Genomic DNA, 72089 nt, shown 5'->3' on the forward strand with positions numbered 1-72089 from the left:
GGGTGGGATCATGGGGGGGAAACCTCCTTTTGTTTGGGGAGTTGCCCGTAATCCAGATTTGTGTTTATGGTTTTCTTGAGAAGGCGTTTAAATTATTCTCCCATTCTGATAGGTCTGCACTAACCAATCAAACCCAGGTTAAGAGAAAACAGATTTTCTCTCCTTGTTTCATTAGGTGCAATCACAATTTTGCTTTTTAACTTTCCTTCGTCACATCCTTTCTTTCTTTTTTTCTTTCTTTCTTCCTTCCTTTCCTTCCTTCCTTCCCTTTCTTTCTCTTTTTCTTTCTTTTTCTTTCTTTTCTTTCTTTCTTTGTTCCTTCCATCCTTCCTTCCCTTTCTTTCTTCTTTTTCTTTGTTTGTTCCTTCCTTCTTTCTTTGTTTGTTCCTTCCTTCCCTTTCTTTCTTTCTTTGTTCCTTCCTTCCTTCCTCGCTCCCTCCCTTCCTTTTTTTCTTTCTTTCTTTTTCTTTCTCTTTCTTTCTTTGTTTCTTTCTTCTTTCCCTTTCTTTCCTCTTTTTTCTTTCTTTGTTCCTTCCTTCCTTCCTTCTTTCTTTGTTCCTTCCTTCTTTCCTTCCCTTTCTTTTTCTTTCCTTGTTCCTTCCTCCCTTCCTCCCTTCTTTTTCTTTCTTTTTCTTTCTTTCTTCCTTTCTTTCTTTTCTTTCTTTGTTCCTTCCGTCCTTCCTTCCCTTTCTTCTTTCTTTCTTTCTTTATTCCTTCCTTCTTTCTTTTTGTTCCTTCCTTCCTTCCCTTTTTCTTTCTTTGTTCCTTCCTTCCTTCCTCCCTCCCTCCCTTCCTTTTTTCTTTTTCTTTCTCTCTTTCTTTTCTTTCTTCCTTCCCTTTTTCTTTTTTCTTTCTTTGTTCCTTCCTTCTTTCTTTCTTCCTTTCCTTCCCTTTCTTTCTTTCTTTGTTCCTTCCTCCCTTTTTTCTTTGTTTCTCTCTCTCTCTCTCTCTCTCTTTCTCTCTCTCTCTCTCTCTCTTTCTTCTTTCCTTTCCACAATCACCCCCGGTTTTGATTCTGAGTTTCTTAAATCTGTGGCATTGCAGTCATGCGTGCTAAATATGGGTGAATAAGATGAAGTTTAAACTACGAGTGGTGCAGTAGTCTAGAGATTGGAGCTCTCAACTCACAATCAGGAGGCTGTGAGTTTGATTCCAGGTAGAGGCAGGTATTTTCTCTCTCTGGGCATGATTAAATTTATCTGCTGAACAAAACTCTGCACTGGCGACAGGAAAGGCATCTGGCCATTAAAACACCCTGCTAGCTCCATTGAGTTGCCCAGACTCCACTCCACAAGGGATTATGGAGGGATTAACTGATGATGATGATTTAAAGACCATCTTTATGAATTAAACCTAAAAAGGCAGTCAAAATAGCCACAAGGAAGACCATTCTGAATACATTAGAAACATTAAACTGGGAGTACCAAAGGTGCTTTTTTCCCTTTTCAAAAGGCAATTGGACTTCTTTGAAGATATATCTATCTTTTTAAAATATAAATTATGTTTCTTTTAAGGGAGGTGTTTTGGGTTCTGTATTTTTTTTAAAAGAAATTGAAAGAGGAAAATTGGAAGCCTGATTGATTGCAAGGCCATGCTCAACTCATTTTCATTTCAATTCCATTGGAATGGAAAGGAGCTTAATCATTATTATTTTTTAAAGCCCTCGGCTCCTTCAAACTTTTATTTGGAAGAAATGTCAATTTTTGCCATCTTACTCTAATTTGGAGATTTCACCCCCACATCTCTTCCTCCATCGAATCTGCTAATCTAATCGGTAGAATTTCGAAGCCACCGGAAAACCCGTGTATATTTAAATAATAATAATTAATAATAATAATAATAATAATAATAATAATAATAATAATAATAATAATAATAATGATGATGATGATGATGATGATGATGATGTCTATTCTTCCCAAACTGTAGCAAGTCTTCTTCTAGCTGTTTCGTGTTGTGTATGTGACAAAATTACCTCACAATGCCACATTTCCTCTTACGGTGTGGCCTTTTTAGTGGTGTGTGCACTTCCCTGTGACGAGACTTGTCCATCTCTTTGGTGAAACGTGTCCGATAGGACGCACGCGTGTCCCGCGTCGCTCCACTGTATTATGTCATGTATGAACCATTTTTATGTAAACCTGCGTGCAATCCCGTGTTGGTGTGTTAGTGTGAAGGTACCTGCCGTTTGAATTCCGCGCATCGAAGCTGCGTAAGAAAAAGACCTCACTTATGCAATACCAAACGAGATTTGCTACCGCAGTGCTCAAACCCGACTCTTTTCTTCAGATTCCTCTTTTCGGTTTCCCACGATGTGTTCTAAAGTCCAACGGGAATAGAACATCTGAGAATCCGGAAGCGACGCGGTGGGACTGGCTGGGAAAATGCTGGGCTCCGACAAGCTCGGCAAAATCCAGCCAGACGAACCGGGAATAGAACATCTATCTACAGCCAGATGTTCAACCTTGGCCACTTTATGAGCTGTGGACTTCAACTCCCAGAATTCCCCAGCCAGAAATACTGGCTGGGGAAGGGGAGGAATGGAAGGATTGATACTCCTTGAAGACAGCTGGTCATTTGCATCCTTTTAGAGTCGTTGAGGCCACTTGGAGGTTTGTCTGTGTCCTCAGGGTCACCCGAGTGGTGCAGATGGGCACGGAGCCTTCTTACAGTCCCCTCAGCAGTTCCCAGAAGGCTCCACACCCTTTTGTACTCTTCAGGTGACCCCGAGGACACAAACCTCCAAATGGCCTCAACGACTCTCTAAAAGGATGCAAATGACCAGCTGTCTGCAAGGAATATCAATCCTTCCATTCCTCACCATCGGGTGGGCTTCAGATCCTTTAGCAACGGGTTCGCTGCCCCATTCCTGGGTGGGCGTGGCCATGGTGGGCATGGCCTAGTCAACCGCCTGCACCCTGGGCTCCGGAGGCCAGAAACAGGCCCGTTTCCGGACTTCCGGAACCTCCGGTAGGCCCGTTTTTTTCCCTCCCAGACCCTCCGGCTACTGACTCACACTTATGACGGTTGCAGGGTCCTTGCGACCTTCTGACGAGCAAAGTCAATTGTGGTTTTAAGTCAAGGACTGCCTGTATAAACCCCAAAGGGGATTTAAATCCCAGAGAGAAACCTGGTTAGTTTTAACTGCAGGATCGAAATGCATCTGTGACCAACTTGCAATGGAATCCAGTCTACGATTTCAGTGCCCTTTTCGGAAGGAATCCGCTGCCTTACTCACTCTTGATTGCAAAATCTTCCTCGCGTTACTTGTAGCTGGGTTTTTTTTTTTCTCTCTTATGTATTGTTGCGATGCACCCATCAGTGCCAACGTGACTTCCTTCCATTTTCTAGGGGGGGTAATATATTTGTGGATTGCCGTGGCCTAGAATTCATCCCTTCCGATATATTTTATTGTTAACAAAAGTTGTAAGTTGATTATATGAAGAATTTGTCTGGTGTAATAATAAGGTACCGGTATATCACAACTTAGGGATAGACAAAAATAAATAAATAAAAAATAAAAAATCCTGATGCTGTACAAAGTGAACAATGTAATATAGCCTAGTTGTGTTTTGGTGAAAAATTTTCTATAGCATATGTGAATTTTTTTTTTAAAATGACACCAAGCGACATTTCTTTCTGGTAAGTAAAAACAGGAAGCATAAAGCAATTAAAAAAAAAACAACAGTGCTATTTTTTAATTATAAGGAAATTTTTTGTTACTAGGATTTTTACTACTTTGGGTGGTGTTAATAGTGGGTTTTGGTTAGTTATATATGCTTTCGATCCATTTGTTCTGTTGCATAACAATGCACAATAAAATAAATAAAAATCTCTTAACACTGCCTGTCTGGTATGTTTGCTTACGAATTATGTGTCGTTGAGTCCTTGTACGGTGTGAAATTGAACTTTGATTGAGCAAGGAGTAGCAAGAGACCTGTGCTTTGAAAATAACACAACTGGTTGTGAGTGAGTGGGCTGGGAGACGATGCTACACCACGGCATGCCCAAAAAGATCAGTGGAACAACTTGCCTCCAGAAGTTGTAAAAAGCTCCAACACTGGAAGTTTTTAAGAAGAGATTGGATAACCTTTTGTCTGAAATTATATACGGTTTCTTGTCTAAGCAGGGGGTTGGACTAGAAGACCTCCAAGGTCCCTTCCAGCTCTGTTATTCTATTCTATTCTATTCTATTCTATTCTATTCTATTCTATTCTATTCTATTCTATTCTATTCTATTCCATATTTTCTATTCTATTCCATTCCATTCCGTATTTTCTATTCCATTCCATTCCGTATTTTCTATTCTATTCCATTCCTTTTTTCTATTCTATTCCGTATTTTCTATTCCACTCCATTCCGTATTTTCTATTCTATTCTATTCCGTATTTTCTATTCTATTCCATTCCGTATTTTCTATTCTATTCCATTCCATTCTATTCAATTCCATTCCATATTTTCTATTCCATTCCATTCCGTATTTTCTATTCTATTCCATTCCATTCTCTCTATTCAATTTCGTTCCATATTTTCTATTCTATTCCATTCCGTATTTTCTATTCTATTCCACTCCATATTTTCTATTCAATTCCGTATTTTCTATTCTATTCCATTCCATATTTTCTATTCAATTCCGTATTTTCTATTCTATTCTATTCTATTCTATTCTATTCTATTCTATTCTATTCTATTCTATTCCATTCCATTCCATTCCATTCCATTCCACTCCACTCCACTCCACTCCACTCTACTGGAGTAGAGATCTGGTCTTGCACTTGCTTGTACTTATAAGTTTTTGGATCCCTTGGTAAGTACATAGATCAGGGATTCCACACACACACACACACACACCCTGGATATAATTCCTAATATTCTCTCAAAATCAGCTTCGTGTTCTGCAGATAAATCCATGGAAGATCAAAGTGCAAGGCAGAGATGACTGAGATAACAGACTAATAAGAGTTGGAAGGGACCTTGGAAGTCTTCTAGTCCAACCCCCTGCTCAGGCAGGAAAGCCTACACCACTTCAGACAAATGGTTGTCCAATCTCTTCTTAAAAACTTCCAGTGTTGGCGCATTCACAACTTCTGGAGGCAAGTAGTTCCACCGATTAATTGCTCTGACTGTCGGGAAATTTCTCCTTAGTTCTAGGTTGCTTCTGTCCTTGATTAGTTTCCTGAACATCTCCCTAAGCCGTCCACAGATGAGAACGTCTAGATTTTTCTGTGGCATCAATCAAAGTCAAGAGAATGACGTTTAGGGGTCTGTGGGAACCCGGCTTCAGTTTGAAATTTCCCCCACGAAGACCGAAAACAAGGAGACACGCCTTCCGTTCTAAATGTACAGAACAAGGTTTATCGGTAGACGCTAATTACATTATGTACAGCCGTTTTTCCTGAAACTTAAAAAAATAAAATAAAATAAAATAGCATCATTACACATTCAAATCATGCATAGAAAGGTCAAAATGCTATGAACGCAGGAAGTAAGTGATTGTTTTTCTTTTTCCATACTAAAAGCAACCTGGCACATTTTGGTCGCCACACATAATTTGTGCCACGGGTTTTTTTTTTTGTTTTTAAACAGGGTTGAAAATTTATGTCTGCGTACCCAAACGTACTTGACGCCAAACTCCCAAATATATATATTTGTTTTCTGAGGTTTTCGCGGGTGTTTGTATGTAGGTCTTTGGTTATTCGGGTTTTCTCCCGCGTAAAATTGGAGGTTTCTTGGCAACGTTTCGACGAAGTCTCATTCGTCATCTTCAGGCTGGTGTCTTCATTGCTCCTAGAAGCACGAAGCCGAAGACACCAGCCTGAAGATGACGAATGAGACTTCGTCGAAACGTTGCCAAGAAACCTCCAATTTTACACGGGATAAAACCCGAATAACCAAAGACATATATATATATATATATATATAGGTCTTTCCCTCGGGCCAAAAATTTCTCAGAAAGGAATTCTCAATAGGTTGATAAAGTCCGTGCAAGATTTGAAGCTTCTTTTGCAAACTTGCTATTGGTGCTTTGATGACACCGAGATGCGACAGAAGTTGTGCATTTCTCACACGGCCACGGCCCCCCTGATTGCGTTTTTTCTTCTGTGAGTTAAGCATTGTGGCTCCAAGGTTGCAGACGGATGCCACCTCGCCATGATAAGGTGGCCGGGTCATATATCATGTCTTCCACAAGTCATGTGAATGCATGTGTCAACCGCCATCTTTATGCGTGGTTTAGCTTCAGAGCACACGTGCCAAAGGTGTGTTTTCTTGTTTTTTTTTCAAGAGGCAACTGGTTTTTCTTTTGAAGATGTTTCGCTTCTCATTCCAAGAAGCTTCTTCGGCTCTGACTGGATGGTGGGGAAGGGAAGGATTGATACTCCTTGCAGACAGCTGGTCATTTGCATCCTTTTTAGAGAGTCGTTGAAGCCACTTGGAGGTTTCTCTGTGTCCTCGGGGTCACCTGAGTGGTGTGGAGAACCTTCTTGGAACTGCTGAAAGGACTGCGTTGTGGACTCCCCACCCATTTGACCCCGAGGACACAGATAAACCTCCAAGTGCTTCAATGACTCTCTAAAAAGGATGCAAATGACCAGCTCTCTGCAAGGAGTATCAATCCTTCCCTTCCCCACCATCCAGTCGGAGCCGAAGAAGCTTCTTGGAATGAGAAGCGAAACGTCTTCAAAAGAAAAACCAGGAAGTCCAGTTGCTTCTTGGAAAAAAAAAACAAAAAACGCACCTTTGGGACAACCATGTCTTGGAGGACTGAGAATCTCTGTAAACTTCACAGCACACTTTTCCTGACTTTCTATTTATAGAGGGGGAAAAAGGCCCTTCAAAGCCAATTAGCTCATGATCTGCCCAGTTTAAGCATTGGCAGTTTGGATCTCAACCCACCACAGGTAATGCCCAGGCATCCCTTCTCTTCTTTTTCTTCTTCTTCCTCCGAGTAACCCAGAGAGCTGCTACATTTAGTAGCAGCGTCCCGATATTCCCCAGGAAGAAGTATTTTATACCTTCACTCTCCAATCTGCCCACTCCTCAAACTCAACCAATTCTAAATACATTCAACATTCAAACAGTTCCTTAAGATGCTGTTTGGGGCCATCTTAGTACGATTTTAATTGTTTTTTTTTTTTTAAAAAAAAATCAAATGTATTTTAAGTTATCAGGCATTACTTTCAAGACGCTACTCGAAAACAAATTCAGTGTTTTGAGACGAGCATTACCCGACGGTGAGAAATTAGGATTTATGACATATTTTCCAACCCTCCCTCGATCTAGAGCACTTTCCAGATGTGCTCCCTTACAATTCCCCCACTTGTCTGGGCGGCCCTTGAAGTCCGCCATGCTTGGAGGGCGCCAAGGTTTGGAGAAGGACAAGTTTGAACATCTGGAAAGTTCCTCTTGATATTCCTCTTGGTGTCTCCCACACACACAAAAAAAATAATAATAATATCCATCGTCACACAAAAGGAAAACACAACGGAGATTAAGAACAAGCCAAATGATAAGAAGTGATTTTCGGGTTTGAGCTTTTGATATCGCAAGGTCAACAGCTGGAAGATGAGCACGCAGATTTAAATACCTTCCAAATTTTCCAAAGCCCACCTGTTAAATGATCTCAAGTACCGCTCCAGCACCACAATTCCAAAATCTGCAACTTTTATGTACATGGTTTATAGGGGGGAAATCTCCAAAAAATCTCTCCAGATCATGTGGTTTAAAGCTACAGACTTTGCCAACATCCTAACACTGAGCCAGAGGTTGGAAGTGATCATCTCAAACCATCTGAGGAGAACAAGAGTGGGCAACGCTGCAGACACCAAATTCAGACAAGGGGACAAAAAGAAAAGAAATAGCAGATAAAAGACTACAAAACTAGAATTCCTCAAATTGACTCTTAGCAGAAACGCAGTCTTCCAATGGGGATGGTTCTGCAAACCACATTAAAAATATCTGAAATAGGGCAATAAAATATATAGGGTACATTTTCCTCCCGCCCGCCAAACGGACATGTAAATAACTTATTTAAAGTGTCTAGTTGCAAATGTTCTACAGATCCACGTTAAGAGGCAGTAAAAGCAGCTCTAAGTAGCCGGTTCAAAAGAAAGCCATCGCCCATCTGGATGCAAACCGATCGGCGTGAAAAATCAGGGAACTTAAAAAGGTAATGACGTTTGGAGATCTCCGAAGTTTCCGCGGGGGCCTGTCCTCCCAAGAAGCTGATCCCCCCCAAAAAAAGAGAGAGATCTGAAGAAGTTGATTCCGTGAAGGCTACAGTATTTCCAGATCTACATGCCGTACTTCAGGATTCAGTTTCTGAAATGGAATGAATTACGTTTACTTGGCTTAAAAAAGAAGATGGCACGTTATCAGTACTGAAGTTTTCAACACACAAACACAGACACACAGGTGTATATACAGGTAGTCCTCGACTTACAGCAGAGTTCACTTACTGTTCAAAGTTACAACGGCACTGAAAAAAAGTGACTTATGACCGCTTGGCAACTGGTTTTTGCAGTGTCCCAGGGGTCACGTTTTGCGACCTTCCAACAAGGAAAAGTCAACGGGGAAGCCAGATTCACTTAATAACCGGGTTACTAACTTAACAACTGCAGTGATTCACTTAGCAACCGAGAGAGAGAATGTGTGTGTGTGTGCATTATTTTTTATTATTCATCCCTTCATCTTCCTCCAAGGATTCATGCCCAATTGACGCTATACAAGTAGTCCTCAACATACGACCACAACCATTGCTAAGCGAGACAAGTGATAAGTGAGTTTTGTCGCATTTTACGTCCTTTCTTGCCACAGCTGCTAAGTGAATCACTGCAGCTGTTAAAAAGTTAATAACCCGGTTGTTAAGCGAATCTGGCTTCCCCATGGACGGGTGTCAGCAACCTGTGGCTCTGAAGCCACATGCGGCTCTTTTGGCCCTCTGCTATGGCTCCCTGTCGGGTGATCCCACCACTGGCTGGCTCCGCCCCCCCCCTCCGCTCCCAGTCACTCCTCGCCTGGCCTGAGAAGGTAAGGGGGATGGTGGGGGATGGAGAAGCAGCCGGGACAGAGACAGAGAGATACAGAGAGAGGGAGAGAGAGAGAGGGAGGGAGAGAGAGAGAGAGATACAGAGAGAGGGGAAGAGAGAGAGGGGGGGGTGAGAGAGAGATACAGAGAGAGAGAGACAGAGAGAGGGGAAGAGAGAGAGAGACAGATACAGAGAGGGGGGGAGAGAGAGAGAGAGATACAGAGAGGGGGGAGAGAGGGAGAGAGAGAGATACAGAGAGAGGGGGAGAGAGGGAGAGATACAGAGAGAGGGGGAGAGAGGGAGAGATACAGAGAGAGGGGGAGAGAGGGAGAGATACAGAGAGGCGGAGCCTGGGCTATCTGTCTGGAGGTGGCTGATGAGGAAGAGGAGGAACAGCTGGGTCCAGTGCCCGATATGCGGATGCACAGAGAGGAGAGGAGAGGAGAGTAGTGGAAATCTATGGGCCGGTCCTGCTGCTAGCGAAGCCCCACCCTAGCTCTGGGGATCAAAGGCAGGGGGCGGAGATGAATAGATGTGGCAGACAACTATTCATCTCCCTGCTGGACAGACTTGTTAGCCTGCGGTGAAAGAGAAACTTTTTGCTGGGGCTGCTGGCACTCCGAATAAAGGAATCATTGCTTCAACTACAGAGGGTTTGAGGTGTTTGGGGAGCTGGGTCAGAACAGCCATATCGTTTGCGCTGCGTCGCGGGAACTGCGCAAGACAATTTCCCAATACCTTCTGCCCCAAAACACGTGTCGTCTGGAGTCAAAGTAAAAGCAAACTAGTTCAAAAGCTGAACGCCAATTAAAGCAAACGGAACGCCAATGTTTGCCTTCTTTCTTCTCCCGAAATACGCTTGCTGTCTTCTCAGAGCCAACAGGGATTTTTCCCAGTCCAATGTGACTGTCAAACTTAACATTTTATTCACTTGTACGATTGTTTGTTGGGCCGGCCGGCCGCTAACTCCTTACCTTGAGGTCTTTTTCCAGTCGGTCCACTTCGGCTCCCAATGTGTCAATGATGTTTTCCCCGTGTTTAAGCATAAATGCCTCTAAATCTTCTAGAGTTTTCACCTGCTGGATCTCCTGCCGTCAAATTAAAGGCATAAAAGGTTAGGGAAGGAAGGAAGGAAGGAAGGAAGGAAGGAAGGAAGGAAGGAAGGAAGGAAGGAAAAAAGAAAGAAAGAAAGAAAGAAGAAGAAAGAAAGAAAGAAAGAAAGAAAGAAAGAAAGAAAGAAAGAAAGAAAGAAAGAAAGAAAGAAAGAAAGAAAGAAAGAAAGAAAGAAAGAAAGAAAGAAAGAAGGGAAGAAGAAAGAAAGAAAGAAAGAAAGAAAGAAGGGAAGGGAGAGGGGAAGGGGAAGGGAAGGAAGGGAAGGGAAGGGAAGGGAAGGGAGGGAGGGAGGGAGGAGGAAGGGAAGGGAGGAGGAGGAGGGAGGGAGGGAGGGAGGGAGGGAGGAGGAGGAAGAAGGAAGAAAGAAAGAAAGAAAGAAAGAAAAAGAAAGAAAGAAAGAAAGAAAGAAAGAAAGAAAGAGGAGGGGAGGGGAGGGGAAGGGAAGGAGGGAGGAAGGAAGGAAAGAAATAGAGATGGGAGGGCGAAGGGAAGGGAAAGGGAAGGGAGGAAGGAAGGAAGGAAAGAAATAGAGAGGGAAAGAGAAAGGGAAAGGGAAGGGAAGGGAAGGAAATAGAGATAGGAGGGTTAATGGAAGGGAAGGGAAAGGGAAGGGAGGGAGGGAGGGAGGGAAGGAAGGAAGGAAGGAAGGAAGGAAGGAAGGAAGGAAGGAAGGAAGGAAGGAAGGAAGGAAGGAAGGAAGGAAGGATGGATAAATTATCGTCTGGCAAAGATTTTCATTTCTTCACTCTTAAGTTTCTTCCCAGGCTTTCTCCCACCGGAGTTTACCGAAGTGACATTAAAAAAAAAAATTGATATGATAGTAGACTGGTGTTGATACGTGTAAATCTAGGGGGCTGAATGCCATCGAGAGACTCAATCTGCAAAATTAATCTCTAGAACACCAGATATTTCCCACCCACCCCCCATTTTGAGTAAAGTGCAAAGATCACTGCACCTGAATGAGGCAAGATTTTGTCCAAAGCTATGCGTTAGTTTAACGTACTTGTAGGAGTTGCTCAATGTCTTGTTTTTCCAGGTAGTACCGAGTGACCACGCGCCCATCGAAGTCCACTTCTGCTTTGAATCTCACTTTGTTCATTCCCATATCTGTAGCTTTGACATCATGGATCGCTCTGAGATAAATAGGAGGGTGGTGAGAGGAAGCAAAAGAGCGTGCCTTGTGAAGGGAATCGGGGGCCCTTTCCTCCCTCGTAAGCCACGCAACCCACGTTGCTCTCTTCTCCGTTCTTCCCTGCACACGCTAGGATGAGGAGGGGGTGGGCCCTCATCTGAACTCCCTCTCCCTTGTTCTACCTCTCCCATGCTCTGCCCAGCCTGGCTTTGCCTTTCCACAGTTTCCTCCACAGCCACTCTCCCACTCTCTCTCAGCTGTTCGTCTTCCCCCTCGGATTCAGAAAACAACCCAGCTCAGAGAGCATCAAGGACCCCACAGTTCAATTTAATCTGTTTTAATTTATTTTAGATTTTGTATTTCCTGTGTTTTATCTTCTGGCTGTTCACCGCCCTGAGTCCTTCGGGAGAAGGGCGGTATAGAAATTTAATAAAATAAATAAAAATAAAAATAAATAATCCTGATCGATGAAAGATTCTCTTGGTAATTTCCCTTCCACATTTTCAACGTTCTGCTCCAATTTTTATTCTGGTCTATTATAGCCAATCCATCGTTCTCCATGGGTTCTCCGATGGAGTCCTCTTACCGCACGGCAGGATCACATTCCAGTAACTCAGTCAACTTCTGAAGCCGGTCGGGCTGGATGGATCTGCCCAGCAGAGCTTCTGTGTTAGTGTAGATGAGGAATGCCGACACAACTCCCAACAAAGTTCCCACGCCCAGAGAGCCCAAACTGTCATAGTAGGGGTTACCTAACAGGGGGAAAAAAAACCCACAACCCAGTCACCCAATGAATATCACAAGTGGAAATTCTTCGGTATCTCTTGGTGGCGCAGCGGACTAAAGTGCTGTTAAGTAACACTACCTGCCTGCAATTACTGCGAGGTCAAATCTCACCAGGCTCAAGGTTGACTCAGCCTTCCATCCTTCCGAGGTAGATAAAATGAGGACCCGGATTGTGGGGGCAATAAACTGACTTTGTATAAAAAAAGAACACCGCATAGGGGGGGCCAAAAGCCCTATTAAGCAGGTATTTTGTATGCTGTGTTTTTACTTTGGCTGTCCACCGCCCTGAGTCCTGCTGGAGAAGGGCGGTATAAAAATCAAATCAAATCAAATCAAATCAAATCAAATCAAATCAAATCAAATCAAATCAAATCAAATCAAAAAATAAATAAATAAATAAATAAATAAATAAATAAATAAATAAATAAATAAATATACAAAAGTATGAAGACTATTGCTTAACGCATTGTAAGCCGCCCTGAGTCTCTGGAGAAGGACGGCATATATAAATCCAACCAACCAACCAACCAACCAACCAACCAACCAACCAACCAACCAACCAATAAATAAATAAATAAATAAATAAATAAATAAATAAATAAATAAATAAATATTCAGCTATCGGGAGATACAAGCTAAGGCATCTCAAGTTCTTCCTAAACTACCCCACAAGCATATCCAGGGGAGGAAAAATGACACCAGCTTAAAGCATGTGCCATTTTAAAGATGAATGCATTTATTTATTATTTATTAGACCCTTCACATCCTGGACATAAACTGTTTCAATTTCTCCCCTCAAGACGATGCTGTAGGGCGCTGTATGCCGTAACCACCAGACACAAAGTTTCCCCCGCCACATAAAATCACTGTTAAACAACTAATTCCCACAACACTGTCTTATGCCCCGAGATGTCAAACCACCTTATAACTATTTGTCTGAAATGGTATAGGGGCTGGGGTGGTGAACCTATGGCACGCAGAGCCATTTTTCCCAGCACGCGAGCCGTCACCAAACTCACCTGAAGCTACGCATGCGCGCGCCCCCCAGCTGGTGTTCGGGCTTCTGGTGCGCGTGCGTGCAATTCAGGGGACCCAGCTGGTCTTTGGAGCTCTCCTGCGCCTGCGCAGCGTTTGTGCGTGTGCATTGTGTGCGCGAAAACCACATGCATGCACAGATAGTGAGGTTGCGCGCACAGCACATGGGGAGGAGCCGCGTGTTAGCGCAGATAGCATGCCAGCGTGCTCAGCGCGCGAAGCATGTTCCTGTTTGGCACTCGGTAAGTAAAAGGTTCGCCACCACTGGTATAGGGTTTCCTGCCTAAGCAGAGGGTTGGACTAGAAGACCTCCAAGGTCCCTTCCAACTCTGTTTTCCTTTCCTTTCCTTCCCCTTCCTTTCCTATCCTATCCTATCTTCCCTATCCTATCCTATCCTCCTAGTAGGGCTGTATTACTTATTATCCTTCTCATCTCTCCTATAACTTATTTCCTTCGATTCTCATGACTATAACTTCTTGTTGTATCTCACGATTTATGTTGATTGCTTATTTAGTATCCTACAACGATCAATGACTTATAATTTATGACGATTGCATTTTATGATTACGATCATGATTTTTTTTCACTTTGTTGCTTGTATGTACGCTGAGAGCTTCTGCACCGGAGACAAATTCCTTGTGTGTGTCCAATCACACTTGGCCAATAAAGAATTTTATATTCTATTTACTCAGCTGTCTGACTAGACTGGATTAAGCAGGGCGGGGGGGGGGGGAATCGCATCTCACTTCACTTCACTTCACTTCACTTCACTTCACTTCACTTCATTTCACTTCTCTCCATTGCATTGCATTGCATTGAACTTCATTTCATTTCATTCCATTCTTTTAATTCCCACAAAAAGGCCCCAACCATTTGCCACCAAAACAACAAATCCAAAAATTTTCTCTTCCTGGACACAGTTCTGACCAACCATCCTGAAATCCCAACCATTTCCTCCTTACTGTTCAAGGCTCCGTGCTGCCTTAAACAAGCCATGAGGAAAGCTCACCAAAGGCTTACAATCAAACTGAAAATTTCTATACTTTACCGAACTCCTTATCCATCTCAGAAATCCTATCAGCCAAATTGCTGCGATTAATTTTAAAGAGAACCCCAGAGTACGTCCTAATGAGCTCAGGACTGAGTTGAAACTGGAAGTGGCATCAAGAGGGGACGTCTCTACAATTTGAAACCAGTCCATAGAGCCAGAAGACAGAATGATACCCATGCCTGGAGTCTCGAGTTCCTAGCTGGAAAACCATGATAATTATTTGGGGGACAATAATAATCACATTTGTAACTGCTCCAAATAATAATAACTTTATTGTCATTGTACGTGTATACAGAGTATACCCATACAACGAAATTCACTTAACACCCAAAGACCAGGTCCAACACACGTAACAATCCCCAAACACTCACCCACCCACCACAATTCCCCACCCCTAAACCACCCAAACGAAGATCAGAAGTAAGTTCTTCTAGTCATTTTTCTTTCTCCTCTTGTCTTTTTCTTTCTCCTCTTTTCTTTTCTTTCTTGGATTTCCAATGTTTCTCATTCCCCCCCTTCCTTTTAATACTTTTTACTTTCTTTTAATCTTTTGTTTCAGTAGCTTTTAATCCTGTATAAACTCTTTCTCACTTTCTCACTAAAAAAAAATTATATATAAAAAAACCCAGAAAGTATAATTCATTCAGCTAATTATAGACAAATGATTCCAGCTTTGTTACCATATAAGAACATCCACTCTAGCTTTCACCTACTGCTCTTCACATAACCCAAGGACTCACCTGTTAGAGAAGTCAACCCCATACAGGTAGCAGCTAACGTCACGCCAAGAACTGCTGCCGTGTCTTCTAACAACACAACATTTGTGCTGGGATCGCAAGCCTGAATAACTGAACATTAAAAAGAAATTAGTACACCGATACAATTCCAGAGCGGCACATACAAATAGGTTTTAACTGTCATAATAATCATTTCCTTCTTTGCAATACAGCCAGTCCTCGATTTATGACCGCAATCAAGCCCAACATTTTTGTCGCTAAAGTGAAACATTTGTGAAGTGAGTTTTGCCCCATGTTACGACCTTTCTTGCCACCGTTGTTAAGTGAATCCCCACAGCTGAGAAGTTAGCAACGCTGTTGTTCAGTGAATCGGGCTTCTCTGGTCGGAAGGTCGCAAAAAAGGATGATGTGAGCAACGGTTGTAAGTAAGAACCGGTTGCCCAAGCATCTGGATTTTGATCCCACGTGAATGGGGACGCTACAAAGGTTGTCACTGCGGAAAATGGTCGTTAGTTGCTTTTTTCAGTGCCGTTGAAACTTTGGACGGTCACTAAATAAACCATTGTAACCCGAGGACTACCTGTACGTACCGTATTTTTCAAAGTATAAGACGCTCCGGACTATAAGACGCACCTACCTTGTTTGGTGAGGAAAACAAGAAAAAGAAATCTGCCTCTGCCTCCCAGCAATTTTGCTTCATTGCAGCAAACAACAAACAGCCTGCTTTACTTTCATTTTCGTTTTCAGCACAGCTTGATTAGCACAAGAAAAAAAAAATCTGCTCCCAGCAATTTACCTCCTTGCAGCAAACAGCAGAACCCTGTGCAAAACAGCTGAGAGCAAAACAGCTGAGAGCTGGGAGGCCGATCCAATCAACTTGTGCTAATTAGGCTGTGCTGAAGCTGAAATGGGCTGTTTCTTCTTGCTGCTTGCTGCAAGGAGGTAAACTGCTGGGAGGCAGAGCCCAAAAAGTGGGTGCCAGTGGGTGGGTGGGGCTACATTCGGTGTATAAGACGCATCTAAATTTTCACCCCCTTTTAGGGGGGAAAAAGGTAAGTCTTATACTCTGAAAAATACAGTAAATTATTAAAAGAGTTATTAAAGTGCATTAAAAAAAAGAACGTGGTTGAGCCAATTCCTGCCTTATTAAAATCTACATACCATACTGGTAGAACGTGAGTCCTTTGCTTCGGGCGCTCCTTCGGATTTCGTTGATGGCTACCAGAAGAGTAGCTGCAACAGCACCAACACAATTATTTCATTAAAGGAGATGACAGGAAAAAAGTCTCACATTCCCACCCGCGCAGATTTTTTAAAAAAAAATTTTGGTAAAAGAATCTACAAAAATTATCACTTAAAAATGAGACGGCAACCCTGAAACAATTCAATATTGCGCTTCTATTATAAGCCGCCAGCCCAGAGTTGCTGGATCAGTGAGATGGGAAGCATAAAAGTTTAAGGTAAAGGGAAAGGTTCCCCTCGCACATATGTGCTAGTCGTTCCTGACTCTAGGGGGCGGTGCTCATCTCCGTTTCAAAGCCGAAGAGCCAGCGCTGTCCGAAGATGTCTCCGTGGTCATGTGGTCGGCATGACTCAACGCCAAAGGCGCATGGAACGCTGTTCCCTTCCCACCAAAGGTGGTCCCTATTTTTTCTATTTGCAATTTTTTACATGCTTTCGAACTGCTAGGTTGGCAGAAGCTGGGACAAGTCACGGGAGCTCACCCCGTTACGCGGCACTAGGGATTCGAACCGCTGAACTGCCGACTTTTTGATCGACAAACTCAGCGTCTTAGCCACTGAGCCACCGCGTCCCTTGCATGAAAGTTTAACAAATAACATAAAAACATATAATTCTAAGAATTTTTCTCAGTATTGTTATCCCTCTGGTGGCACGTAAGACTTGGGATTTCTCTAAGTTGGCCAATTCCATTTTGGCTTCCCCTCCCGGTTTAAACCTGGAGAAAAAAGGGGGTCAGTTCAGATGATCTCACGAGCAAGAACCAGCTGAACATAATCTGGAGTGGGAAAGCTTTGGGGCCCTGAGAGATACTGAAATTCTTGGGCTGGAATCAAGGATTTCATGGACTTCCTTCACGCCTCCATCCCTTTCTTTTCTAGAAACTCACTGGGTTCCCTAACATCAAGTCCTTTTCTTTCTGGCCAACAGACAATTAACCAGGATCCAATCTGATCTAGTCGGTCACTGGGGCCAGAGATTTAATCTTTCAAAGATTTGTGCCGGAGCCCATTTTCAGGGAACTTCTCTCTTAGCAAAGTGTGGGCTTTGGGCTGTTTTGGGTGTGGTATTTATATGGTGTCTATTGTATGTGGGTTTTTTAAAATTGCTAATTGGGGTGATGATAGCTGGCTATGAAATCGAAAACCAACCAGCCTGCGGAAAAAATGCCCATGTAAGAGATTGCTGGAATATATCCTGATACTGCATAATCTTTTTAATATTGGGAGTTTTTTTATTTGTAGGTATTAAACAACAGTATTCTGACAGGTTAGAATGCTCACATCCGTAAAGGACTTAATTTGCCTAAAAAACTACTGCATACTTGTAAGATTTGACACATTTTTTTTCTGAAGGTGACGTACCTCCTTCTGAGACCAAAGATCCTGCTAAAATACAGTAAGCCTGAAAGGAAGAGATAGGAGAAAGAAAAAGAGAAATTAGTTGTGAATAATAATAATAATAATAATAATAATAATAATAATAATAATAATAATAATAATAATAATAATAGTAATAGTAATAATAAGGCAGCAACCCGTATCAACCATTAGCACCAGTCAATGGTATTTGTGACACATTTTTAAATGTCCAGTTGACTGAGTTTCATTTTAATGAAGACAATAATAATAATAATACTTATTATTGCTTGGTTGATCCCTAGGACGCTGGCAGCAACCTGTATCAACCATTAGCACCAGTCAGTGGTATTTGTGATGCATTATTGAATGTTCATTTGAATGAATTTCATGTTTAATGAATAAAGTAAATCAACATCATCATCATAGTAATAATTTGAATGTTCAGTTGACTGAGATTCATGTTTAATGAATAAAGTATATAATAATAATAATATAATGATAAAACTAGGATGTTGGCAGCATCCGTATTAGTCATCAGTGCCAGTCAATGGTATCTGTGACACATTTTTAAATGATTGGTTGACTGAGTTTCAAGTTTAATGAATAAAAGAGATAATAATAATAATCTGTATACGTCATACTAGTAACTATCTGTATCTTGAGATGGGATTAAATCCTTTCTACATATTTTTGCATTGTGGTCAGTAAGCTTCAGACATCTAGAGAGACACTCTGCTCTCCATCTTAAAACTATTTCCCCAAACAGTGTAATAGAGCACCAATGATTTCCTTGTTCTATAGTGGCATGATTTAGGCTGCAAATAAATGACTGAATATGTGTTTGTTCATTTGTCTGTCTGCCTGTCTGTATTAGGCCGGAAGCTTCCATGCTGCCATCTATCTATCTATCTATCTATCTATCTATCTATCTATCTATCTATCTATCTATCTATCTATCTTAGTCTGTTTGTCTGACTATCTATCATCTATCTATATCATTAGTCTGTCTATCTATCTATCTATGTCTGTCTCTATATCTCTAGTCTGTCTGTCTGTCTGTCTGTCTGTCTGTCTGTCTGTCTGTCTGTCTGTCTGTCTGTCTATCTATCTATCTATCTATCTATCTATCTATCTTATATATCTATCTCTGCCTCTATATTTCTAGTCTGTCTGTCTGTTTGTATGAGGCCGGAAGCTTCCATGCTGCTATCTATCTATCTATCTATCTATCTATCTATCTATCTATCTATCTAACTATCTATCTACCTATCTCTCTATATATCTCTATATCTATAGCCACTCTGTCTATCTATCTATCTATTGATCGAGTGATCAATCTTATCTATCCATCCATCCATCCATCGCCCCCAAAATTAATGTATGTGTGTGTGTGTGAGAGACAAAATGATGTATAACTGCTGAACATTCATCCACAGAGAAATAAAGGCAGTCCTTGACTTACAACAGTTCATTTAGTGACCATTTGAAGTTACAACGGCACTGAAAAAAAGAGGACGGTTCTTCACGCGGTCCCCTTGGTCACATGACCAAAACTGAGATGCTTGGTAACCGACTCATATTTATGACAGTTGTAGTGTCCCGGGGCCATGGGATCCCCTTTTGTGGCCTTCTGACAAACAAAGTCAGAAGTGGAGAAGTCAGATTCACTTAACAATCATGTCCAGAAAGATCATAACCAAGGGCAGCATTCACTTAACAACTGTCTCCCTTAGCAACAGAAATTTTGAGCCCAATTGTGGTCATAAGTCGAGGGCTATCTGTTGCTCCATAGAGAGTTTCATCTCAGCAACTTCCTTGACTCGTTGTTGTCTTGATATTTAAAAGGGGGGGGGGATTTCATGGCTATCACACGCAAGACATCCAGCCAAAACAATATTTCAACACAAAACGTACCCAAAGGAGGGATTCCATCGGCTGAGGATTGAGTAACCCTATAATCCCGTGATACCACGAGAGACCGGCCCCCATCATGAAAATGCCAACGCCGCTAATCAGGGATGCGATGTAGCGCATGTTTGTGAAGCCATACCTGGAAGGGAAGGGAAAAAAAGGGGGGGGGGGAAACATCGATGTGACTAAGGAAGGAAAAACAGAGATGTCTGTTCTGCCCCAGCTACGGACCCCAAAGAACACGGCACACACAAAGTCTGTACAAACCTTAGTTTACTAAATTCAATCAGTCTTTTTCAAACAAAGGCTGTTAATTAACTTTCTTAACAGCCTATAAGAATCCAAAGAATAAATCATCGTAATCTTATTATGGTTGGCAGAAAGCCCAGAAGCAATTTGCAGAGAACTAAGATCAAGACGCGAAGGAGAGTGAACGAAGTTGTTCCCTGCAAATTGCTTCAATCGGCGTTCCTCCTTGAATAGGCTAAGGGAGTGGCCAATTAGCCCCAAGCCTTACTCTCGAGGAGACCTCCTCCTGAGGAGCCACTCCTGCCTTTTGGCACCTCTGCGCGCCCGTGCATCGAGAAGAGGCTCCTCCTCTTCGTCCTCTTCACTTATGGGAGCTTCTGGAGGTTCTGAAGGCTCCGGCTGAATCCCCGCCTCTGGCACCACATCTTCTCCAGCCTCCTCACTGTCTGACTTGAGTGCCAGCTGCACAGGCTGCTGGCGCAGAACCACACCAGCCTCCTCACTGTCGGAATCAGCTACTAGCTGCACAGGCCACTGACGGGCCACAACAATGTCAGAGAGCAGAAAGCAGTACAATTGAGATTGCATTTTGCAATCCTTTCGGAGCGTACGAGGGACAGACAGACCTTCGAAGCAAATTCAGGAAATGCAATACCGTATTTTTCGGAGTATGAACTGCATCTCCCCCCCCCCCCCCCCCAAAAAAAGTGGGTGAAAATTTAGGTGTGTCTTATAGACTGAATATGAGTGTTTTTGGCCTCTCGAACCCTCCGCACGTCACATTTTCGCCCTCACAGGCCCCCAGAAGCACTCTGCAAGTGCTCCGCACGACCCATTTTTGCACTCCCAAGCCCTTTGCCTTTTGCAAAAAGCACCTTTGAGACAGCTACGACCCGGATGACTGAGAATCTCCACAGATATTTTAAAAAGTAACTATGATTGTAGGGAGCACAACTCATAAGGAGAACTGGATGTCTGCCACATATCCATGTTTCTCAACTTCTGACAGCTTTAAGACATGTGGCCTTAAAGCTGTCAAGAATGAGGAATTCTGCCAGAGATTGTCTTAAAGCACCAAGAACTGTTGATTTTATTTTCCCAAACTTTTAAGTTATTTCACTGAATCTGAGCTTCGGCTAAAAATGTCCGAAACAGAAGACAGATCAGGGAAATTGTGTTTTGTTTTGTTTTTTTCCGAACGCAACAGAACATTTCAGAACAAAAGGAAAAAGAAAAGGATTCAGAATCCTTACGGATGGCTTTGATCAGGTATCCTCACCGACTGGCTGATCCCCAACGCGAGCAAGGCCTGTGTGCGAAAAGAAAATGGGGCAGAGACCCCCCACATTATTCAGCGCCTTGAATTTCAGTTCGCCGCCCACAAAAACGGGACCGTTTGATGTTTAATTTTAGAAGGTTTCACTGGAGTAAAGCAACTGCATTTTAAAGTCTTATCAATTTTTTACAATCGTGGAAATGCTTTGGTAACTTTAATAATTTAGGTAAAGGTAATCCTCGATTTACAACAGTTCATTTAGTCACCGTTCAAAAGTTACAACGGGACTGAAAAAAAGTGACTTATGGCCATTTTTCACAGTTACCACTTTTGCAGCATCCCAATGATCACGTGATCAGAATTCAGACGCTTGACTTCAGAGGATTATTAGAACTGCAGAAAAAACAAAGGGCTACAAATGGAGTCATTTGCCAAGCATCTGAATTTTAATCACATGACCACGGGGATGCTGCGACGGTCGTAAGTGTGAAAAATGTTCATAAGTCTCTTTTTTTTTCAGTGCCGTTGTAACTTTGAACGGTCACTAAATGGGGCTGTTGTAAGTCGTGGACCACCTGTGTATCGTGGGAGACAAAATAGAGCTGCGGTCGAAAGATGCAATTTTATCTTTGGCGGATCCTTGAAAATGACCCGTGTGTGTTCATCGACGTACAACGTTGCCTCCCACATTTGGAGTGCATGCCATGCCGAGCTTGGCTGGTGTTGAAATAAAAATCCAGAAACCCTGATCGTCATGATAGTGATGGTCCCTTAGTGGGGGGTAATGAAACATCTACGGGAAAAACCCGCCAAGCTCAGATAAACTCCCGTGTTCAACCCTGAGCTGCAGATAATCCTGTTCTGTGGTGTTGTGAAATCCAAAAGTTTGGGCAAATTAACCACTCTCTGCATTGCATCAACAACTGCTAGGAGGATTCAAAATCCCTTAAATTAAATTAAAAAATTGGATAGAATTATGGATTAAAAAAAAAAAAAGAGCCTGGATAGCTCAACAGACTAAAAGCCTGTTATTAACATTCAGCTATCTGCAATTATTGCAAGTTCGAATCTCCCCAGGCTCAAGGTTGACTCAGCCTTCCATCCTTTCTAAGGTAGGTAAATTGAGGACCCAGTTTGTGGGGGCAATAAGCTGACTTTGTATAAAATATACAAAAGTATGAAGGCTATTGCTTAACGCATTGTAAGCCACCCTGAGTCTCCGGAGAAGGGCGGCATATAAATCAAATTAAAAAAAAAATAAAATGGAGATACCGGCTAATGCCAGGAATTTCTGCTTTAAACACTGGTGGTGGAAATGGAGAAATTCCCTAAGATCGAATTGAAAGAATGGATTCGTAAACTAAAAGAAAATCAGATATATAAATGGTAGGACTGGAAGGACAAGGTAAAGAATGTAACACAACTAAAGAACTTTGTAGCAGATATTAGATTAAACTGGTTGAATTTAATACAATTAGAGAAATGGATAAAAGGGGAAGAAAGATTCGAGGAGAAAGACAAGCAGTTAACAAAATTTGAAATGATTATAAACGAATGCGAGGTGAATGAAGAATATATAGGTAAAGGAAGAATTGGGAAAATATATAGAACTCCCTGAGAAGCACAAAATTGCAAACTTTGCTACTTACTTGATTGCAAGTATCTGCTAAGGAATGTATGGCTTCAGAGAACATGCTGGCAGAACCCGTGTACACCCAGGCAAGGAGCTTGAAGAAAAAATTCAAGCCGTTTCTGTAGGAGGAGGAGAAACTATCGTCACAAGGAGGTAATGACACACTCACAATCTTTTGGAGACTCCGCAAAACTTTAAATACACAATGCCGCTCTTGGATTGACAAATGGATGATGAGATTAGCGAGCGACCCAAGATATTTGCAAAGCCATGCATATGGGGATGAGCAGGACAAGTGTGGGAATGACCAAACCGTTGATTAGAGATCCAGCGCATGTGAGGAAGCCTGTGAGCCACAGAAATTCAAAATATACGGCAGCTTCCACCTTCCCACTACTGTGCAAATCCCCTTGTTTTTCCTTTGTTTATCCATATTTGGCACCTGGTCTGCATCACCAGCCTTATTTATTTATTTATTTATTTATTTATTTATTTATTTATTTATTTATTTATTTATTCATTCATTCATTCATTCATTCATTCATTCATTCATTCATTCAATTCATTCATTCATTCATTCAATCAATCAATCAATCAATTTATATCCCGCCCTTCTCCAAGTGGACTCAGGGCGGTGCACAGCCAGAACTAAAACACATACCAATACAAAATTTAAAATTTTTGTAAAAGAATTATATGACTTTGGCCCAAAATTTAAAACATTCAAACTAAAACCCATTAACCATTAATTAAAAAGCTAAAAAAAAAAAAAGCTAAAAAAAGCGGGGGGGTTCACGCCAGCCCTGCTTGATGGAAAAGAAAAGTTTTTAGGGCACGGCGAAAGACCCGGAGATCCGATATCCTTCGTATCTCCGGGGGCAAATCGTTCCAGAGGGCAGGAGCTGCCACAGAGAAGGCCCTCCCCCTGGGGGTCGCCAGCCGACATTGCCTGGCTGACGGCACCCTGAGGAGTCCCTCTCTGTGAGAGCGTACTGGTCGGTGGGAGGCTATCGGCGGCAGAAGAAAACTTAACCAGATCACCAGTAGATGGGTACCAAAATTAGGTAAGAAAGAAAGAAAGAAAGAAAGAAAGAAAGAAAGAAAGAAAGAAAGAAAGAAAGAAAGAAAGAAAGAAAGAAAGAAAGAAAGAAAGAAAGAAAGAAAGAAAGAAAGAAAGAAAGAAAATCTCTGCAGCATTGTGAAAGAACAAAAGTGCATGTCAAAATATACTAGCCAACAATTGTTCCTGCTTTCCAAAAAGCCTTGTTTTGAGAAACTGGGAAGCCTCCATCTGCACCGGAAATTTCTCTGATTTATAAGGCAGATTTAGTTTGGACTAAATCCCGAAAGCACTGTCTTAAATAACAACATGAAAGCAATGCAAAAATGGTCCAATAATTTGCAGGGAAAAAATTATTTTAATTAATCAGGATAGAGCTGGAAGGGGCCTTGGAGGTCTTCTGGTCCAATCCCTTGCTTAAGTAAGGAGACCCTGGCCTATATATTGTTGCATTGTTTTATTCTCTGTTGTAAGGTGCCCAGAGTCCCTTGGGATTGGGGCGGCATAGAAATGCGACAAAATAAATAAATAAATAAATATACCATTTCAGACAAGTGACAGTCCAGTCTTTGACTCTTTGGTGCTTTCTGGTCCTTTTATTTACATAAAAATTACCTTAAGCTCTTACAACTTGCCTCCAGAAGTTGTGGGTGCCCCAACACTGGAGATTTTTAAGAGGAGATTGGACAGATTTTTCTGAATTTTTATTTCAGGGTTTCCTGCCTGAGCAGGGGGTTGGACTACAAGACCTCCAAGGTCCCTTCCAACTGTCATTCTTTAGTCTAATATTCCAACTCAGCCAACCTTTAAGCTTTCCTTTCTAAACTAAAATTCTGATTTCCGATACAGCATTAGCCAATATATGACAACATAATAAAACAGCATTGAGTTGTCCCAGATTAAGCTTTGCAGCATCTATGTTTAAGAGCCATGGACACGTAAAGAAAAAGAAAAAAAGAAAAGAAAACTTACATGCAAATAGCGACCATCACCACTTTTCCTGGACCGCTCAGAAATATAGCTGATGCACGGGAACGTGGCTAAATTAAAGACAGAAGCATGTAGTTTAAGGCAAACTACACGCTTCCCTGTATGTGTTTCACAAACAATGCAATGCTTTTACGAATATGATGTCGGATATTGCCTATTTTAAGTTGCCAAGTTTGGGGAACCCTGACATAGACAATGATCTCATGTAGGCAGGTGTGGCCACCGTCTTCTATCGAATTTTACAAAGGTTGCCTTCACAAGCTTTGTAACAAACCTTCACTTCAGAGGCCAGGCCTGCATTTAGCCATTGAGATCATTTAAATTGAGAAAACAGATTTCACACTCAGTAGAGACAGTAAAAATTATTAAAGGACAATTACACAGTTACATCACTAATTGCATTTTAAAAATTTGGCCATGAATAGGCTTTTACAACTAATGTTTTTTTTTTTTTTTAATTCACCTTAGTTTCTCCTTGGAAAGTTCGGTATTCTCTCAACAACTTCTGGCTTCTAAATAATTCTGTAAAAAGAACAGAGAAAGATGGAAGAAATAACAATGCTGACAGCAATAACAACTGCTGCTATGGTCAAGAAAACCTGAAAGTATTTACTGATCTGAAAAGTGACTGCTATTAAAGATATTTAAAGCTTAAATATCTTTAATAAAGAAGAGCCAAGAATTCTTGTAACAGAATTCTACAGATCTTATAATGTTTACAGTAATCAAATCCCTGTATTCACACCTATGTAATTTTAGGTTTATCATTAGAAGAGTAGAAGGTAAAGGTAAAGGTTCCCCTGGCACATACGTGCTAGTCGTTCCTGACTCTAGGGGGCGGTGCTCATCTCCGTTACAAAGCCAGAAGAGCCAGCACTGTCCGAAGACGTCTCCGTGGTCATGTGGCCAGCATGAAACGCCAAAGGCGCACGGAACGCTGTTACCTTCCCACCAAAGGTGGTCCCTATTTTTCTACTTGCATTTTTTTAATGTGCTTTCGAACTGCTAGGTTGGCAGACGCTGGGACAAGTAATGGGAGCTCACCCCATTACGCGGCACTAGGGATTCGAACCGCTGAACTGCTGACCTTTCAATCGACAAGCTCAGCATCTTATCCACTGAGCCACTGTATCCCCTTTATAAGAGTATACCTGATAGCAAGACAGTTGTCATGATGACTCATTTTAATCTTGCCTAATGCAGCTAAATATCCATATTAAGAGCCTTGATGGTACAGTGGTCTCAGCACTGTTATTAACACAGCTGCCTGCAATTACTGCTGGTTCGAATCTCTCCAAGGCTCAAGGTTGACTCAGCCTTCCATCCTTTCTAAGGTAGGTAAATTGAGGACCCGGATTGTGGGGGCAATAAGCTGACTTTGTATAAATATACAAAAGGATGAAGGCTATTGCTTAACGCATTGTAAGCCGCCCTGAGTCTCCGGAGAAGGGCGGCATATAAATCAAATTTAAAAATAAATAAATAAATAAATAAAATTTGCTTAAAGCTTTCCTCCCTTAAGTTGCAGCTACTTGTCCTCTTCTTTACAATCCCTTTTTAACTTTTTGACCCAGGATAGCATAGTTTGCAATCCTTCAGACGCAGCCAGATCAGGGCAGAATATAAAAAGGAACTGTTATTTATACAAGTAGTTCTCGGCTTAACAATAGTTTGTTTACTGACCCTTCCAAGTTACGGCGGCACTGAAAAAAGGGACTTATGACCGTTTTTCACACTTACGACCTTTGCAGCATCCCCGTGGTCACGGGATCAAAATTCAGAAGCTTGACAACTGAATTATATATTTATGATGGTCGCAGCGTTCCATGATTACGTGATCCCATTTTGCGACCTTCTGACAAGCAGTCAACAGGGAAGCCAGATTCACTTAACAACCCTGCCGCTAACTTAACAATTCAGTTAACAACTGTGGCCAGAAAGGTCGTAAAATGTGTCAAAACTCACTTAACGCATGTCTCACTTAGCAATCAAAATTTTGGGATCAATTGTGGTCGTAAGTCGAGGAGCATCAACCGATTCTAAGAGGCTTGTAGTCAATGAAGTGAAATACAAATTCAGAACACTCATAATGACCGAATATCTCAAACCCAATTCAACCCAGCCTCCCCTCATCGTCATCATCCTCTTTTAATGACCCCATAATCTCTGGCAGGGGGAGGGTGGGCAACTGAATGGAGCTAGCAGAGTGTTTTAATGGCCGGATGCCCTTCCTGTCGCCAGTGCGGAGTTATATTCAGCAGATATATTCTCATTGTGCCCAGAGAGAGAAATATCTGCCTCTACCTAGAATCGAACTCACAGCCTCCTGATTGTAAGGCGAGAGGCTCCACCTCTAGGCCACCGCACCGCTCATCAACCCAGCCTCCCCTGCTTCCAATTAAATCTACTTCCAGAAGATCTTAGGAGCCACACACAGAAAAACGCAATTTAATTAAATAACACCACTGGATGTCCCTTGCAATCAAAACCATGAAGCGCTTCCGGAAGTGTGTTTTACACTTACTTTCCATGTATTCCCTTTCGGCTTCTATGCGCCTTTTTCTCTCTCGAGCAAGAGCTTCGGGGCTTCCCCAGACTTCTATAGACCTGTTTTTACAAAGTGGGGAAAAAGAGACAGATCTGACTTGCCAACACTTTTGACTAATGGAAAAAGAGGGAATATGTGACGTGCTCTCTGGAAGGTAAAATTCATGGATGTAAGAACCAGGGTGGATAAAAATCAATGATTTTTTTAAAAAAATAAAAAGAAATCAGATTTTTTTTATTTAAATCGGATTTTTTTTATTTAAATCAGATTTTTTTGATTTTTATCGAATTTATTTTAATAAAAAACTTTTGGAGTAAAAATCTGTCGTAAGATAGTTTTCTATTTAAGATACATAAATAATTTAGTTTATTCAGCATGAAATGGAGCTTAGTTATGTAGCACGAGGCTGTATATTCTGCAACACTGGGACTATCGGTGAGTCAACAGTGAGTCAAAGGAGTAGCAGAGATGACAGTTGCTCTTTAAAAATTATGATTTAAATCGAGTTGATTTAAATCAAGCCTTTTTACTAGTGATTTAAATCATGATTTAAATTGTGATTTAAATCAACTCGATTTAAATCAAATCCTGGTAAGAACTAAGACATTTACCTGAGCTAACAAAATAGGATGTTAACCAAGCTAAGCGAAGGAAAGAAGGGGGAGGAGACTGCTAATTTTGAAAGAAGTGTTTAACTCTTCCTGAATCAAGCTAACATTAGGATTCAAGCAGGCGTCCTCCAACAAGCTGCTACCCATATGACTTGAATGGTAGGTTGGGTGCTCTTATTGCAATTTATCTGGATCACAGCAGATTTAACACAATTCAAACTTCAATATTTCCCCTTGGATAGCTTCATTAACGCAGCAAGAATCAACGACAAGAGATGCACAATTTGCTGTGTCACAACATGAGCTGTGCTGTCTCTTAAGTGCGCCATGTTGAAAAAAAAGAGAAATACAAAAAGCATTGTTTATGTGGTTTAGTCAAAATGCTTTGGCAATGCTTTTATTCCCTACTATTTTTTAAGATTCTTGTCTAATCTGATGATTGGTTAGATGGTTGGGAAAACACCAGGGTGGATAAAAATCGATTTTAAAAAATCAGATTTTTTAAAAATTTAAATCAGATTTTTTTAATTTTTATCAAAATTATTTTAATAAAATGCTTTTGGAGTAAAGATAAAGGGTTTCTATTTAAGATACATTAATAATTTACTTTATTCAGCATGAAATGGAGCCTAGTTATGTAGCATGAGGCTGTATATCCTGCAATATTTACATTTTTGGTAAATCCATTCAACGAATCCAAGCTCTGCAAGCTGTGATAGCATGCACTGCATTGATGCATTCACACAATTTCGCTGTTAACCATGAGATAAATCATAAAACGAAGTTCAGGAATATTCCTTTATCCCATTGTTTTGCAAATCTATGTACACTACAAACTGATTGTTTGAAGAGAAATGCATCTGTACCACTCTTAAGTGTGAGCAGGAAGGGCAAGCAGTAAAAATGAAAGTGAAACCTTCTAAGCAGCTTATAAATATAATATTAAAGAGCACCTGTCATTTCAGATCCATCCTGGCAGTGCCTGTTAGAGGGCATCCGCTCATGCCTTCCGCCGTGCCCTTAAAACTTTATTTTTTCAACAAGCCGGGCTGGCTTAATTTCTTTTTAAGGGTTTTAATTGTTTTGTTTTGTTTATCGTTTTAATTAATGGGGCCAAATCTATATATATATATTTAACTGTGTTTTAATATTTGTATTTGATGTTTTTATTTGGCTGTTCACCGCCCTGAGTCCTCAGGGAGAAGGGCGGTATACAAATTCAAAAATAAAATAAAATAAAAATAAATAAATTTGCTGCCCACTATGTCTCTCACCTTGTTGTGTCACTGCTGCATCACCAGCCGTCCCATTAAAGTGAATGGGACTGTCGGTGAGTCAATAGTGGGTCAGAGGAGAAGCTGCTGTGGGACAGAGATGACAGGTGCTCTTTAAAAATTATGACTGAAATCGAGTTGATTTAAATCAAGCCTTTTTACTAGTGATTTAAATCCACCCTGGAAAACACAAATTAAGCATTGTCCATTTCCCCTAAGCCACCAATGAAAAAAAAAAAAATCAGTCAACATTCTGAACTCTGGTTTTATTGCCTGAAGAAACCACAACTAAATGAGAGTCAAAAATGACTTAAGTTAACACGGTTTACCAGCTAATGAGCAAATTGTGTGAACTTGACAGGAAAGCGTTAGAAAGTAAAATCTCTACTTAAGATAACCTTTTCAAAGATGCTCTTACTTAGCTTCCACTTCTGATCTCAAAAACACAGTGAAAGCTTCGGTATCGTCATGAGGGCTTCGTCGTTTGATTTTCCTAAGTTGGTCAAGATCACTGTTGAAGGAGACAGGAAAAAAAAAAGAAGAAGAAGAAAAGCAAAGATTATAAGGTCTGAGTCAACATTGAGCCTGGTGAGATTCGAACTGCCAAATTGCAGGCAGCCGGTAGTCAGCAGAAGTAGCCTGCAGTACTGCACTCTAACCACTGCGCCACCATGGCTCTAAGTACCAAATAAACAATGAGTACGAGGACAAAAAGTTCATGTAAAAATGCACTGAGTACCAAATTTGATGAGTTTCGAAGCAGTTGAGTACCAAGGTACCGCAGAATTTGGTGCCTCTTGTTGGTAGCAATTTTCACCACTCACTCGTACTTGTAAAGTTGTAGTAACTTTGAAAAACACCATTTATTTATTTATTTTACTTTATTTTATTTCTATACCGCCCTTCTCCTGCGGGATTCAGGGCGGTGTACAGCCAAGATAAAACATTGCATATAAAATTTAAAAACAGTTTAAAAAACAATTAAATAATTTCGGCCCAAGATTTAAAACAACCCAATTAAAACCGAATTCAATTAAAACTGAGAGGATGGGATCAAGCCAGCCCGGCTAGATGGAATAAGTGTGTTTTCAGGGCCCGACGAAAAGTCCAGAGGTCTGATATCATGCGTATCTCAGGGGGCAGGTCATTCCAGAGGGCAGGGGCTGCCACAGAGAAGGCTCTCCCCCTGGGGGTCGCCAGCCGGCACTGTCTGGCCGACGGCACCCTGAGGAGGCCCTCTCTGTGCGAGCAAACTGGTCGGTGGGAGGCTATTGGCGGCAGAAGGCGGTCTCGCAGATACCCCGGCCCTAAGCCATGGAGCGCTTTAAAGGTGTTCACCAACACCTTGAAGCGCACCCGGAAGACCACAGGAAGCCAGTGCAGCTCGCGCAGGAGAGGTGTCATATGGGAGCGGCATGTCGTTCAAATTTAAAATCTGAGAGGTGAACGTACCTGGACTTAAGGCAAAATTCACTGATTGCTCTCACGCCAGTGATGAAGTTATTCTTTGTGTACTTTGGTCCATATTCTCTTTTTTTAAGCACAGCTTTCACTTGAAAAGAGAAGGGGGAAAGCATTACACTCGGAGGGTCTCTGGAACTTGGAAGATACAAGCCAGAAGTCGACTTACAGGAGTTTGTTTAGTGACCGTTCGAAGTTACAATGGTATTGAAAAAAATGATTTATGATCATTGTTCATACTTAGGATCGTTGCGGCATCTCTACGATCATGGGATTTACATTCAGATGCTTGACAACTGACTCACATTTATGACGATACCCCTTTGTGACCTGACAAGCAAATTCAATGGGTAAACCAGATTCACTTAATAACTATGTTACTAATTTAAGAACTGCAGTGATTCACTTAACAAATGTCTTGAGAAAAGTCATAAAATGGGGCAAAACTCACTTAACAAATGTTTCATTTAGCAAAAGAAATTTTGGGCTCAATTATGGTCGCAGGTCAAAGACTCCTTGTACTAATGTAACACATTTTCACCTACTGGATTAAAGCCACCAACATTTATTCTAACTTGTCAGAGAGATTAGATGTGATCTGGTTGTAAAACTTGAAAAGTGAATGACAAATCAAAAGCAGTTTCTCAGTCAGTAGAGAAGTGAGAATGAGCGTTTATTACCAATCAAGATTGGATTTATTTAAGAATTAAATTGAATTCGGAGACTGAAGGCCCTTGTGGGTAAATATAGATTATCATCTTTGGTAGTTTTATCAAAAAGGGATTCTAAGACCATCTTAAACTTCTATGCATGCCCACAGAAGGACATCAATTACCTTTTACTTGAATTGGTTGCTGTGGGAAAGGAATCTGATTGATAGCGTCTCGGGCTGGAAAAATAAAAGACATAGTTGTATTGCTGTGTTTGCGTTGTAAGAAAAAAACATTGAGATATTGGGACAGCATTATTTGGCAAATGGAACGGACTGTTGTTCCTGAATCATTAAAACACACGAGTAGTCCCAAAAACCTCTTTTATTGCAACAGCTGTGAATTACGTTCATTCACAGCTGAGTTCCAATTAGTTGCAAAAAGTCCTTTGGGAGAAGTCCTTTGGGATAATCACCAACCTTTATCTCCCTTGACACTCTGCCAAAGACCTACTTGGCAAAGCCACACGGAGTCCAGAATCAAACAGAGATGCTGACTGGGAACAGAATTAACAATGTTGCTTTCCTGCAAAGGGCCCACGTTCCTTTGCTCCTCTTTTAAGCCTTATGGGAGGGGCCAATCATCTCTAGGCCTCACTCCCGAGTTGTCCCTTTTGTTTGAACTGTTCTTGCCTTCTGGCAGCTCTGCGCATGTGCACACTAGGAACAGGCTCCTCCTGTTCCTCTGTCTCTCTGATATCGGACTCTGGAGGCTCCGGAGTCATAACTCCCAGATGGCCCTGGCTCCATCTCTGCCTCAGATGCAGAGCCCTCGTCCGAGCCTTCCCCAGACTCCAGGACTGGCCCATGTTCCTCCCCAGCCTCCTCACTGTCCGACTCCACTGCCAGCTCCGCAGGCTGCTGGGGGACCACAACATGTACATTGGAAGAAAGCAATTTCAAATTTTCTACATAAATCTTCCAATGATTTCTTTCCCTCCTGGGCCTCGCTATTACATAATTCAAATTTTAACTGGTTCACTTCCCACCAAAAAGTTTCTTTATATTGTAAGGACACAACAAAAGAAACACCAGTCTTGTGGATAGATTGTGATATTTTGTCTTAGTGTCAGAAAGAAAGGAAATGAGATTTTTTTTAGCTCTGAAATATTCTTTTGCATTCTACAATACCACTGATTTCACTAAGAGTAAAATGTATCACAGAATGATACATGATCATACATCTTTAATTAGCAGCCTCAACAATACTGTATTGAGTTGTGACCTCAGTAACAAAGTTACTATACTGTTGCTTTATTCCCTGGAGTTGGACCGCTGCCGTATATCTGCTACCGGTAAATTGAAATTAATTCCACTAAATTAAAGACATTAGAATTTGTCTTCTGAATGGAAGATCTTGGCAAGAGAGTCTCTTCTGTTAATAACAAGCATGCTTGACTCATGGCATGAATTAGTTAAAAAAAACACACAACTTGATTTTAAGACAAGAATTTCTCCTTGAACTTGGACAAGGCAACAAAATCAGAATAATCTTTTCCATTAAATAAGATAAACAGAATAGACGTACAGGTTTTTATTTGTTCCAATACACAGTAGAAACTTGTTGAACATCCTTGAAAATAGAGTTGGTTCCCAATAGAACTAGTATTTTTTAAAAAGCTAGAAGTTGGATAAAGTTGTTTTCCGTTCTTATCTTTGCAGCATTAAAATTACAGTCGCATGTTTGCAATGGGGAAGTCAGAGCTAGAAGCCAAATTCAATTCCTTTCACACTTCCCAGTAGTATTTTCCCCCCTGTAAAGCGAACAGGGTTTTTTTTTGAAAAATTAACATGTAAACTCTGATCAGGAAAAACAGTCACGTAACAACTTAATCTTAACGGATTATTGGTTATTCAAGTAATGTTATGCATCTTCGCTCTACCTGAATCTCAAAGGTTTAACAAAAACATACTGCTCAAAAGAAAGAAAGCCTCACTTATTTAATTAAAGGATGGACGATTTCAGGGAGTGAAGTCCAAAATATATGGTATATTGTAGTCCTCTATATTGTAGTCCTCGACTTACAACAGTTCATTCAGTGACCGTTCCAAGTTACAATGGCACTGAATAAAGTGACTTATGACCGCTTTTCACACTTATCACCGTTGCAGCATCCCGACAGTCACGCGATTTACAGCTTGACAACTGGTTCATATTTATGACGGCTGTAGTGTCCCGGGGTCATGCATTCCCCTTGCATGACATTCTGACAAGCAAAGTCAACGGAGAAGCCAGATTCACTTAACAACCAGGTTACTAAGTTAATGACCGTGGCGACTCACTTAACAACCGCTGCAAGAAAAGTTGTAAAATGGGGCAAAATTCACTTAGCAAACGTCTTGCTTAGCAACAGACATTTTGGGCTGAATCGTGGTTGTAAGTCGAGGTTTGCCTGTATTTCAAAGTATTGAAATATGACAGGCAAAATCAAAAGCGGTGGATAACTTTTAGGGGAAGCAGGATCGCTCCGAGAGAAAACATCCTGAATCAGCGGTGCCTTCTGCCATCGTCAGACGATTCAAAGTCGCGACAAAGAGAAATCTCTGGGTTTAACCCTAGTTAATTCTAATCACTTCATTTCAGCGTTGCTATCGAAGAAATCTCTGGAGCGAAGAGGAGCAGCTACACTGACCCCTTCAACGCAGGTTGTGAACGGGATGAACCTACCGGACGCTGTTTTCTGCGCGCTGCCTTCTGAGCCTGAAGAACTGGCATCTGGAGTTCTTGGGCTGTTCTTCTGATCGTTGGAGGAATAAGCTCTGACTTGACTGGCGGGATGAGGGAGAGACCTACCTGGCAGAATGGCCAGGAGTCTCCCAGGTTTAATAGGAACTTGCCAGCCTGATGGAAACATGAAAGTAGATGATAGTTTTAGAAGATAGAAGAACACCTTTGGTCAATACTAAAAACCAGGTGAGAAGACATCAAACTGTTACGATTATTGAAATGTTTACTAGATGGGCTTACCAAAGGACAATAGGAAGGTTGCAGAGAACAGATCAAGGTTGGCGGAGGGAAAAGGATATTCAAATGAGACGGAACTTTTCCCAAATGGAACATTGATTATTACTAAACCTGATACAGCACAAAGAAAATAGCAGCCCCGTGCAAAGGAAATTTTTAAAAAAGCCAAGAGGTACCAGATAACTTAGTTTTGGATCTCACACGTGATTACAAAATAATAAATGTTAGTATTGCCAAACCATTTTATGGCAAATTAAAATATTTCTCCAATACCAAGTTTATTTACTTCCCGTTCCCCAAATTCCATTCATCGGGAACAATTTATTATGCTCGCTAATGGGATGCAGTAAAGTTATAGCTTCTGTTTTAAATAGAATAATTTAAGGCTGCAGAGAAAGATTTGCAAAATAATAAAAAAGACAAGATGTATCTTACAACCAGACAGAGAAGTATTTAAACAGAATGAGCCTTTTCCCCCCTTTCAAGCTACTGACATACACAAAATGATCTGAACTTGATATATTTACAAGCAAAAATAAATCTATGCATGCAGCTAACAGCTGGGTTCCCTTGCAATATTAGGCTTGATTTTCACTTAACACATAAAAAGCCAGTCATTGCTGGTTCAGGGGTCTACTCAGTCTAGAACAGGGGTGTTCAACTGTGGCAACTTCAAGACTAGTGGACTTCAATTCCCAGAATTCCCTAGCCAGCCTGGCTGGGGAATTCTGGGCGTTGAAATCCCCAAGTCTTGAAGCTGCCGAAGTTGGACAGCCCTGATTTTTTTTAAAAAAAAATCATATTCCCAACGCAGAAGTAACATTGGAATGGACACCAAGTGGTACATTTAGGCTTCTACAGAATGAATGCTAACAAAGCAGAACAATCTTGCAAGCAATTACACCTCAGCTCCCAAAGCTCTGGAGCGGTGGGTCTTGTCAACATATTAAACCATAGCTTTTTTTTTTTTAATTTGATTTATATGCCACCCTTCTCCGGAGACTCAGGGCGGCTTACAATGCGCTAAGCAATAGCCTTCATACTTTTGTATATTTATACAAAGTCAGCTTATTGCCCTCACAAACTGGGTCCTCAATTTACCTACCTTAGAAAGGATGGAAGGCTGAGTCAACCTTGAGCCTGGCGAGATTTGAACCTGCAGTAATTGCAGGCAGCTGGTCTTAATAACAGGGTGCTTTAAACCACTGTACTACCAAGGCTCTTTGCAGTCCCATGTGGAGAGCCCAGAGAAGCTTGCAACCATGGGGCTGGCTGGTGCTCCAAGAGCCCTCCCTTCGTCTTTCAATTCATTTTAAGAGTGTCTAATTACCCCTTACCTCTTTTGAAATCTTTAATGCTTATGTATTGCATTTATATTTTCATATTTAATATTTTATTGTACACTGCCCAGAGTCCTCTCTGGGGTGGGGTGGGTAAGTCAAAAACACAAACAAACAAACAAACAAACAAACAAACAAATAAATAAAAAGCATAGGATAGGAATCAGACCCATGGGTGCAACCCTTGATCAAAAATCCTGATTAATTCTAAAGGCGGACATGCTGTCAAGACCAGGGGTCAGCAACCTGCGGCTCTGGAGCCGCATGTGGCTCTTTCACCCCTCTGCTGTGGTTCCCTGTCACTCAAAATATGCATCACAACCCCCAATGTGCAACACTCACTGGCATGTGATTTATTTAGCTTTTCAACCTCCGGTAGGCCAACCATGGATAAATCCAAGAAAAGAAAAGTTTCAGAAGAAAACAGAACATTTAATTCAACTACATGTGCTAGTTTTGTGGCCGCTCAAGAAACAGTCAGGCAAGGGAAGGGTTTTGTGGCTCCCGGTGTTTTCTTTTCTGTGGGAAACGGGTCCAAATGGCTCTTTTGAGTGTTTTCAGTTTGCAGATCCCTGGTCAAGACAGTCACATGTCACCTCCGCTATTCAAAACCATCACACAAAATACATGTGGTCCTCGACTTACGAACACAGCGGCCCCCCAACATTTCTCTTCTTCAGTGAAACATTGGTTAAGTCTGTTTTGCCCCGTTTTACGACCTTTCTTGCCCCGGTTGTTCAGTGAACCGCTGCAGTTGAGAAGTTAAAAGTCACCCAGGTGGTTAAGCGACTCTGGCTTCCCCCCCCCGCTGACTTTGCTTGTCGGAAGGTCGCAAAAGGATCCCGGGAAGCTGCGACCCGTCATAAATGTGAGTCAGCCACCAAGCCCCGCTGCATTTCAGCCACGGGGGATGCCGCAACAAGTTGGGTATAAAACGGCCCCGAGTCACTTTTTCCCCCCCCCCCCAGTGCCGCCGTGACTTGGAGCGGTCACTAAACGAACGGTCGTAAGTCGAGGACTACATGGCAGGCACCAAAAACTTGATGGGTTTAGACTTGAGTTGCTGAGGGGAAAACCTGCTAATCGTGACTCCCAATGCCAGAAAAAGCCTCTTGCCAAAAGACTTTTTAAACCCGCGTCTCGCTTAGCGACGTAAATGGTGGGGGCTCCGTTATGGTCATAAGTCGAGGACTGCCTGTTTTAATACCCTCCCTCCCCCCAAAAGCCGCCCCTCCCTCCCTGGACGGCCAAGAGGGGCCCTTGTAGCTCCTTTCAGGCCCCCTCAGAGGTCAAGAAACCCCCCGCCGGCCACACTCACCGGGACAGACCGGCGGGCAAAGGCCTCCCCGCCGCCGCAGCAGCAGCCGCAGCTGGTAAAAGCACCGCCATCCCTTCCGCTGAGCGGCCAGAGCCGGCAGCATCCTCCTCCCGCGCTCGGCCTAAGGGCGAAAGGAGAAGGAGGCCGGCGAGGAAATCGCCTCATGGGTGACTCTTCGCCCGGCCGGTTCTCCACAGATGAGGGGCCGCCATTTTGGGAAGGCGGAGTCTCAGAAACCGGATGTTGTGGGGGGGGCGCGAGAAAGAAAAAGAAACCCGTGCCGCTCTGTCTTCTTCGTCTCTATGGTCCGCCTTGAAGGGCAATACAACGATAAGAGGGAGAAAGCGTGTGTGTGTGTGTTTTTTTCCCTCCTACGTCATTTCCTGTTCGGGCGAAACCATTTCTCCCCCTGATTTCACCTTGTGGGGATGCTCCTCATCCACCCCTGGATGAGTCTTATTATTGGGACCATGTTGGAGAACAACATGCCTTGGTAGTACAAGGGTTTAAGGCACCCTGTTATTAAGCTGCTTAAGACCAGCTGTCTGCAATTACTGCAGGTTCGAATCTCGCCAAGGCTCAAGGTTGACTCAGCCTTCCATCCTTTCTAAGGTAGGTAAATTGAGGACCCAGTTGTGGGGGCAATAAGCTGACTTTGTATAAATATACAAAAGGATGAAGGCTATTGCTTAACGCATTGTAAGCCGCCCTGAGTCTCCGGAGAAGGGCGGCATATAAATCAAATTAAAAAAAAAAAAAAAAATTCACCTGGAGAACATCTCTGGGTGTCGTCGCAAAGGGTTAGCACCGACCTGATGGCACAAAATCAATCCGTTTCTCTCATCATTTGATGAATTCATTCCCCAATATCGTTTCTAACAAGTCGCCACGAAGATTCCTGCGTCTCGAAAGCGTAAGGAACGGCTAATCTGCAAGGGAGGTGCAGGTAGTCCTCGACCTACGACCGCAATTCAGGCCAAAATCTCGGCTGCTCAGCGAGACGTTTGTTGAGTGAATTTTCTTTCTGACCTTTCTTGCCGTAGTTGTTACGTTGAGTCACTGCGGTTGTCCAGTTGGTAACACGGCGGTTCACTGAATACGGCGTTGGCTTTGCTTCTCAGAAGGGTCGCAAAAAGTGACTTCATAACCCTTCTGTTCTGACCCGGCTCCCCAAACACGACAAACCCTCTGACGTGAACTCAAAAGATGCCTTTATTAGGAATGCCGGCAACCCCTGCAAAAAGTTTCTAACAAGTACAGCCGGCTGGAAGAGGAATAGCTGTCTGTCACACCTATTTGTCTCCGCCCCCTGCCTTTGATCTCCAGAGCTAGGGTGGGGCTTCGCTAGCAGCAGTTGCTCTTCCGTCCCAAGGACCGGCCCATAGATTTCCACTGCTCTCCTCTCCTCTGCCTTCCGTGCATCAGGCACTGGACCCAGCTGTTCCTCCTCTTCCTCATCAGCCACCTCCAGACCTGGGGGTGTTGAGTCTCCATATGAGGGCTGACGGACAGCACAGGCTCCACCTCTCTCTGTCTCTCTCTGTCTCTCTCTGTCTCTCTCTCTCTGCCAGCTCCATTCCCTCCTCCCCCTTGGATCCTCAATGCTGGCCAGGACTCCCACGCCGCCTTCTCATCTGATTCGGCTGCTAGAGGGGCTGGCGGCTGACAGGCCACAACACCCGGGACATGGCGACTGTCATAAATAGGAGCCAATTGCCACGCGTCTGAATTTTGATCCCTTTACCACGGGGATGCTACAATGGTCTTAAGTGTGAAAAAATGTTCATAAGTCACTTTTTTCATTCCTGTTGTAACTTTGAGTGGTCACTAAACGAACTGTTGTAAGACGAGAGCTACCTGTAATCTGATGTGACCGCAGCTCTTCTGAATGCAAGGGCCGAAGACGGGATCTCAATTGGATTTTGACACACACCCTCCCTCCCTAAAAGTGATTTAATTTGTGATGAAATAAATACCGTATTTTTCGGATTATAAAACACACCTTCCCCCCCCCCAAAAAAAGAGGGTGAAAATCTGGGTGCGTCTTATGCTCCGAATGTAGCCCCACCCAGCTTCTCAAACAGAAGTTTCAGAGGCTGAAAAAAGCATCAGAAAAAAAGCTTCAGAAAAAAAGCCTCCAAACAGAGCTCCAGAAAAGAAGCCTCCAAACAGAGCTTCAGAAAAAAAGCCTCCAGAGCTTCAGAAAAGAAGCCCCCAAACAGAGCTTCAGAAAAAAAGCCCCCAAACAGAGCTTCAGAAAAAAAGCCTCCAAACAGAGCTTCAGAAAAGAAGCCCCCAAACAGAGCTTCAGAAAAAAAGCCTCCAAACAGAGCTTCAGAAAAGAAGCCCCCAGAGCTTCAGAAAAGAAGCCCCCAGAGCTTCAGAAAAGAAGCCCCCAAACAGAGCTTCAGAAAAGCCCCCAAACAGAGCTTCAGAAAAAGCCTCCAAACAGCTTCAGAAAAAAAAAAGCCTCCAAACAGAGCTTCAGAAAAAGAAGCCCCCAAACAGACCTTCAGAAAAAGAAGCCCCCAAACAGACCTTCAGAAAAGAAGCTCCAAACAGAGCTTCAGAAAAAAAGCCTCCAAACAGAGCTTCAGAAAAAAAGCCCCCAAACAGAGCTTCAGAGGCTTTTTTTCTGAAGCTTTGTTTCGGAGGCTTTCAGAGGCAGGAACAAAAGATTTTTCTGAAACAGAGTTTCAGAAGTTTCAGGGGCAGAAAAAAAAGCAAAGAAAAGCAAGGCACAGAGCTCACAACCAACGAACCTGTTGCTAAAATTCACCTCTGGAAACAGCTGATTGGGGGGGTATTCTGATCCACGTGCCAATTGGCTTTTTTCTTATTTTCCTCCCCCAAAACTAAGGTGCGTCTTATACTCCAAAAAATATGGTACCTGATATACAAAGCATCTAGAATGAAATAGGGTGACAATAAATTATAATAAATTATGCCGCCCTGAGTCTCCGGAGAAGGGCGGCATATAAATCGAAATAATAATAATAATAATAATAATAATAATAATAATAATAATAATAATAACAACAAAAATAATAACAATAGTAACAAAAAAACCACCTTACTCGGAACAGCTTACATCCTCCGACGATACCTTAACAGTTCCTAGGTCCTTGGTTAGGACTCGAGCTGCTGAGCTATTAACCGGACTCAAAGGCTGTGAATATCTCTAAAGATTAAATAATAATAATAATAATAATAATAATAATAATAATAATAATAATAATAATGGGTGGGATGGGGGAAGAAGTGTTTTGCCTTATCCCTGCCGAAGGCCCTGGGTATTTCCAATTTTCAGTCCATCAAATTTATCGTTTTATTTTATTTATTTTTTGCTGATTTAAGCAGCCCTCCAAACCCATACAGATCTCAGCACTTCTTTTCCCAGGTACTGGAATGGATAATTTACCATTGTGATCCAATTCGTAAATCAGCGGGGGCCACTAAATTGCGGCATTAATAAAAGAGAGAGAGAGAGAGAGAGAGAAAGCAGGCTGCCACGATTATGCTTATTAGATTTCTTTTGAAAGGGTTTCACATTTTTTCTTCAAATATGCCGGAGAACTATTTCCCCTCGGAGGCCAGCATTAGCATTTTGTGCTCCTTCGGTCCTCGAAGACAAGGGGGGGGGGGGGGGAAATGATGAAATTTTCAATTCCACACACTCCACCCCACCTTAATTTATGCTCTCAAGCCCATGGCATCTTGAGATGCATAGCAGCAATCTGCTTACCTAAGAATGATTCTGTTATACCAAGGGCAAGAGACCAACTTCTGTACACCATTAAAAAAAAAAAAAAAAAGGAAAAAGGAATATATAATGTATGCCAAACAAAACTAGCCTAACTAACTTGCAAGGAAAAAAAGAGAAATAAATGCCACGGGCTGCAGGCCAGGTTGAAAACCTCGGCAAAATGGTTGGAGTTAAAATATTCGGATTATTTCTGGAAATAATTTTATTTCTCCTTCCCCTGATGGTTTTTCAAGGGCAAAACGAATGCTTTAATTTTTTTTTTCCCCTCCAAGGCTAACCCATCCATTTTGCCCTTTACAGCTCAGTGATGCTGGCCGCACCGGTGCTAATGCATCCATCAACCATCGCTCTGCAAAAGCCATTTTAAAAAGCGTGGTAGGTACACTTTTTCAGCCGGGCATCCCTATTTAATAAAAGGAACGGGGAGCCCAAGGTCTTTCAGAAGCAAATCTGCAAAGTGCTATATATAAAGCTTAGTCCCTGCGTATATTTTTTTTTTCTCACTTTTAACAGCTAGCAAAAGAATGAGAGGGCACCCGCTAAGAGTCCTTTAATCTTTTTAATCATCTTCTTCTTTTAATAACCCCATAATCCCTTGCAGGGTGGAGTCTGAATGGAGCTGAGTTGAGTGTTTACTGGCCGGATGCCTTTCTTGTTGCCAATGCGGAGTTTTTTCTCCAGCAGATATATTCTCAGTGAGTGTTGTGGCCTGCCAGCGGCGGATCGTGGCTGATCCCGACGAGGAGGAGGCTGGTGTGGGGTCACGCCAGCAGCCTGCACAGCTGGCGTTCGCGTCGGACAGCGAGGAGGCTGAAGAGGATGTGGTGCCAGAGGCAGAGACTCAGCCTGGGCCTTCAGAACCTCTGGAGGCTCCTTCAAGTGGAGAGAGTGAAGTGGAGGAGCCTCTCCTCAATGCTCGAGCACGCAGGGCTGCCAAAAGGCAGGAGTGGCTACTCAGGAGGAGGAGGTCTCCTCGAGAGTAAGGTTTGAGGATAATTGGCCACTCCCTTAGCCTATTTAAGTCGCACGCAGTTAGTAATTTCTTGCTGGAAACGACGTGTAATTATTACAGAGCATTTTGGAGAGTGAGTGTCTTATCGTATCTTGTTTTCTGGGCTGGTTGCCAATTTTGCCGGACTTTGTTTATTCTTGTTGGCCACGCCCACTATCACATTACACCCCCCCACCAAGCCACGCCCACAGAACCATTAGTAACAAATTTTACATTTCACCACTGAAATAAACCATCAGGGCCTAAAACATATACCTGGGAGAAATTTAGATGAAACATGTAGGAAACACAGAAAAAGTTGGGTTCCGTAATCGAACCAAGATTTATAGCGAGGCGCTAAAAGTAACCGCTGAGACAATACAGGCAGTCCTCGACATACGACCACCGCTGAGCCCAAAATTTCGGTGGTTAAGTGAGACGTTGGTTAAGTCAGAGTTCTGCCCCCATTTCACGACCTTTCTTGCCACAGTTTGTTAAGTGACTCGCTGCCGTCGTCAGTAACAAGGTTGTTAAGTGAATCTGGCTTTCCCCGTTGACTTTGGCTTGTTGGGCGGTCACATGACCCCGGGGCATGGCAACCGTCATAAATAAGGAGCCCGTTGCCGAGCGTCCAAAATTTGGTCACGTGACTATGGGGACGCGGCAACGGTCGCAAGAGCGAAACACGGTCACAAGCCACTTTTTCCAGTGCCGTTGAAACTTGGAACGGCCACTTAAATGAACCGTCGTTAAGTCGAGGACTGCCTGTATTTAATGGTCGTCAAATAGATGCCTACGAAGAAGTCACAGACAGGATGAGCCAGATCGCGGTCCGTTGTGTCGCTGTTCAGCAATTTCAGCCTTAAGCCTATGGGGTGGCTAAACCCAGCACGGCCACCGATTCCCCACTTACATCCAAGGGGCAGCGGAGCCCTCAACCTTGGCAACTTTTAAGAGGTGTGGACTTCAGCTCCCAGGATTCCCCAGCCAGCCGTGGGAGTCTGGGGGTTGAAGTCCACACCTCTTAAAGTTGCCACGGTTGAACAAACACTGGTATTTGCTGCTATGTTCTTCTCAATAGTGCATATAGACACACAAGCCAGTGGTGGCTTGCCCCTGGTTCAGACTGGTTCGCAAGAACCGGTACTAAAACCGGCAGGAGGCCCCACCCATTGCCCCGGATGTTGTCATCAGCGATCTCTGCATGCGCAAGCAAAGCGAGCGAGCGCAATCCCGTTGCGAACTGGTAGTAAAGGTAAGTAGAACTCACCCGACACACATCCAGAGGTGGTCTTCAGCTGGTTCGTACCGGTTTGTGCAAACTTGCCCCAGCATAATGCCTTCCTATTTAGCCACGTTTTTGAGGCCGGGGGCAGGCGTGGAAGGCCTGCAAGCGAGCAAAGCGCATGCACGCAAGGCCAGGAGCATGTGCAGAAGGCATGTGCGCAAAGCGAGTGTGCACACGGCAAAACCCACCGCTGACACCATCGCTACCACAATCGGCGAGGTGTTTCTTGGTACAGCTATACACAGCTGCGCAGGGAGAAATCTTTCGGGTCTCCACACCCGTGCACCTCACACCGCCATACCTGATTAAGGTGAGAAGCAGGGATGAAAATACTCATGTGCCTTTCCAGTTCCTTTCGGTGGCAGGACAGTGGCTGCCAAAACAAACAGACCCACAAGCTGAAAGTGAAGGAGAGGCACATTTTGTATTTTAAAGACTAGTTCTGCTTCGGCCTTACAGGGACGTCTTCCCTGACCGCTTGTAAATGTATTGTGATGCTTCCATGCAACTTCTATAGACCGGGTTTCAATCAGGGGCGGGATTCAACCGGTTCGGGGAAACCGGATGCTAATTTTACATCTGGTTCGCCGAACCGGTAGTTGTGAGGACTGGCTGGCCCCGGCCACCCCTCCCCTCCCAGGAGTCTCCACGCGGCCTGTTTTGGATGTCCAGTGAGTGCAGGGCTTATGTGGAGGCTCTGGGAGGGCGAAAAACAGGCCTCCCAGAAGTCTGGAAATGGGCCCGTTTCCAGCCCCCAGAACCCAGGGGAGGCCGTTTGTGCCCTCCCGGAGGCTCAGGGAAAGCCTCCGGAGGCTGGGGAGGACGAAAACACACACACACCCACTGTGGTGCAGGAGGCCAAGTAGGCCACACACGCCCACCCAGCAACCGGGCAGAGAATCGGTTGCTATAATTTTTCAATCCCACCCCTGGTTTCAACTGTGGTTTAGGAATCTCCCCAAGAGGCTGAACTGCAGCAGTCCAGCTGAGCGATGCTTAGGGTACAAACGCCAGGAGTTCCTTGGGGATAAACACAACATCCATCTTTATTATTCCAAGGTGTCACAGATCGGCATTTTAAAGAATCCCAGTTTCAGAAGCGAGCCGAAATCAGAGGGCGTTCGGGTAGCAGAAAGAAATCTTGTACCGAGAAAAATTAAAAAAAAAAAAAAAAAAAGATATTGCTGGAGAAAGGGCGAAGAGTTTCCATTTCAAAAGCGTTAAGTAAATCAGAAGGGCACCGTTAAATGTTTAGACCGATCGTTCATGTGCAGAACTGATTTGGGTTGAGTAGGATGATTTAATGAACTTTGCATTTATTCACCGAAGGAATACTGACTCAAATGTACCGCGTAGGAAGGTATTTCGAATGCCGAAGCCCAAGGAGTACTAAACCGTAGCTTTGTTAATGACATGATCCAGACAGGACAGCCTGACGTCGTTTCTCGGGTTTGAAGAAACATTTTGCCCTTCGGGATTACTGAGATCACGACACATAAACCATATGGTACAACACAGATTGATGCTCGCCTAAAGATGAAATGTTTCCTAAGACGAGAGGCGTTTCATCGTCCACAAAATGCAGAAACATCGGCTTGAGGAAAGAAAAACAGACTTTTTTAAAAAACAAAAAAACAAAAAAACAACAACCCATATAGATAAAATACACTCCACAAAACAGATTCTTGGAAGGAACCATTTCTATACAACCTTGCCTGAGATCCTGTATTTATATAAATCACCAGCAGAAATTCCAGCTGCTCAGAATGTTCGTTAGAGAGAAAGAGAGAGAGAGAAAGAGAGAGAGAGAGAGAGAGACGCAAGGGGGGTTTCCAAGGTGAGCTACGCAACTGTGGGGGCCAGTCTGCTTATAAAAGAAATGCTGCTGACGCAGAGCCTTCGCAGGAACAGAGGGCATGACGGCTTCATGATGAGATGCTCAACCACGATCCTCAGTTCCGTGAAGAGGGTCCTGAAAAGAGAAACAGATTTTCAAGCTCGAAGCGTGTTCATGCCGTTGCAACTATTATCACTTCTCAACTAGACTGGGGTGGGTGGGTGGCGGGGAGGGCGAGAAGGAATACAGGTTCCAGATTTCAAGGAGGAAAGCCATGGGAGCCAAGGACACATCTCCAGGTGTCAGCCAAAACCAAGAGACTCTTTCTCATAACAATACAATACAAGGACACTCCATTGGACAACGGGACCTGCGCTAATAGGTGGGAGGGGGAATTATCTGTTGTAACAATGTGGGTTTACGCGGGAATTAATTAGGGCTGGTTTTGCCTTCATTAGTGCCAGAATGATGTACTCAATAAAGTTTTGCATTGAGAGGTTGGCAGATCTCGAATGTGCTTGTTTTATTTGGGATCGTCTGTCAGGATGTTGACAAATATATTTTCAAGTTCACATGAAACAGCAGCTCTCCCATCTCTGCTACAGGCAGACCTCGACTTACAACAGTTCACTTAGTAACCGTTCAAGGCTACATCGCTGAAAAAGCAACTTATGACCGTTTTTCACGCTTAGAAACCATTGCAGCATCCCCAGGATCACACAAACAAAATTCAAATGCTTGGCAAAGTGATTCATCTTTATGACCGTTGCAGTGTCCTGGGATCATGTGATCCCCTTTTGCGAAGTCAATGGGGAAGCCAGATTCATTTAACAATCATGTTGCTAACTAGAATAGAACAGAACAGAACAGAATAGAATGAATAATTAGAGTAGAGTGGAATGGAATGGAACAAAAGAATAGAATAGAATAGAATAGAATAGAATAGAATAGAATAGAATAGAATAGAATAGAATAGAATAGAATAGAATAGAATAACAACTTTGTCACTTTGAATATACACTAATCGGCATACATTAAAATGACATTTCGTTGCATACAGCCACAGTGAGTCATTTAACAAGAGTGGCAACATAGGTCGTAAAATGAAGCAACATTCATTTAACAACTGTCTCGCTTAGCAAATAAATTTTACATCATAAATTTTGGGCTCAATTGTGGTTGTAAGTCGAGGACTACCTGTAATTCACACTAAATTTAAATACTGGTGTCAATCTATGTTGTCAATCGTGTAGGAATGGATTTTCAAGAGTAGCCCATCCTCCATTCTAACAAGAAATCAGGATCATAAATGCAAGCAGAATTGAAGCCAGAATAAGGCAGATGACGTATAAAAAGGCATCAAAACAATCTAAGAGGAAAAGGCAATTAAAAAAAGGCCTAAGCAAACTCAACAGCCATGATTCAGGGACAAAGGTTTAAAAGAAGGGAGGAGAATGAAGGATTTGAGTATCATCATGATCATCAATCTTTGTTAGCGCCGTTAACCAGCACAAAGGAAATCACAAACCAAATATAACTTATAGATCCATGGGACTTTTAACTAGAAAGAATATTAGAAAACGTCAAGAGGAATGAGCCAGAATAATGCAAGATAAACATTAAAAATGAAGCTAAGAAAAATAGGTAAGTGCCACTAAACAGAAAAAAAGGCAGAAAAACCAACCAAAACAGGATTTAAGGATTGTCGACTTTAATTGCAGAAAAATCTTCTAATTCTCAACCTATTTTTGCTCAGGGTATCTGTGATACTCAGCCCCGTTGCTGTAAGGTAGGAAAAAGAGATTTGGCTGTTTATTACTCTAAACTGCATCATTAATGTCTTTACGTTACAAACTCGAAAGTATTTGTGGTGGCTAACGAAAAACGATGAAGCAGACATAACTGTGTGACAGCAAACAAAATTCTGAAAAGTTGCAAAATCGTCTAACAGCAGCAACATAAAATCTCCTAGAAATATTGCAAAGTTTCCTCCTGAGTGAGCCACACAGATCCCACTCGAGACAACTCTTGCTCTAAGAAATTCGGCAAGAATGTACAAAAAGTACAAAAATGCACCCCAATTTTCATCTACCGACAGGAGTATATTTCTGTTAAGGTCGACCCTAAGTTCTAAAAAAACGCGAGGAGCAACCTGAATGAAGTTTGCGATTTTCAGAGCTTCGAAAGGCATCCCTCTTTCGATGCTTTTGTTCAGCAGCACAATTGTTGATCTGGAAGTCCCCAAACCCAATTAACGAGAAAGTAACCCGGAGATTAAACTTCAGATCTTAAATGCATAAATCCTATCACTTTTAGACCTGGGTTTTCTTCCCACAATTTGTAACACTCCGGGCAGAGAAGGTGAAAGCATTTTTTTAATGGAATTATAGCTATGAAAGATAAATCGAGAGGAAACTCCAGCAGCTCTCACAGTAATTTCACGCTGGACGAAAATACATACTTGGTTGGAAAAAATGACAAAGCAACACAGAGAGACTTGAAACCAGAGATATTTTTGTTGGGCATTCTACCGGAAAAATATGATAAAAGGACTTACGTATCTGGTTTTACATATACTAACCACAACTAGAAATGCATTTGCACAGCAACGGAAAAACGATGAGATTCCGTCAGAGGAGGAGGTTATTAAGAAAATATTAGAATGCGCAGAAATGGATAGATTAACGCTCACTATTAAGGATAAAGAATGAATATTTTTTTTATAGTGGATATATTTTATCAATGGCTAGACCCATGATGGCAAACCTATGGCACGCGTGCCACCGAGCCATATCTGTGGGCACATGAGCATTGCCGTAGCTCAGCTCCAGAGCACACCAGCTGATTTTTGGGCCTTCCGGGCCTACAGAAGTCAGGAAACGGGCTGTTTCCAGCCTCCGGAGGGCCTCCGGGGAAGTGGGGAAGGCAGTTTTCACCCTCCCCAGGCTCCAGGAAAGCCTGTAGAGTGCAGGGAGTATGAAGGGGGGGTCACGCATGCATGCGTGGGGGGCGGGGGGCATTGAATTATGGGTATCAGCACGCACACGCGATTTCCCCCATGCTCCCCACGCTTTTGGCACGCGACGGCAAAAAGATTAGCCATCACTGGGCTAGACAATAGAAACAGAAGTTAGAAAAGAGGAAACATCAAAAGAGGAAATGTTAACGTGAAGAGTTGTTAAAGATGATGTTAAATATTGTTATTATATTATCAATATTATTGCGATGAATACAACACATATGTGGATTGTGATTGTTTAAAAATAACTGTACCCAGACCACGCACTGTTCGATGGAAATTGAATGTTATATAAATAAAATAAATAAAACATGGGGGGAAAAATTAATAATTTCACGCTTGAGTAATCTTCACTGGCTTCTTACCGGCAGTAAGGATTTCTGCGGGAAGAGTAACGGAGTGTAAGGAATCTGTAGTAAATGAAAGGCTGCAACAAGCTTCCTTGGCCGCTGGAAAGGACAAAAGAGAGAAGGGCGGTGAGTTAAAAAAACAACAACAGTGGTTTATTTTCTTAATCGAGATAGGATTTATAATATTATACAGGGGGTCCTCGACTTATAACCATTTGTTTAGTGGCCGTTCGATGTCACAAACGGCACTGAAAGAAGTAATTTATGACCGTTTTCCCATTTACCTTTCCAGCATCCCTAATGCTCACGGGATCAAAATGTGGACGCTGAGAAACTGGCATGTACTTATGACGGTTGCAGTATCCTACGGCCACGTGATCTCCCCTTTTGCGCCCTTCTGACCATCGAAGTCCCCGGGGAAGCCGGGTGCACTTAACACGTTAATAACCATGTTAACATGTTAATAACACATGTTAATAACTACGCAGCTGCGGGGATTCGCTGAACAGCGGCGGCAGGACAGGCCGTAAAAGGGGGCAAAACTCACTTCGCCACGGTCTCAACTTAGCAACGGAAATTCTGGGCTCAACGGTGGGTCGTACGTCGAGGACTACCTGTATGCCACATTTTGAATGAATGAATCTTATATAGGTCAGTATTTTGTTGTAGATGTTACACCCAAATAGATCGATAGCTCATGACGTTAACATGCTTCAATTGCCAAAAAATAGTGGCGATATCCAAAAAAAAAGAAAAACCAACAACGAAGAAAGCATGAAAAGATGACAAATGATAAAAGAGGAGGAGAAGCACTGCCTGTCCAGTTTCACTGGGGAACAGACCCCGCTGTGTTCAAGGCAGATTTATTTTCTACGCAGGCTTGTCTGAAAGCAATTCCCTTATTTAAAAATAAGCCTCAATGAGTTTAATTGGGCTTATTTCCAAGAAACGGTGTCTATAGAGCAGCCTCCGGCAATATGGTGCCATATGTTAGCCTGACTATAAATGCATTATCCACCACCAGCCCACATAATGACCTTAATTGTGACAAAGGAATATTCTGAAGCAAAAAAAAAAAAAAAACACCGCAAAGACAGTTGGCTGCTCCTCTTCAAAGTTTTGTCCCCGTATAAGAAGTATTTTTTATCGTCTGAATCCTGTTTAAGATACCAAAGTAATAAACAATATATTTTATTCCACTTTTCCCAATGTTTAAGAGCGATTTATAACACCAATAATCTGTCTCTTCATGGATGTATAGGGAGGACTGCAAACAGCACATGATATTAATTCACAACAATAATAAGGTAAAGGTAAAGGTTTCCCTCGCACATAGGTGCTAGTTGTTCCCGACTCTAGGGGGCAGTGCTCATCACCGTTTCAAAGCCGAAGAGCCAGCGCTGTCCAAAGACGTCTCCGTGGTCATGTGGCCGGCATGACTCAACGCCAAAGGTGCACGGAACGCTGTTCCCTTCCCACCAAAGGGGGTCCCTATTTTTCTACTTGCATTTTTTACCTGCTTTCGAACTGCTAGGTTGGCAGAAGCTGGGACAAGTCACGGGAGCTCACCCCGTTACACGGCACTAGGGATTCGAACCGCTGAACTGCCGACCTTCGAATCGACAAGCTCAGTGTCTTAGCCCCTGAGCCACTGCGTCCCTTACAACAATAATAGTTATACATTAATTAAGAAGTCCAGGTAGTCCTCAACTTATTGACAAGTTTTACAACATTTCAAACTTAAAACGGCCTCAAAAAAAGTGACTTATGACCCATCCTGGGAAGTTACAATCATCACATCACACCCTGCCGTCACGTGATCTTGATTTCTGACCTTCCCGGATGGCGTCCGATAAGCAAAGTCCATTAGGGAAGCTTAATGACCATGTGATTCGCTTAACAACCTGTGATTCATTTAACCACCACTGCAGAAGGTTATACAATCGGGTCTAGACATAAAAGTCACTTAAGGACCATACTGCTTAGTAACCAAAATTTCCAGTCCCAATTGTGGTCGTAAGTCGATGACTACCTGTAGTCCTCGACTTATGACCACAATCGAACCCAACATTTCTGTTGTTAAATGAGACACTTGCTAAGTGAATTTTGCCCCGTTTTACGACCTTTCTAGCCCCAGTTGTTAAATGAATCAGCAATTGATGAATTAGTAATCCAGTTGTTAAGTGAATCAGGCTTCCCCAGACTTCGCTTGTCGAAAGGTCGCAAATGCGGATCAATTATTATATAGCTTATATCCTGCTTTTCCTACAGGATTCTGGAAAGCAGTTAAGATATAGCATTGAGACACTGCAGGATTAAAAAAAAAAGAAGAAAATAGATGTTTGGAACAAAAATCAGTTTTGGTTTAGTTGATCTTAGGACTTGAACATCAAATTCATCTAAAAATTAAGTCAATACAGGTCTTCCACTCCGGTTTATACCGTTATACTGTCTGGAAATAATTCCAAAGCAGATATTCTGCAGTTCGGCTCTGGGGCTCTTTAAAGTTCTCATGGCAATCATAAAACCTTGAATTTATCACTATTCTGGGCCTTTATCTTCACCCAGTAAATCAGGTTTCTTTGAGAGACGGGAAATACTGCATTCCAAACTCCGGGTGCAGTTCAGAAAGCTTGAAAAAAATTATATACATATATATATATATATGAAGGACTACAAAGGACACATACCTGAAAAGCATAAACACGGTAGCTGGCATCAAGAAAATTTCGTTGCAGGCAATAAATTTTAAGATGTTTTGCTGATTAGCGTTTAACTTGTCCAACAGATTTCTTAGAAAAGGAAGGCTATTTGAGCCCCGTGCCTTGAAAAAGAAGGGAGAAAAACAAATAAATATCCCTGTAAATTACGGTACTTGTTCCGGCTTATGCTAATTTACCAAGGAAAAATAAAAACTCCGTAGATGTTTTCAACTCTTAATATTTATAAACCATGAAAAGGAACCTTGGTGGCGCAGTGGACTAAAGCGCTGTTAAGTAGCACTTAGCTGACACCTGCCTGCAATTACTGCGAGTTCAAATCTCACCAGGCTCAAGGTTGACTCAGCCTTCCATCCTTTCGAGGTAGGTAAAATGAGGACCCGGATTGTGGGGGCAATAAGCTGACTTTGTATAAAAAAGAACACCGCTTGGGGGCCCCCAAAAGCCCTACTAAGCAGGTATATACAAAAGTATGAAGGCTATTGCTTAATGCACTGTAAGCCGCCCTGAGTCTCCGGAGAAGGGTGGCATATAAATCGAACCAATGAATGAATGAATGAATGAATGAATGAATGAATGAATGAATAAATAAATAAATAAATAAATAAATAAATAAATAAATAATCCTCTAAGATCTAAACCAGCTTTGCAAACATGTTGGTCCTTGGGAATCTAAAGAGTTAACTGTGAATACTATTAATACCACATGTGTGTAATAGTATCTCACAACTGCTTTATCCATTCCATGAGTACAGTCCTCGATTTACGACAATCGTGCCCAACATTTGCGTAGCTAAGTGAAACATTTCTTCAGTGAACTTTGCCCCCGTTTTACAACCTTCCTTGCCACAGTTGTTAAGCGAACCCCTGCCATTGTTACCTCAGAAACACAGTTGTTAAGTGAAATCTGGTTTTCCCATTGTGCTCGTCAGAAGGTCACCAAAGGGGTTGGGATCTCATAACCCCGGGCCACTGCAACCGTCATAAATACGAGTCAGTTGCCAAGCCTCAAAAAAGGTTTTGGCCTCCGCGCGCCCCATTTTCAGCCCTTTTCCAGGCTTTTTTTGGCCTGTTTTCAAGGCTTTTATCGGACTGCTTTCGAGGCTTTTTTTAGCCTGTTCCGGGGCTTTTTTCGGCCCATTTTTTGAGGCTTTTTCGGTCTGTTTTTGAGGCTTTTTTCGGCCTGTTTTCAAGGCTTTTTTCGGCATGTTTTCAAGGCTTTTTTTGGCCCCTTTTCAAGGCGTTTTTCAGCCCATTTTTTCAGAAAAAGTGGGCTGAAAAAAGCCTCGAAAATGGGCCAAAAAAAGCCCTGAAAACAGGGTGTGCCAAAAAAAAAAAAAAAGCCAAAAAAAATAGCCGGCAGGTGGGCGGAGCTTCGGCAATATTCGGTCTATAAGATGCACAGACATTTTCACTCCCTTTTGGGAGACAAAAAAGTGTGTCTCGTAGTCCGAAAGGTATGGTACTTCACTTAACCCTCCAGGGAAAAATATAAGGCAAAGGAGGTCCAAGCAGAAGAACATCATGGCTTCAAAGTCTAAGGGACCGGTTTGGATAAAACTCAGCACTTTTTCAGGCAGCTGTTGATAAAAATAGGATCGCCAATATGATCGCCAACGTCCGAAGACGGATATGGCATAAGAAGGAGGAGAAGAATGGCCTTCTTAATGGTCCAAGAAGAAAACTCAATATAATAGGGTTTCTCAACTTTGGGAATGTTTTAAGAAGTCCACGCAACTTAAACATTCCCAAGTTTGAGAAGAACTGCTCTATAACCAGCCCAGATCTCGGAGCAGAAAAACAGATCAGATGTCAAAAAAAAATCATACTTACATCAAGAACTTTCTTTGTGTAGGTCACAGCATGAAGCAACGAAAACAACAGGACGGGGAAAATGCTCACTGAAGTCAAAGTTAAGGGCACAACATTATAATTAGAGTTGACAAGTTTTAAAAATCCTGCAATTGGGTAAACCATGGTAATATTGCTAAGAAAAGAATACTGTCTACATTGAGGAAGATTTTACTTTTATTATTATAACTGATGCCGATTTGAAACCCTGCCCCTCACTCCTGAACAAAACAGACTTGTGAAAATAGATGGCTAATTGGACAGGTAATTGAATATCATTAAGAACTCATTGCATTTTTTATCTTTCTAAGCCGCCTGGTCACTGAAAGTGACGTGGGTGGCCGTTTTAATTAATCCATCAATTAAACATCACAAGGCTTCTTCAAAGGGCTCACAGCACTATACAGGTAGTCCTTGACCTAGGACCACAGTTGAGCCCAAAAATGTTTTATTGCTAAGCGACATTTTTGTTAAGTGGATTTTGCCCCATTTTACGACCTTTCCGGCTGTCGTCATTAAGCGAATCACCGCAGTTGTTAAGATAGTAACCCAGTTGTTAAGTGAATCTGGCTTCCCTCATGGATTTTGCTTGTCAGGAGGTCGCAATAGGAGATTATGTAACACACACACACCCCCCCCCCGGGGATGCTGCAACGGTCATAAATATGAGCCAGTTGCCAAGTGTCCGAATTTTGATCACGTGGCCATAGGGAGGCTGCAACGGTCGTTAAGTGTGAAAAACGGTCCTAAGTCCCTTTTTTCAGCGCTGTTGTGACTTCAAACGGTCACTAAAGGAACAGTCGTAGGTTCGAGGACCCTCTGTATAATATTATAAATCCTATCTTGATTAAGAAAATAAACTGCTGTTGTTTTTTAACCCACCATCCTTATTTCTTTTGTCCTTTTTCAGTGGCCAAGGAAGCTTTCTTGCAGTCTTTTATTTACTACGGATTTTTTACACTCCGTTTACTCTTCTCGCAGAAATCCTTACTGCCGGTAAGAAGCCAGTAAGGATGACTCACGGGTAAAATTAGTGATTTCTCCTTTTTATTATTTTTTTCAACGTTCCTATAAAATCCCGCAGTTCCCTGGGCTCCAAGATAGGGACTTTAAATCTGGCTTGCCTTTCAGCTCAGTCCAAGCCCTACAACAAATGTGCAGACCCAACTTTTGGGCTCAGCAACAAGAGTTGGAAGGCACCTTGGCGGTCATTTAGTCCAACCGAAGTATGAAGGCTATTGCTTAACGCATTGTAAGCCGCCCTGAGTCTCCGGAAAAGGGCGGCATATAAATCGAACCAATAAATAAATAAATAACCCCCCCCCCCCCCCGCTCACACAGGAGACCTGAACTAGGGATTCGAACCGCCGAATTGCCGAGCTTTCTGATCGACAAGCTCAGCATCTTAGCCACCGAGCCACCGGATCAGGCTCTTCCAGATATAAAAAAAATAAATTACCCTTCTAAAAAAGAAAAGGATACTTGTGACGGGGTAGGAATTAACGAAGATGAGAGAATAGAGAAGGTAATGGCAACTGTCTTCTAACAATGCTTGAGATAAGAATGCCCGGCTTAGCTGGAAATGTGACAGTCGCTGGTGGAGACGCAGGGCGCTGGTGAGCGCGTTTGCCAGCAAAGCCCTCTGGTAAAAGCTCGCTGCTTCGTGCAACCTGGGAATTATCCAAGGAAAAAGTTACCATACAAACCAGCCAGGGCTCCAAGCCATCCTCCCACGAGCATTGAATTGCATCACCGACACCGTGGTGTTGAAATCTGCCCTGCTCAACCGGCAAGCCCAGGCATTGTATTATTATGCCTTCCACGAAAGACAAATGGCTCTACCCTGTGAAGCTTCGTGGCGTTCCAGCACATTAAAAAAATCAAATAAACGTTAAAAAGTTAGGTTAAGCAGTATTTTACGAGTTTTAAATGACTCGATGGGACTATTGTACGCACAAAAACGGAAGGACGCTTCGATTCCTACCACAGACGAACGGTTGCAGAAGTCGATGAGAATTGGCTGAAAGGGCAAAACCGACCACTTTTGATTAAAGGAAAGAATATCAGTACTTTTTGTTTCGACATGGAAACCGCTTCTGAACTTCGTGCTTGATGTGGAAAAGAATGAAACTTGGATTTTGGGTTTTACCGAGTCGATTGATAGATCTTTATAGAAATGGCTTGTTCATATTATTACCGTGTTTCCCCAAAAATAAGACCCTGGCTTATATTTTTTTGAACCCTGAAATATTATTATTTCAATAATATTATTGCCATGCACTCAAAAGCCCGATTGGGATTATTATCAGGGGATGTCTTATTTTGGGGGAAACAGGGTATGTGTATCTATCTATCTATCTATCTATCTATCTATCTATCTATCTATCTATCTATCTATCATCTGTATCTACTGTGTTTCCCCAAAAATAAGATCCTGGCTTATATTTTTTTGAACCCTGAAATATTATTATTTCAATAATATTATTGCCATGCACTCAAAAGCCCGATTGGGATTATTATCAGGGGATGTCTTATTTTGGGCGAAACAGGGTATCTCTCTCTCTCTCTCTCTCTCTCTCTCTCTCTCTCTCTCTCTCTCTCTCTCTCTCTCTCTCTCTCCTCTATCTATCTATCCGTCTTACTATTTATCTATCATCTGTATCTACTGTGTTTTCCCGAAAATAAGACCCTGGCTTATATTTTTTTGAACCCTGATTTTGAGCGCCTTATTGCCATGCGCTCAAAAATCCGATTGGGTTTATTATCAGGGGATGTCTTATTTTGGAGGAAACAGAGTATGAAAAAGCAAAAGGTTGTGATTTGATGTTAATGCCTTATTTTACTATTACAGAGTGTGTTGGAAGACAATGTTTCTTTTTCTTTCTTATCTTCCTCACTTCTCTTTCCTCTCTCTGCCCCCTTAATTGCTTTTCTATTTACTTTGTATTTTGTATTTTATAATACTCTATAACTCAATAAAAATGTGAATGAAAAAGTTTTAAATGAGGAGAAGTGTTGAAATCCGAAAGTTTTGCCTCCGCTGACTCACACTGAATTGGTTATGTAAGTTGTCCAGGCCAAATTAAAGGACTAAAATCAGAAGCAGCAATGTTTTTTTAAAAAGTTGATCACAAGTAAAGCATATGCTATTGATCAACTGGTAATTTAAATCCAATATGTGATCTTTACCACTGAAGTCAATTGAATATCAAACTGCTAATCCCTGATTGGACCACAATATATTTGGCTCCATTTGTGACAATATAACATAAAACATCTTAAAAATTATTGATACTTTCTGTTGTGTGCCTAAAATTGATACTATGCTATCCTAAATTTTTATGGTGTTGTGTCCCTAAAATTGATACTATGCTACCATAAATTTATACAGTGTTGTGTCCCTAAAATTTATACCATGCAACCTAAATTTATACCGTGCTGTGCCCCTAAAATTGATACTATGCTACCTAAGGACCAGGAGCATCATGATTTCTTAAGAAAATATTATACATACCCTAGAAGAGGAAGGACAAATAAAGCTGAACAATAAATTGTGAATATCCGAGAAAGCCACATTGCCGTGTCCAACTTGTTACTCATCAGAAATTGCTGGAACGAAAGAAAAAAGTTCATGCAGAAAAGTGTCATGCCTGACATTAAATCCACAAATATTCAGCCGTTGCATATAGACAGCAGACAATAATTCCTTTTTTTTTTACAGGCAATCCTCGATTTACAACCGTACATTTAGCGACCATTTTGAAGTTATGACATCACTGAAAAAGGTGACTTAGGACCGTTTTTCACACTTACAACCGTTGCAGCATCTCTGTGGTCACATGATTAAAATTTGGATACTTGCCAATTGACTCATATTTATGACTGTCGCAGTGCCCCGGGATCACACCATCCCCTTTTGCAACCTTCTGATGAGCAAAGTCAATGGGGAAGCCAGATTCACTTAACGACCGGGTTGCTAACGTATCATCTGCGGTGATTCACTTAGCAACCATGGTAAGGAAGGTGGCAAAATCAGGCACTTAACCACTGTCTCACTTGCTTAGCAACCGAAATCTGGGACTCAATTGTGGTCGTAAATCGAGAATTATCTGTATGGGGGGGGGAACCAGTGCTCTTCCCTTAGTACCGTCCATGGTAGCGCCCGGCTAAATCCTGGGATGGGAGACCACGCAGAAATCCACAAGTTGCTTTATTAACCAGAGGATGGGAGACCATGCGGAAATCTCCAGCTTGCGTTATTAATCCAGGGATGGGAGACCACAAGGAAATCCACGGGTTGATTAATCCATGGATGGGAGACCACAAGGAAATCAATGGGTTGATTAATTCAGGGATGGGAGACCACATGGTAATCCACGAGTTGATTAATCCAGGGATGGGAGACCATGCGGAAATCCACAGGTCACTTTATTAATCCAGGGATGAAAGACAAGAAAATACATGCGTCACTTCATTAATTCAGGGATGGGAGATGTGGAAATCCACAGGTCGCTTTAATTCAGGGATGGGAGACCACATGGAAATCCACGGGTTGCTTTATTAATCCAGGGATGGGAGACCACGCAGAAATCCGCCGGTTGATTAATTCAGGGATGGGAGACCACGGGGAAATCTCCCAGCTGCTTTATATTAATCAGAGGATGGGAAACCATGCGGAAATCCACGGATTAATCCAGGGATGGGAGACCACACAGAAACCTCCCAGTTGCTTTATATTAATCAGAGGATGGGAGACCACATGGAAATCCACAGGTCACTTTATTAATCCAGGGATGGGGGACCACGTGGAAATTTCCCAGTTGCTTTATTAATCCAGGGATGGGAGACCACGCAGAAATCCACCGGTTGATTAATCCAGAGATGGGAGACCAGACGGAAATCCACGGGTCGCTTTATTAATCAGATTAATATTAATTAATTAATTAATTATTATTATAATTATTATAATTAACTATTATTATTAATTATTTAATTATTTAATTAATTAATATTAATCAGAGGATGGGAGACCACGCGGAAATCCACCGGTTGATTAATCCAGAGATGGGAGACCAGACGGAAATCCACGTGTCGCCTTATTAATCAGATTAATATTAATTAATTAATTAATTATTATTATAATTATTATAATTAACTATTATTATTAATTATTTAATTATTTAATTAATTAATATTAATCAGAGGATGGGAGACCACGCGGAAATCCACTGGTTGATTAATCCAGGGATGGGAGACCACGCAGAAACCTCCCAGTTGCTTTATTAATCCCCACCCACCCCCCACGCGAGGCCTGCCAGGGAGGAGAGGAGGGGGGGACGCCCGACACCCCCCCACACGCGCGCCGGGGACGATGGGACCTGTAGTCCGAAGCGGCCCGGTGGGGGGTGGGGTGGATGGGGAAAGAAAGGCTCCCGCGGCCGCTCACCACCGCTCCGCCGCCCGCGCCGCCTTGCATGGGCCCGTTCTGCGCCGTGTCCGCCATGGCCGACGACGCCCGGGAAAGAGCGGGGAAAAGAAGCTCGGAAGGCCGACCGCGAGGGAAGCCGGATCGACGCTGAGGGGGAGAAAGGAGAACGCTTCTGCGCAGGCGCGTGACCCCCGACCCCGCCGAGGGAGGGAGGGAGGGAGGGAGGGAAAAAGACGCCGCAATCTCGCCGCCTATAACGCCTCGTAGCGCGCATGCGTCCATCCCCCGCCCCGTTTCCGCTTTCAACCCCGGCAGCCGGCGGGAGGCATGCCGGGAGATGTAGTTTCGTTGAGACGCGCAGAGCCCGCGGCGTCGTTCCCGTTCGGTAGGCGGGGCTGCGCTGTGGGCGGGGCTTTCCCTGCTAAGGTGCAGCTGGTTCGATTCCCACGTGTTTTGTTTTGGTTTTTTTTTTGGGGGGGGCAGATTGTTTTCACGTGTCTTCTTTTTTTTTTTCCTCTCCAGCCTCATCATTGGCAGGACGCGGGAGGGAATGAGACCTAAAAATTAATGTTTGGATTAATTCCTTAGTTAATTAACTCATCCATTCATTAAATCTGAACTCTGGAAAAAATGACTTTATCTGATTCAATGACGGACACGCGCGCACACACACACACACACACACACACACACACAAACTGGGCGACCCTCTCGTGATCTCACAACCCTGCCTTAGTGGCTAATTCAGGATTAAACCAATCCAGGCGGTCCTCGATTTACGACAACCACGACTGTCTGTCTTGTCTAGATGCATGGATAGGTAGGTAAGTAGGTAGGTAGGTTGATAGATAGATAGATAGATAGATAGATAGATGGATGGATGGATGGATGGATGGATGGATGGACGGACGGACGGACGGACGGACAGACAGACAACTATCTAGAGAACTATCTTCTACCATCCACATTTATCTTTCTGTCTGTCTTGTTTATCCATCTATTCACTCTCATCCATCCATCCATTCATCCATCCATCCATCCATCCATCCATCTATCTATCTATCTATCTATCTATCTATCTAATCCAGTGGTTCTCAACCTTCCTAATGCCGCGACCCTTTAGTACAGTTCCTCATGTTGTGGTGACCCCCAACCATAAAATTATTCCTAAGACCATTGAAAATATGTGTTTTCCAATGGTTTTAGGCGACCCCTGTGAAAGGGTCATTCGACCCCCCAAAGGGGTCGTGACCCACAGGTTGAGAACCACTGATCTAATCTATCTATCATCTACACACACACTCCTCCCCTGTCCAAAGGGAGCGCCCTGCTGCCTAGAAAATACACAACACACCTTTTCTTTCCCTGCCCTTCCCATCTACCCCAGGTAAACAACAGCCGTTCCCAGCTCCCATGTCGAAAATCCAGTTTAAATTTGGAGAGAATCCCAGAATGCCGTTTCAACTGAAAAGGCCCAGATGCTCTTTGCATTTTATTGGGCATGCAGCACTCCTGATTTTGCAATAAACCTGTAGATATCTGTATACATTATATAGAATAGAATAGAATAGAATAGAATAGAATAGAATAGAATAGAATAGAATAGAATAGAATAGAATAGAATAGAATAGAAATAAGTGGGATGGAATGGAATGGAATGGAATGGAATGGAATGGAATAGAATAGAATAGAATAGAATAGAATAGAATAGAATAGAATAGAATAGAATAGAAATAAGTGGGATGGAATGGAATGGAATAGAATAGAATAGAATGGAATGGAATGGAATAGAATAGAATAGAATAGAATAGAATAGAATAGAATAGAATAGAATAGAATAGAATAGAATAGAATAGAATAGAATAGAAATAAGTGGGATGGAATAGAATAGAATAGAATAGAATAGAATAGAATAGAATAGAATAGAATAGAATAGAATAGAATAGAATAGAATTCTTTATTGGCCAAGTGTGATTGGACACACAAGGAATTTGTCTTTGGTCCATAGGCTCTCAGTGTACATAAGGAGAATAAAATACATTCATCAAGAATAAAAAGATACAACACTTAGTGATAGTTGAGGCTACTAATAAGCTATCAAATCGTACTAGGAAACAAATAAAAACAGTATAAATTGAAAGATACAAGCAACATGGTTATAGTAATAAGTGGGAAGAGATAGAGACTAGTAAGGAAGAAAAGAATAATAATAGTAATACAGTCTTACTAGTTAATTTGACAGTGTTGAGGGAATTAGTTGTTAAGCAGAGTGATGGCATTCGGGGAAAAACTGTCCTTGTGTCTAGTTGTTCTGGTGTGCAGTGCTCTATAGTGTCGTTTGGAGGGTAGGAGTTGAAACAGTTTATGTCCAGGATGTGAGGGGTCTGCAGATATTTTCCCAGCCCTCTTTTTGACTCGTGCAGTATACAGGTCCTCCATGGAAGGCAGGTTGGTAGCCATGGTTTTTTCTGCCGTTCTAATTATCCTCCGAAGTCTGTGTCTCTCTTGTTGGGTTGCAGAGCCAAACCAGACAGTTATGGAGGTGCAGATGACAGACTCAAGAATTCCTCTGTAGAACCTTAGCAGCTCCTTGGGCAGTTTGAGCTTCCTGAGTTGGCGCAGAAAGAACATTCTTTGTTGTGCTTTTTTGATGACGTTTTTGATGTTAGGTGTCCATTTTAGGTCGTGAGATATGGTAGAACCTAGAAACTTGAAGGACTCTACTGCTGATACTGTGTTGTCTAGTATTGTGAGAGGTGGAAATATGGAAGAGTTTCTCCTAAAGTCCACCACCATTTCTACGGTTTTGAGTGTCTTCAGTTCCAGATTGTTCCGGTCGCACCACGAGGCTAGTTGTTCAACCTCCCGTCTGCATGCGGATTCATCATTGTCTCGAATGAGACCGATCACCGTTGTGTCATCTGTGAATTTCAGAGTTTAACAGATGGATCGTTTGAGATGCAGTCCTTGGTATAAAGAGAGAAGAGAAGTGGGGAGAGCACACAGCCTTGGGAGACCCCTGTGCTAATTGTGCAGGTATCTGATGTGATTCCGCTTAGCTTCACCTGCTGCTCCTTGTCTGTTAGGAAGCTTATGATCCACTTGCAAGTGTGTTCAGGTACCTGTAGCTGGTTTAGCTTTGTTAGAAGTGTGTCTGGAATGATGGTATTGAATGCTGAGCTGAAGTCTACAAAGAGGACTCTTGCGTGGGTCTTTGGAGATCCAAGTTGTTGAAGGATGTAGTGCAGAGCCATATTATTTTATTTTTTTATTTATTTTATTTTATTTTGAATTTGTATACCGCCCTTCTCCCTGAGGACTCAGGGCGGTGAACAGCCAAGTGAAAACATCAAATACAAATATTAAAATACAGTTAAAAATATATATATAAATTTGGCCCCATTAATTAAAAACGATAAACAAAACAATTAAAACACTTAAAAAATTAGGCCAGCCCGGCTTGCTGGAAAAAGAAGGTTTTAAGGGCACGGCGGAAGGCACCGAGGTCATGGATTCTCCTTATCTCTGGGGGCAGCTGATTCCAGAGGATAGGTGCATTAACAGCATCATCTGTCGATCTATTTGCTCTGTAGGCAAATTGCAAGAGGTCTAACAGTACCCTGTGTAAGCAATGTAAGCTTAAACTCCTAAGCTTATTTATTTATATATTTATTTTATATTTGGCGTTTCAGGGCTGCGTGAGCTTCTGTCTTTTTAAACTAATCTTTAGCAATCAAATAAATTCCGCAAAATCCCAATTTTTTCACACTGCAGCTTTCTCAGGAGTAAACCTTCAGCTGAAAGAGATTGATTTCCAAACTAATAAATCTCGGATTGTCTTTCCCCCCCCCCCCCATTTTTTCCTTTTTTCTTTCTTTATTTATTGGTTCGATTTATATGCCGCCCTTCTCCGGAGACTCAGGGCGGCTTACAATGCGTTAAGCGATAGCCTTCATACTTTTGTATATACCTGCTTAGTAGGGCTTTCGGGGCCCCCCCAAGCGGTGTTCTTTTTTTATATACAAAGTCAGCTTATTGCCCCCACAATCCGGGTCCTCATTTATCTACCTCGAAAGGATGGAAGGCTGAGTCAACCTTTTTAAAGCAAAGTGCAACCAATTGGGGCAGAGCGAAATAATTTTGAATTTAACAGGTCTTGCTTCAGAGTTAGACTTCTTTGAGTTTCCCCTGCAGAGACCCGAGCATGCAACCCCTTGATTTATTAATTTCCGAATAAGCCATGATATTAAATATAATTTCCAGATTGTATGAGTCGTTCCAACCAACAGCCTATTTACTTGGAAATAAACCTCTTCTAGCTCGGTTGCATTTATTTTAAAATGGATTTAATAACGGAAAAAGGTGGGTGGTTGTTTTTTTTTAATGCTATTAAAAATCGCCATTTTAGACCTGCATTATAGGAACTGAATCTGTTGTATTTCCTGGCGTATTTGGAAAAAAAAGGCTTTAATTCGCCCGAGATAAAATCTCCCAGAAACATCTGGATTTGACACGTACAGATTTAACGATATATATATATATTTGGTCCCAGATTTGTTTTGATTGAAATAAGGATATTTTATCCCCCTGGGTTTTTGTATCAGATCTCCCATATATCACCACTTTTAAAGGCCCGGCAATAAATTAGCCCCGTTTTTAATCAATTTATGGTGGAGATGCTTTAAGACGCCAGCAAATATCGACAAGATATTTGGGTCTCTATAGCATGAACGCAAAAGATTCATCAGAATATTTTTCCTCTGTCCACAAAATATTTTTTCTTATCATGAAAAGCATCCCTGGAAACCAACTAACTAAGCTGCAATCCAGCTAAAAATAAACCTAGGAGGAATGAAGGAGATACTTTTGAAGAACCGATATTGACTTTAAAATGTCTTTCAGAGAGGAATGAAATATTTTATATTGGTTATTAGATGTGTTCTAAAAGAAAGATTGACTTGATTTGGGTCTTTGAAGTACAGAAAATACATGAAATACTGATTGTTAAAATGATAAATGAATACTATAAAGTGCTGTTTGGATTTGAAGTTTAAGAGTTAGGATGACTACATAATAGAAACTTAAATGTTAGAATAAGATGCTAGATTGAATGATAAAAATTGGGTTTAGATTTGGGTTTTGTTATTTTTTGTTTGTTTGTAAGATGTTAATGGATGAAATTGGGAATTTATACCTATGTTATACCCGGCCAAACTCTTGCTCCAAAAAGATGTTTTACGTTTTATGTTTTAAAAATAAATTAAAAAAATTTTTTTCAAAAAAAATTTTTTTTTTCTTATCATGAAATAATAAGGAACATCTTCGGTTTTTGTCCTCTGCCAGCTCCTGACCCGTTTTAAATCTTTTTTTTTTTTTTTTTTTTAAATATTATTATTATTATTATTTTAAGCCTCTTGAAACCGCTTGTCGGATTCCCGGCTTGCAGCCATCCCTTCGGCCGCTAGAGGGCCCTCTTCGCTTTCCCTTCCAGGCTTGTAAATTGATCAAGGCAGAAAGCTGGGAGATAATTAGTTTTTATGTATATAATATTCGATCATGAAAATATCCTTTCGCCTTGATCCTAGGATAGGGATCCCGTAATATATGTTAAAACGGTTAATTTTGTTTCTATTATCTCTCTCTCCGAATTGGTCCTGCCCCCCCTCCCCCTCTCTTTCCAATGATTGTAAGCATCCACTGAAAAAGGCAGGCCGTTAAATCTAATTTTTTTCCTGTGCAAAACCTAATTAGCCATTTAAAAAAAAGAGAGAGAGAGAAAGAAAAGAGAAAAAAAAAAGAAAGAAAAGAAAAGAAAAAAAAGGTTAACGCCAGCGCCTGAGACGGTTTTTGTTTAATAATCCTATTACCGACGGCTCATCATGTATAAAATGGTGCATTGGATGCAAAAAGTGGTCCATTTGTTTGGGTGAAAAGGGAAGAAATGGAGAAGCCAGGGAAGGAGGGCGGCTGTCGGGGAACCCGTCCTTCGCATCCTTCCAAAGCCCACCGGCCACCGGGGTGCGGGCACCACATCTCCCTTCCCACCGATGATGGAGGTAGGCATCCGAATCGAGTCGGGTTTTTATTTCTTCCCATCTCTGAGCCGTTTTGGAGAACAAGGGCGGCGAGATGCTTTAGAGGCTTCTTCTCCGCAGCCAAAATAATAATAATAATAATAATAATAATAATAATAATAATAATAATAATAATAATAATAATAATAATAATAATAATAATAATAATAATAATAAATGTATTAATACATTATTATTATTATTATTATTATTATTATTATTATTATTATTATTATTATTATTATTATTATTAATTTAATTTGTATACCGCCCTTCTCCCAGAAGGGACTCAGGGCGGTGAACAGCCAAAATTAAAAAACATACAAATGCAAAAGTTAAGACAATTAAAAAGAATTAAATCACTGGCTACCCAATTCTAAACCCCAAATCCATAAAATTTAAAATCCCAATAAATGTATGTCTTTTATTGTTGGCTGTTCACCGCCCTGAGTCCTTCGGGAGTAGGGCGGTGTACAAATCAAATAAAAGTAAAAGTAAAGTAAATAATAATGATGATGATGATGATGATGATGATAATAATAATAATCCCGTTGCCAACAGCTCTGAAATTGAGGGAGAGGGAAAAAAAATTCTTGCGGGCTTGAATTTAAGGTCTTCTCGCCTTCTCTTCCCCCCCCCCCCGCCCCAGGAGGACAATCTCCGAGACCCTTCCTCAATCTTTCCCTCTTCTGCCCCCCCCCCACCCCCGTCTCCACCATCACCCCCCCTCTCAGATTACAAGCGGACAAGGGCAGAGAGATCGAGGCGAAGGGCTCTCGAGAATTTAGGGCTCAGCAGCTGCTCCCCGTCGGCATTTTTTTTTTTTTAGCCGCTTAGGTGAAAGTTTCTCTTTTATTTTATTTTTTCAGGGTGAGGGGGTGAGGAGGTGGCGAGTGGAGGGGGGGGTCCCTCCGACCCCCGGGATGAGCGCTAATTGAAATGGCCGTTATTTCCGAGACGCATCCCCACCCCCCCAAATCGAGGCCACCACCCCATCCTCATCCTCTTCCTTTTTTCGTAAGGATTCCTCTGGCATCCTTACGATTTATATTGATATTATTTCCTGATTGCTTATTTGTACCCTATGACTATCATTAAGTGTTGTACCTTATGATTCTTGACAAATGTATCTTGTCTTTTATGTACACTGAGAGCCTATGCACCAAGACAAATTCCTTGTGCGTCCAATCACACTTGGCCAATATTCTATTCTATTCTATTCTATTCTATTCTATTCTATTCTATTCTATTCTATTCTATTCTATTCTATTCTATTCTATTCTATTTTATTCTATTCTATCCTATCCTATCCTATCCTATCCTATCCCACTCTACTCTACTCTACTCTACTCTACTCTACTCTACTCTACTCTACTCTACTCTACTCTACTCTACTCTACTCCACTCCACTCCACTCCACTCCACTCCACTCCATTCCATTCCATTCCCTACTGTATTCTATATTTTATTTTATTCTATTCTATATTCTATTCTAGAATACCTCCAAGGTCCCTTCGAATTATTCTATTCTATTCTATTCTATTCTATTCTATTCTATTCTATTCTATTCTATTCTATTCTATTCTATTCTATTCCATTCCATTTTCTCCTCTCTCTCTCTTTCTACGCCTGTCCTCATCAATTGCGTTACACACACACACACACACACACACACACACACACACGCCTACCCAATACACACACCCCCAAAAAATCATGCGAAAACTGGGTTTCGCCGTCCAAAAGAAGGAAATTAAAAGGGTGATTTTAGAAAGAGGCGTCTTTCTACTGGTACATTGGGGGTGGGGAAGCGATTTTGCTCGGGAATCGAGGTAGGCTGGGGTGGGGTGTGGGTCCCCGCTGAGCCCCTTCTGGTTGGGTTCGATCCGTGGCCGATTTTGCCCAGGCTCAACGAAAAACCAGTCCGCCCGATGTCTCCTTTTGCTCCGGCCCTGACACTCGGACACAACTCGTCAGGGAGGTTAAAAGTTTCGCTTCTTCCCGATTATTTCGTTTTTTCTAAATTTGCCGGCATCTCTGCCGCAAAAAAAAAACTCAGCCGGAAAATCTCCCTTGCGCGCGGATCCTAACCAAGCCTCGCGGCTCTGCAATAGTGGATTCCCCGTAAATTCTTAGAATTCGAGGGGAGCAGCAGCCTCGTTCGCCTCCGGCGATTTGTTCCCATCTTTTTAAACCCAGGTTAGCAAAGAAAAAAGGAACAGGCGCTGCTTATCAGTTCTTGTTTGTTTGTCCGGTGGCTCAGAGGGGGAAAAAAAGTGGGTTCCTCTTGAGAAGAAGCGACCGCGAGAGGCGGAAAAGAAAAGCGGGAGAAAAGGAAGAAAAAAACAAAGAAAACGCGGATTACGCATCTGGGTTCACACAACCCGTGTCCCCGGGTCGAGCTGATGAGCGGATACTGTTGAGCGGATGCTCTCGAAAACCTGCTTAAACTTCGTTGGGATTCCTTCGGAATTCTTCCCGACGGAGTAGCCTCAATTAAAGGAACACGGAAATTTGGTTGGGTGATGATGACTCAGGTTAAAGGTCTCGTGTGAATGCCTCCTCTTTCTGCCGTCCCTTTTCTCCCCAATAACCTACTGATTTTCCGCATTCTGACGCTCGGGAAAAGGGGATCCTCAAAGAAAAAGGAATCCCACCGCCCTCTAATTTAGGACTGACAGAAAAAGACCTCGATCGATTCCCCAGTTCAGACACACCACGTCAAATATTGGGAAAGGGAGACTGGTACGACCACTCCAGACGGTTTTTTAGGGGTAGTTTTAAATCGTTTCTCCTTCTCCCCCACCCCCTTCTCCTCCGCACTTCGACGGTGGGGCTCGTTGAAGTGCGGAGGTCGCCGGGGACCGGCTAAAAGGATTTTAGGGCGCGCCCGATATTGCAAATCGGCCGGCCGCCTTCCCGCGTGAAGGGAAGAACCGGGGCGGAGATCGCCCCGCAGAAGCGATGAGGCCGGCAGGTTTTTTTTGTGTTTGTAATTTAGATAGAAAAACCAACAGACAGACACTGGGGGGGGGGGGGAGAGATTATAGATAGATAGATACCGTGTTTTCCCAAAAATAAGACTCTGACTTATATTTTTTTTGAACCCTAAAATAAGGGAATGTCTTATTTTGGGGGAAACAGGGTAGATAGGTAGGTAGGTAGATAAATAGACAGATAGACAGAGACAGACAGAGGTAGAGAGAGAGACAGAGACAGAGAGACAGAGAGAGAGAAAGAGATGGATAAATAGAGAGGGGGCGGGGGAGAGAGAGAGAGAGAAGAGAGAGAGAGAGATGAGATAGAGATAGAGATACACAGAGAGAGAGAGAAATATCATAGATAGATAAATAAATAGATAGATAGATAGATAGATAGATAGATAGATAGATAGATAATAGACAGAGACAAAGGTAGACAGAGATGGATAAATAGAGAGGGAGGGGGAGAGAAAGAGAGAGAAGAGAGAGAGAGATGACATAGAGATACAGAGAAAGAGAGAAATATCAAAGATAGATAGATAGATAGATAGATAGATAGATAGATAGATAGATGATAGATAGATAGATAGATAGGTAGATAATAGACAGCGACAGACAGAGGTAGAGAGAGAGAGACAGAGATGGATAAAGAGAGACGGAGGGAGAGGGGGAGGGAGAAAGAAAGAGAGAGAGAGAGAGAAAAGAGAGATGAGATAGAGATACTGAAACAGAAAGAGAGAGATCAGAGATAGATAGATGATAGATAGACAGAGACAGACAGAGGTAGACAGAGAGAGACAGAGAGAGAAAGAGATGGATAAAGAGAGAGGGAGAGGGAGAAGAGAGAGAGAGAGAGAGAAGATATATAGATATAGATATAGAGAGAAATATGAGATAGAGATACAGAAAGAGATCAGAGACAGACAGTCAGTCCGATGCAAACCGGGAGCTTCTTAAAAGGCCTCCCGTTTCCTTTCCTTTCCTTTCTTCCCCCGCTCCCCCTTTTCCCCCCCTTCCATCTCTTCTTCCCCCGCCGATCCGCTCAAGCGCAGGGCGGGAATCAGGCCAGAGACGCCTCCCTCCCTCCCGACCCAGGACAGCCGCGCTGGGCGTAGCAGGAGAGGCCGCGAGACCGCCTTCCTCGCGGGTCTTCCAGTTCAGTTAAGGGCTTAAAAAGGGCATGGAGAGCTGGCAGGCTCGGATCCAAAAAAAAAAAAAAAAAAAAAAGCCAAGAGCTTCCTCGTCTTCTTGCAGACGTCTTATGACCCAGCTAGGTCACATCATCAGGGCCACTGTCTTCCTTTGCCGGGAAGAGAGCGGAGGGTTTCCTCTCCGGTCACCAGGAGAGGTGTAAAGCGACTAGTCCCGAGTGAGGTTGCTAGCTAGGCACGGGTTACCGCCTCCACACCGGACTGGCTGAAGGGGGAACCGGTTGTCCCCGAGCTCGTTCCTCCAAAAAAGCCCCCACTCCTTTCCAATCCTGCCATCAGCCTTCGCCGGCCAAGGATTCCTGCTCCCATTGCGCTGGGCTGGCCAAGGATTATGGGACCCGCTAGTGTCGAGGGATAAAAAATACACAGAAACTCCTGGCCGGACGATTCAAACTGTGTCCGTCTGCGCTTCCCTTTTATCTTAGCTATTTTCCGGCCTCACCCTGCGCGCAAGAAGGTTGGATCGACGCTCCCTCCCCAGCTCAGGATCGGGCGCTGCCCGCGCCCAACCCCCCTCGAAAGTCCTACGTCCTCTTGCGTGACTCCCCGCACCCCACAAAGGGCTTCACCCCAAGAGCACCGTTTCAAGACATAATGCAAAGGAGTCCGTTCACACGTACACGCATCTCTTCGTATCTTCTGCCCCAAAACCATGTCTGTAGGATCCAACTCGCATTGCTAAATAAATAAATAAATAAATAAATAAATAAATAAATAAATAAATAAATAAATAAATAAATAAATAGGGAGGGAAGACTACACAGCCCGTGAAGAAGCGTTAGGGGGATGGGAGCTGAGACCCACGGCCCGGAATTTTACAGTTGTCCCTTTCTCACGACGCCGGTGTAGGTCAAAAACCTTGGAAGTCCACGCCAGCCGGCGTGTTCTCCGAGCCTTTTTGGCTTTTGTTAACAACACCCGGCCGGCAAGACCACAAAACTCCCATCGTTCCCAGCTAACAGGCCGACACTCAGCTTTGGGCTTTGAACTGGCTGTGGTTTATGGGTCTCCAAATCCAGACTGTCTGGAGGCGCCCGTTTCCGAACTCGCTTCTCATCTGCCGCTCTGGAGGGGGCTGTCTGTTTCTCGTTTTTTTTTCTTTGAAGAGGTTTCGCTTCTCGCTCAAGAAGCTTCTTCAACTCTGACGGAATAGCGGGGAATGGAAGGATTGACGCTCCTTGCCGACGGCTGGTCCTTGGCATCCTTTTAGTGAGAACCTCCATAGACATTTTAAATCGAAGTATGGTGGCCGGTGTGAAGGGGCAGGAGTTTCCTCCGTGTCTTCTCAGCTAGACAAAGGAACAGGGGAGGAAAGAGGTTGTGTGAATGCGGCAAAACGAACAACAAACAAACAACAACAGCAAAAAACCCGATTTCCACGAGAAACATCTTCCTACGTTGGGGCTCTAGCCCGGAGCCCCCATTGAAATCAACGGCACTCGCCTGCCCAGGGGAAGAGGGGTGGCCGCGGAAAAGAGGGGTGGGCGCCCCGAAATAGGGTTTGCGCCAGAATCTTTTGTAATTAAAAAAAGAAAAGAAATCCCGACCTCCCGTGGACGCCCCTACTTCATTGTGTGTTCAGGTTGCGTGTGCAACGCGTGCAACCCCGAAGTGCGCGCGCGGGTGTGCCAGGCTGGGGATGAGCGGAGAGAACAAAGACAGACGTTTAATTTACCGATACCAGAAAATAGTCAGAATTAATTAATATCGGGTCAACAAAGACATTCCTTTCCTTCCTTCCTTCCTTCCTTCCTTCCTTCCTTCCTTCCTTCCTTCCTTCCTTCCTTCCTTCCTTCCTTTTCCTTTCTTCTCCTCCTATATTATTATTATTATTATTATTATTATTATTATTATTATTATTATTATTATTATTATTATTAGTTAATCTTTAGTGAGATTCACAGCCTTTGAGGCTGGTTAATAGCTCAGCAGCTCGAGTCCTAACCAAGGACCTAGGAACTGTTAAGGTATCGGAGGATGTAAGCTGTCCCGAGTAAGGTGGTTTTTTGTAGAGTCAAAATGTTCAAGTCCGGCAAATTTAGAATTTCTAAATAGCGGGGTAGCCCTTTGGGTATTGCTCCAAGGGCTCCAATTACAATTGGGACAACACACGATTTCTTTTTCCACAGTCGCTCAACTTCAATTTGTAAGTCCCGGTACTTTGTGATTTTTTCTTGCTGCTTATCTTTATTATTATTATTATCTTTATTATTATCTTTATTATTATCTTTATTATTATCATTATTATCATTATTATTATTATTATTATTATTATTATTATTATTATTATTATTATTATTATTGTTATTATTTCTTTTATTCATTAAACATGAAACTCAGTCAACTGAACATTTTAAAATGTATCACAAAATACCATTGACTGGTGCTGATGGTTGATACGGGTTGCTGCCAGCATCCTAGGGATCAACCAAGTACCTTCTTAAGATGTACGATGTTTGCAGTTCATCGCAGAGTAGCGCAGTTTTTTGCAGTTCTGCTGGGGTTATTGCAGGAAGCTGCAATTTGTTGATGTATGTTATAACATTCTTGCACATGGTACCAGTTGCCCCAATGACAATCTCCTTCTTCTTCTTCTTCTTCTTCTTCTTCTTCTTCTTCTTCTTCTTCTTCTTCTTCTTCTTCTTCTTCTTCTTCTTCTTCTTCTTCTTCTTCTTCTTCTTCTTCTTCTTCTTCTCCTCCTCCTCCTCCTCCTCCTCCTCCTCCTCCTCCTCCTCCTCCTCCTCCTCCTTATTATTATTATTATTAATTGTATTCATTAAACATGAAACTCAGTCAACTGAACATTTAAAAATGTGTCACAAATATGATTGACTGATGCTAATGGTTGATACACGTTGCTGCCAGCATCCTAGGTATCAACCAAGATGATGATGATGATGATGATGATGATGATGATGATGATGAATTAAACATAAAACTCAGTCAACTGAACATTCAAAAATACATCATCATCATCATCATCATCATCATCATCATCATCATCATCATTATTTTGCCAGTAACACTTGCGGTTCATTTCTGCGGTTTGATCATACCTAGAATTAGCAAAAACCGGCAAAGCAGCTTCCGAAACGGGCAACGGAAGCCGACCCAAACCCGAATTCGTTCAAAATGAAAAGAAAAGGCCTTCTAATTTTAAGGAACAACTCGCAGAGGCCGCCCCGTCAAACCCCAAAAATGGCATTTCTGCAGGAAAGCCGTTTTTAAACGCGAGGGAGAATTGCATTCTCGTTTTATGACTTGGTGAGCAAATGTTATTCTTTGGTAGACTCTCGTAGGAAGAGAGGCGCGGATTTCCACGCCGGCAAAAATAAATAATTTTTTTTTTAAAAAAAGCAGAAACTCGGTGGTTAGGGCCAATGAATTTTATTTCAACATTTGAGGGAGCCCTTTCCAATTCTGTGAAAGTTAAGACTCCTCCCCCGTTCTTTAGTTATTTGAATCTTATTTTTATTTATTTATTTATTTTTATTTTATTTCTATTTATTTATTTATTTCTATTTCTATTTCTATTTCTATTTTTTATTTTATTTTATTTTATTTTATTTTATTTTATTTTATTTTATTTTATTTTATTATTTTATTTTATTTTATTTTATTTTATTTTATTTTATTTTATTTTATTTTATTTTATTTTTCAGATTTCTATACCGCCCTTCTCCTTTCGGACTCAGGGCGGTGAACAGCCAAAAAGTAAAACACTTTATACACAAAAGTTAAAATAGA

At 42.3% G+C, this 72089-nt stretch overlaps 2 protein-coding genes across 2 annotated transcripts; both read right to left on the reverse strand.

The window, feature by feature from the left end:
- Positions 1-6628: 6628 nt before the first annotated feature.
- SLC30A9 (solute carrier family 30 member 9) lies at positions 6629-37031 on the reverse strand. Its single transcript, XM_070949221.1, has 18 exons — positions 36827-37031; positions 33872-34045; positions 31330-31383; positions 30486-30585; positions 29452-29544; positions 27125-27207; positions 25064-25122; positions 24583-24650; positions 22567-22669; positions 20895-20950; positions 19396-19531; positions 17485-17524; positions 16043-16114; positions 14885-14992; positions 11858-12023; positions 11143-11272; positions 10001-10114; positions 6629-8319 (listed from the first exon to the last, which is right to left on the reverse strand). Exons 1-18 carry the CDS (start codon positions 36927-36929, stop codon positions 8275-8277), a joined length of 1704 nt encoding a protein of 567 aa, XP_070805322.1. The 5' UTR covers positions 36930-37031; the 3' UTR covers positions 6629-8274.
- Positions 37032-43892: 6861 nt separating this feature from the next.
- On the reverse strand, positions 43893-58243 carry TMEM33 (transmembrane protein 33). The gene is made up of 7 exons (XM_070948327.1): positions 58095-58243; positions 56163-56257; positions 54131-54318; positions 52631-52698; positions 50768-50901; positions 48093-48176; positions 43893-44843 (listed from the first exon to the last, which is right to left on the reverse strand). The coding sequence occupies exons 1-7, from the start codon at positions 58149-58151 to the stop codon at positions 44714-44716; spliced, it is 756 nt and encodes a 251-aa protein (XP_070804428.1). The 5' UTR covers positions 58152-58243; the 3' UTR covers positions 43893-44713.
- Between the last annotated feature and the right edge of the window lie 13846 nt (positions 58244-72089).

This window comes from Pituophis catenifer, unplaced genomic scaffold, assembly GCF_029215685.1.
Source record: "Pituophis catenifer annectens isolate HBS135680 unplaced genomic scaffold, rPitCat1.0.hap2 SCAF_8, whole genome shotgun sequence".
Classification (NCBI taxonomy): domain Eukaryota; kingdom Metazoa; phylum Chordata; class Lepidosauria; order Squamata; family Colubridae; genus Pituophis; species Pituophis catenifer.

Excerpts from the sequence above, each read along its gene's own strand:
- SLC30A9 (XM_070949221.1), bottom strand. The coding sequence starts at position 36,929 with ATGCTGCCGGCTCTGGCCGCTCAGCGGAAGGGATGGCGGTGCTTTTAC. Across the intron at positions 19,532-20,894 it reads ATACCTGATCAAAGCCATCC|GTATGGCTTCACAAACATGC; the intron begins GTAAGGATTCTG and ends CTTCCCTTCCAG. Across the intron at positions 11,273-11,857 it reads GAATGTGATCCTGCCGTGCG|AGCGATCCATGATGTCAAAG; the intron begins GTAAGAGGACTC and ends TATTTATCTCAG.
- TMEM33 (XM_070948327.1), bottom strand. The coding sequence starts at position 58,151 with ATGGCGGACACGGCGCAGAACGGGCCCATGCAAGGCGGCGCGGGCGGC. Across the intron at positions 56,258-58,094 it reads GCGCGGGCGGCGGAGCGGTG|CAATTTCTGATGAGTAACAA; the intron begins GTGAGCGGCCGC and ends CTTTCGTTCCAG. Across the intron at positions 54,319-56,162 it reads TTTGTCCTTCCTCTTCTAGG|GTTGCACGAAGCAGCGAGCT; the intron begins GTATGTATAATA and ends GATAATTCCCAG.